At 45.9% G+C, this 72,089-nt stretch overlaps 1 long non-coding RNA gene across 1 annotated transcript; it reads left to right on the top strand.

Annotated features, from left to right (window-relative positions):
- Nucleotides 1-24,881: 24,881 nt before the first annotated feature.
- On the top strand, nt 24,882-65,025 carry LOC129386526 (uncharacterized). Its single transcript, XR_008613886.2, has 3 exons — nt 24,882-24,961; nt 40,733-40,834; nt 64,771-65,025. It is a non-coding gene; the product is annotated as an uncharacterized lncRNA (long non-coding RNA).
- Nucleotides 65,026-72,089: the final 7,064 nt, after the last annotated feature.

The following is a 72,089-nucleotide window of genomic DNA, read 5'->3' as shown; positions in this document are numbered from 1 at the left end:
CTCAGGGAACATGCGCAACAAGTAAACAAAAATGTAGATAGAGGAGCGCACCTTGGTGCGCATATAAACTCTTGCAACAATTGTGAGGCACAACTTGATGGGACGTCGATTCTTGGCAAAAGCAAGAATGAGCATGTGCGGCTTGCCTTAGAGGCCTACCACAAAAAAGGCAGGGCGATAATTGCATTAGTAAGATATATTTGTCCCTGCATCCATCTGAATTTGACTTCCTACGTTTGCATATGTGATAATTTGGCAGAACTCTGTAATGTAATCTGAGTGCCTGTGCGGTAGAGTGGCCTAGGGTTTATATTGCATCGACGACGAAGAAATAAAGAAGTTGTTAGCACCAGTGTGTGTCGTATCTTCCTTTTGTGGTTCATCTTAGGTGTTTGTGCTGCAAGTTTAAGTTGCTTGACTAAGCCATTCCTAATTAACAGTGGCTTGTGTAATGAGGCCGATCAGCGGTATTTTGCATGGACTAGCACACAAATATGATAAATGTCAAAGTACTAAATTAAGAAATTGGGACTCATCACACAAACAAGCTACATAATTTAGTGCTGTATTTCTGAGCAAGCTATTAAAAATTATCGTATTTTACGAACCAGAACCCACCTTCTGATTATGACACATTATTTGAATTAATTTGGACAACCTGGGGTTCTTTAACATGCACCTGTCTAAGTACACGGATGCTTTTGCATTTCGCTCCCACTGAAATGCGGTTTTGTTTAAGACTACATTTACGAAAGTTCCAAACACGATCCCCCCTACATTTTTGCAGTGGGTGCTCTTTAAATGGAGCCTCAAGGTGCCAGGGAAATTGGCTCCATTTACCAGGCGTTATATTTACTGAGAGACATTGCAGAGAGCCAACCAATTATCAGGACGGTGTCCTACTTAAGCGGCAGTTTCGAAGCGATTTTCGTTTATCGAGATTCCACTGTAGTCCATAATAGTGGATGAGTTGTGTTCTGCATGGACACTTTAGCATGGATACCATGTTTAGTTGAATATTGTGCAAGCAGCAACATTTCACTGTACCCAGTGCAATATATAAAGCCAGCAATGAAACATGTTGCAAATGCAGCCACGAACAAGTACCTTCCCTGATCATATCCAATAGCAGCATCATTAGACGAAATTAGTCATGCTTTCTCACGTTTAAGTGTCTTGTTTTCAGAAATCAAATCCTCTTTATCACATTGACCTCCAATTGTGTCATTCCCCGAGCTGAGGTCATTTGAGATTGCATTTAATTGCCCTTCAAATAGCATATTGGTCTTATTTAAAAAGCACATGGCATCACAGTGACCTCCTAGATATAAAATTCGGGCTGCAACGCAGTAGCAGACATTCTGAGGTAGAAGCCTAACTATTCTTTTGAATTTGGATGCATGCTCAAAACACTGCTATGCAATTGCAGACAGGGCTGATAGTGTAGCAACCAGGACAGATTTAACGGACATAAAGGAGCAAAATTGTGTGAGCTTCGAATTATTATTCTCTCTGAGGAACCATGCTGTCCAATTATAAAATGGGGATCAAAATAAAGTAATTGGATAGCAAATCTGCATTTCATTAAGTAAATAAAATACTGTTCATGCTACCTTCCAGGGTGCACACTACATTCCCTTTCTTTGAATGTGAATTTGCTACCTTTCCATGGGTTGCCAAATGTATAGGTGTATTGTTGGTCAAGGGTGGTGGAATGGATATAGGTCTCAGGCTAGAGGAAATATTTCGAGGAGACGTGCCAGGTTGAACAATGAATGTCTCAGGCTGGAGCCATTTGGTTCTCTTGCAAAGATGTTGCCTGCAGCTTGAGACTTCCTTTGTTGGACAACTGTTGATAACTAATTTCGCCATCTTTTCATTTACCCTCGTCTTATTCAACCTATTGCTCCACGCAGGAGCTGCACTTTCCTTAAAAAATAAAGATATTAATGAGCTCAAAAGCTTCGTGCATGGCTGCACCCCCAAGTGCAAAAATTTGTTTTCAATGAATGACAGAGTTGGTACCTTTCTTGAGAATTCAATAGGAAGAACCAAAAATTAAGCTAACAGACTGGCTATGATGACAAGTAAACATGAATTGATGTGGAGTGCCATTTCTTCATTTTGCACCAGGCTTGGGGCCAGCCAGACTTCTTCCTAAAATTGAGAAAATTTTTCTAATGAAATACATATTAAGAGTATTCTCTTCATAATCTGAAAATTTAAGAACATGGTTATTTGGTTATTCATATTTAGTTGCGAACAGTGCGAAGGACACTGACGAAGTAAGGACTTATACAGTAATGCCACATAGTGCTGGCTGAGAACAGATTCAATTTTAGAACAGACAAACAGTTAAGTACTTTGGAATGCTTCCTAAAAGCCATAAAAAACCAAAGCAGGAAGCAGTTGTACAAAATAATGTATGTGCATGAAAAATGCATCTGATCATCGGTTCGCAGACATGTATGCCATTCGCTTGTCAGTTAACAAAACATGTGTTACACTGAAACATTTCTCCTACAATTTGGCAATTCTGTGGGCTTTGATTATTGCTCGGGTCAGTTGGTTGCTGTTGTTACTGCTACTAGTGTACGGTGAAGTGTAATGTAGATGGGCAAGTGCTACTGACAACTATGAACATTGGCAAATTTGCTGCGCCAGGATAACGCATGCATTGTCCCGCTGCAGCGAAACTTTCCAGTAAACATTCACAGTTGTCTATAGCACTTTCCCATCGGTCTCGCCTCGCACTGTCCCATCTATAGCACTTCACCATACTGTAATATGCACCACCGACACAAAATTCTACCCTTCTGAAGTTCTTACTGCTACTTCGCACTCGTCACATTCAGGCCGCCAGGCGTACTGAGCCCAATGTAGTATAACTGCGTAGACTGGCAGCTCCTGTCATGGACTTATTCTGGTGTAATGGCACCACAGAAGCAAACGAAGACAAAGACATGCAGGACACAAGTGCCTAACCTCAACTCTCGCTTTAATAAGAGAACAGACATCATATACAACACATAGTGACAGGAAGTGATGTCATTAATTCAAAAACAAATTCTTTGTGCAATGTAACTGAGAATGACTGATGCATTTGTCCTTTTCGTGCTAATCTGCCAAAGCTTAATTATCTTATGTACATCTGCTCATAATTTCTGGCTACGAGTTTTGAAGAACACAGGAACGAACCAATCTATTTTGCAGTGCATCACTATGTGTGAATGAGAGTTATTCCACACAAACTTCATTAGCCACAATCTCAAATTACTACAATATGTGTATGCAATGCAAGCATGACTGGATGGGAATGGCTGACTGTACATAACCTCCGTTGCACAGTGCACCACCTGCAAATTGTGCTGCACGCAACAAATTAATTTGTTTTCCTGGCTTGTGTTTTTTTCTCATCAGAGCAAATCTCTCATCACACGTTTCATACAGATAAAAAATTTTCGCCCGTAGAGACCAGCTACACAATTACCCATGAAAATTACAAATACATACGAAACAACTGCAACCACTTTTTTACTTCATCTCATTCATTATATTACATATTCATGCCTAATTTAGTTGCGCAAATCATTGTTTTCTCAGGCCCTTGTTAGGAGAGTTTTGTGCTGTAATAAAAGGCAGAAGCCAAAAAAAAGGAAAAAGTTGGTTGTGGTTGAAGCACAATATGCATCTAGTGAGCTGGGCCGCAAGCGTTGTGTAGTCTGCTGCCATCATAAGGCCATGCCTACATTGGACAATGGGATGCTCTATTAATGCAAAATCAGGGAAATTGAGGGAGTATGAGTCATCCGTGTGAAACAATCCTCCCTCGAACAATGTTAAATACTGCAAAGAATGTGACTGCGGTCCTGTGTTCCACAAAACTTGCGTTGTAGCCAGGTATTACGACCTGACAACATGCAAGGTAATTGTGGCTTGCAACATTTAAAAAGAATGACGAATGTATCAGTGATCCATTAGTTGCACTGCATAAAGAATTTCTTTTAACAGATATTATCACATCATGTCTCCACCTGTTATTAAATATTGCCTGTTTCCTTATTTTAAAGCTTCAAGTGAGATCCGGTGCTTGTGTCATGTGCGTACATATCTTTGTTTACTTTTTGTGGTGTCATTACACCAGAATTTATATAACCGAATGGCCACACACTGCTTTTGTCACGTTATAGTGGTGCTTGCAAAGCCTCCCAAACAGCAGCCTATTTGGTCAAAACATGCTTTTGTACATATGCTCTTCCAAAATGAAAAGCTGCCAAGAAGGTAACAAGAATCAAGAGCATTAAGGTAAATTCACTGCAATGCTTTACTTTTTTGCCTTTATTCCTTACACCTAAGTGGATAAGCCAGAGTGTGAATGTTACAGAAATGCACCAAATAAGTTGTTGAAATTATGCAAGAATGTTAACGCAACTAAGCATAGATTTATGTGCAATAATAGACACCAGTCTCAGTTTCTTTCCTTCTGACACAAACATAGTATATCTTATTCCTTTGGCATGAAGAAAAGCATATGTAGACCAGACAAGCTTATATTTGAATGAGAGCCTTCACGATTAAGCACCACTATAATGTGACCATAAGAGTACATACACATTAAACAGGGCAGATGACAGCCCAAATTTCATAAGTGCAACATGTTAGTGAAAGCAGAAACCATTAACCCAGAAACTAATCAAATCCCACAAAATAACAAGAAAAAATAAGATTCATGTGTCAGCCCAGCACCTGTTCTCTGAAGTTACAGAAAAGTGGTATGCTTGTTAACAAACCTGAAACCACGCCACATTTGTATGTGACCACCCCCTGCCTCTTTATGTGCTTTCGTGCCTTTGACAAGGCATTACTGGATATTTATTTGCTTGTCTTGCAAAAACACATCAATTATTAGTCAGTGCACAGTGCACCATGCGATTTATCTATGTGGAATCACTTTGTGTCCTTAGCACTGCTCTCACCTATTCAGAACTAAGGATTGCAAAAAGACTTGTTCTACTTAAATCTACATGCCTTAATATGTGGGTTCTGCAGTTGAAATAGGGTAATTATAAATAAAATGCATGACATGTTCTGATGAACTTTGTTTTCATAATCTAATTGTTTATTTGGGCACATAACCAGTCAGATCATTTGTACTAAAACAAGAAAACAAATTCAACACACTAGTTTATACTGGTTGGTGCTCCATTGACTTTAGTACACACATTGAACAAACGACAGGCAGTGAGAAATACCAACAACCACTAACTTCCACACGGCATTATTGGTCACATGTGCACGATATAGCTACAAAAATCCAAAGGAAAGTAGACAAAGAAAAAAGTACATTTTAACAGAAAAAGAACAAGACACAAAAACTTCTTTTGCTAGCTAAGTCACAATCAAGGTGTAAATGACAGCTATAGTTTGGCAAGCACACATGTAGTTACTTTGCTCAGTCCCTCAATATCACAATTTCTTGTTTGACAGCAACACCAACGGGACATCTACGCATATCTATTGCACATGCCATTTTTGCTCGCTCCAAAATCCTTTCGTGGTTATTCCTTTAGTTCCTGCTTCGCCTGTACTGGCATTGCAGGGGGGGTATACATTCTGTGTAATGTAACTTACATTCAAATCAAGCACACAAAGCACGGAGGGAATTATCTTTGAAAACTATGCAAACAATTGCAGGCTGAAAAACCTTGCAGTCCCTTTGGTCCAAGGAAAAAACAATGAGGCATCACCTATAAGTAAAAGGAAATTAATAAATCTATTTAGTGTAATCTCTTTCTTGTGAGGTATGATGATAGCCTGATATGAATTTCTCTATCTCTACATGTTTGGAACAGTATATGCTTGAAATAATTTTAACTGAAGAGATTTCCCAGTCTTTTAAATCCTGCCATTGCAGCTTACCCTTACTCTCAGTAATACAAAGCCTTTTAGTATGACTTCCTATTACAAATCTAACTGCCATATGTTGAACATTTTTAAGCAGACCAGCTGACTCAATATTATGGGGATTCTAGCAAACATGTACTTATTTGATTAGTGAATGCACATAAGCAAAATACAGCTGTTCTTTGAGGTTTTCGGGAAGCCAACAAAATGTGTATGGGTGGACGCACGACAGCTACTACACCGATAAGCATCGTGGCCAACCGAAATTAAGTTTATTCCTACATGGGCGGGCGCGGCGGAGTGTGAGCAGACAATGGTCGGCTTTTTCTGGAGTCATATACAAAGGAACCCTAACATAACGAATGCACTAAAATCAGCAATTTGGTGTGTTGTACTCAGATTCGACCGTTTCGTCAAATAAGTACATTTGCAAATGGATTGTTTTCCCACGGAAAGGGCCGCAGTCAGAAAACACAAATCTGAATGAGAAAAAAATTTTGAATTTGAGAGTCAGCGACCAAAGATACGGTTTCACGGTGTGTTAACGATACCTTCACATAGGTAGCATGAAGCAAACCCAGCCTTGCTTTCGCATCCACCCTGTCCTCTTTGATACTGCCACATGCAGTGGAACGACACTATCATGAAAAGTGCTGGCAGTGGAGGCGAATGCTTTGTCTGTCTCAAACTTCAATGCATCTCTGAAACTACAGATTATGCAACCCCGTGTACTAAACACGTGGGAAGATTGTGCACATAATACCACGCCATATCAGCACGTCTAGTCTTTCCACACGCAGCAGATCACCTCTAGAACAGGGTGCGCAGGCTGCAGATGTGCTCAGTTGTGCTCACAGCCATGGCACTAGAAAAGAAGACGCACGGACTGGGCCCTTCTGAGGGCCCCCTTAAAAGCTCAGTTTGTCATTTTTTGTTTCTGTAATAGGCTAGTGATAAAAGTGAATTTGCTTCATGCCTATTAAGAAACGTTGTACACATGGTAGAAAAATTATGAAAGTAGAACATTTTATTACTTTTCACCCCTCTCAGTTGGAATATCGTACAAATGCATAAGCAGCCATTTTTGCCTTGTTTCATCCAAGATGTTTTTTTCATGCTGAAAAAAAGGCATGTGTTTAAAAATAAGCTTGGTTGCAACATGTGAAGGAATTGTGTAATGTCACAAGGGTTCCTGAAATCAAAATATATTTGTGATTTCCTTGCGACTGGAACACTCAAAAGGAAAACGACCTTTTAAACAGACTAAAACAAAGCCACAGCACATGCACCGATACTAAGCCAGGGACTGTATCAAGCTGATATGAGAAGACTTTCAAGAAAGATTCTTTCCCGGTTTGGTAAAATTTTTTAAAAAATGGTTAATACCTGGCCCCACGCCTTAAATCTAGAAGGAATAAAGTTCTTAAGCTACTCTGTGTTCTTTCTTGAACCCAGCATTACTGCCATTACTCCATTAATGCCATTAATGCCATTACTCCGCACATATAATATTTTGTCCGTAGTGGATTTAAATAAATGTTGTCTTAGTGTCCTGACGTATAAATTTTGTCGAGGAGAATTACCAATTTCGTTCATATCAAAAGACCAAACCCCCTATTTCACTGGCACTCGATTTTCACACCATAATAACTACCTCCTCCCGAAACCAAGGACTAACTACGGCAAACTTACTGCGAACTTTTTGGCAACATCAATATGGAATTCACTACCACACTTCATTAAATCATCTCCTTCCATTCATTTATTTAAGAGGAAAATTCGTCACCACTTCTTGGGAAAGTGATTGTGTTGTATATTTTTTTACGCTTCTGTATGTTGAATAATACTCCTTGGATCTGCTTTTCTTGTTTATACTTTATTGTTAATACTATCACTCGACTTTGTTTGTTAATACTTTCTGTTCCTAGGATTGCTACTGCTGTTGTTAACCGCATTAAGTATGCTTTTTTTATGTATTTATTGTTGGAGGTCCCTCCCCAGTCTTTGACTATGGGACCTCCTAGAGTTACTTTTTCTGTAAACATTTCAAACGCATCAATAAACTGAAACTGAACTGAAACTGAACAAATGTGCCTTGAAAAATGGGTCAATTCTACATCTTGCCGCATCTGTGGCAAGGTGTGAACAAAAAACTCGCTTTAGCTGGCTGCAGTGCTCCCTGCGATGAATATTCAGGCAGAAAATTGTTACCCCAGTGTGACTGTGCACCCAAGAAAACAAAATGTGGTAGACTACATCAATGCAAACGGAAAAATCTTTAGTCCATGCTTGCTGGCACCCTGTGTCTGTATTGGCCTCTAGGAGAATTGTGGCCCCCACGTGCTGGAATATTTCCGTGGCATAGAAAACATTGTGGGATACCAGCTATCAAGTGTTAATCAGTTTAATCAGCAGTTCAATCATGACAGCAGCTTAATCACAGTTACTTCCAAGTGTTTACATGTTTTAAGCATTGTTTGTGGGCATCTTGGCTACAAAACAACCTAGACCTTACATCCCAGTCTGGTGTGTAGCGTAACAAGGCTTTTATTGGAGCAACTTGATGCTTTTGCATTTGTTATTCAGTTGGCATGGTCTTTCACAAAAGAGCTATAGGCAATTTTGCTGCAATAACAGTACTGTTTTTATAGCATTCGTTGTGGGGAGTGTGGCTTGCCCCTTTTGCCGGAGTTCTTGCTGAACGACGATTTATTATCAGTTTGTTATATCTGGAACTTGAACAGTTTATATTTTTGTCTCCTCAATCCACACTTCTGCTGCACTTTTGCCAGCATCTCTACACAGGGTGTTTTGATTGAGGTCATACCAAGTAAGCACGCTACAAGCCTTGTGTGCATCGTTTTCATGACTCTTTCGATGACCAAATTTCATGTTCAGTGACTTTATCAACTAAGTATCTAGCGGCAGCTTGAACATGGGTACTCATGAGAACTCGCACCAGGCTTGGTCAAATACGTCCAGCACTGCAGCACCGAGTAGTGAACCATGCTGTAAGAGTTGGCAACTAAATTGCCACCTTGTGATTGAAACTTTTCATCCTTACAATCAAGGCTTCAATTGCCCAGCCAGCGAGCTGCAGCAAAGGTGTGAACTATAGTCATCTGATGCCACATTCTATGTCATAGCGATAGCAGGTGATCCCTCCAGTGGTGGCCTTCAAGGCCAACAGGCATCCCTTTCTATGCACGTGCTTGTGCAGGACTGGGGAGATGGTGCCAGTTTGTTCTTCAGCATTAACACTGTTCACGCTGTATCAGGAACACATTTTGTTACTCAGTGCAATAGCCCTTGAACCTACATAATTGCCAATGAGAGTCCTTTGTCGACCAACCTTTCCTTTGCCATGTCATTTGCTTCTGCCTTGATGTCACAGCAACTTCAGCTATATGAAGCAATGATGGTGTTTGAGTACCCACACAGCCTTGCAGCTTTCCAACCTGAACATTGCTTCATTAAAAGCTGACATGATTTGGTCTCAGCAGCCAGATCAGAGTTAAAAAGAAGCCTCAAACTTCTTTCAAAGTCATTCTAACCTTGTCAATAATCCCGTGCCTTTTGATGTGTTATTCAGGATTGTCCAAAGCAAGTTGGCTCTTAAAAATCAAAATAACAACTTTGTGAGGCCACCTACTAGGCTACCACTGTCTCTTCAGCCAGCCTGAAGTGTATTCCAGCCATCAAAGCTGGAGTGCAAAAAAAACGGCAAAGAAAAGTGTGGCAGACAAAATGCTCATGGAAATCCATATGTTTATGGACTGTTACACTGACTGAAAAAGATGGTGGCTTCCCAATACAGTCTTGATGTACGTAGCTTTTTCAGTCACGAATAAACAGCCAGTTGCGCAGTCCTGCACAAGCACAGTGTACAGATGCCCATGGATTAAAATTTGTTGTGTGTGCATGTGGTACAGTGTACCACATTTCGTGTTCCTGAGGCTGCAGTACACTGGGAAGACTGGTTGCAACTTCAATAGTAGGCCCTTAGAGTATTGAAGCCCTTTGGTCATATTTTGCTGCAGATTGTATAAAATGCGAATGCAAACTGTTTTGCAGGACACGTCAGTTCAGTTCAAGCAATTAGACAGAGTAACCCAAGAAATAGTTTAAGCCTCGAAAAGGTCTTAATACAGTCCCTAGTTTAGTACAGGTTTTCGTCTGATGTTTTGGCTTCTTTTACGGTATAATGCTGTTGCTTGCTAGGTACTGGTGGTGTGATGTGCACTCTCTCTTGTGTTGCTATAACGACAACTTGTAAAAAAGATTTTCCTTCCTAACAAACATTTGGATACAGTGCTTGTGAGCTCATCTTTTAACCTGCTTTTCATTTGATCTGTGCATTTACATCGAACGTAAACTAGAAAATATCAGTACTGAGAATCACAAAAGAACACACCTGTGTAACGATTCTGCCGAGATCGTTGGAGTGGTCCAGCCACAGGATGCAACGCAGGTAGAAAGGCCTCTTGAGTTAAAGCAAAATAACAATCGTTGTAGGATGCGAATAAAAAATTTTATTCTGTGAGGCTTTCGGCATGTATACTAATTACTACATTTGTATGTAAAATAATTTTGCATAATAGCTGAGCAAGGTTAACGTCCCGCCCTGTGACTGTCAGCCAGTGCTACTCATGGCAATGGTGGCAAATATGGCACATCCTTTCAAATGGAAATTTTGTGGGTTACATGAATTTAAAAGAACTTAGGTTTACATAATACAAAACACCTGTGGTTAGAAGGATGTCTTGCATGCAGCACAAATTCCACAAGTGGCACTGCCTAACACTTCCAGAGCCAGACTTAGTACATAAACAATACAAGTGTGCAACAAAGTGAACAGGTGGATAGCTGCTGCTATAACTCAAAGATTGCATGCATCATGTAGATGTGAATGCAGCTCCCATAAGGAGCGAGTTGCCCTTTAGTGCACTTCACTTCTCTTCCTCTTTTGTCTTCATTGCATGTTGGTGCCATATGGTAATAATGAACAAAAATTAAGCACTTCAGTTACCATTCTTGTTTTACTACATGCTGTAAAGTCATCTAAGTGCGCTTAATACTCTTAAGGATGTACTTTAGCCATTTTGTCTTAACAATATTTTTCGCTTGGCTTCACTACACCTTAATGTAGTGCAAATTCTAGACAATGCTTGCAAAAAAACCTACTCCACACAATAACACCTCCAATTAAGAGTACACAGTCTATGGCTTCGAGATATGTACATACATACTTTATACATGGTTACAATGAAAATATAAGTGGCTGTTCTAATACGCACACTTAGCATACTGCATAACAGTCACCTGGTTCCAAAATGGCTTTTTGTTATCACACATAGGACGGCCACAACTATAAATTTACTTCTGGCAGTAACTTAAGCCACGGCCAAAACCTTCATAGTGCAATCAATGAAAATTTTCGAATTTAGAGCAGTTAGACATAAACAGGGCAAGTAGTTTTAAAGTGTTAAATAATGAACCGTTATGGAATATGGCGGTAGAAGGCCATGCGCCTGAAACATAGGTACTGTTTATCATATAAGCACATTCTTATATTTTTGCTTACTTTCCTAGGGATTGCATCAAACAGTTTGCTTGTGTAAATTTTGCTACATGGCTGTATCGTATTAGCCCTTATCTTTTCACATTTGGCTTACTGCAGCTTTATGCACATGCATAAAGCTACTACTGCTACCACTTTCTACACTACTACCTACACTACTACCATCAGCTGAAGGCCAAGCACTATGCTGTCCAACATACATGCATTTAACAACACCGAACAGTAGACAGAGAATGAGCAACTCTTTTAAAAAGTGCAGTTCTTTGGAGACACATTGATATATATCTGGAAAACCGAGATTTTTGCTAAAATTATAACTTAATATAATTGGTACTAAGCATAATGCACCATGCAATAAACTTGCATTTACCGGACACCACTATACACACTGCGACCTCTGCAGCTTCTCCACAATCTGGCACAATGTGCTCAAGCTGCCTCTAAACCCTGGAAAGGGTCTAAGATAGCTTAAGAAGCTCAGCAAACATGAGAAGGACCTAAAATGAAGGTCAGAGAAGCAAAGCAAATTTTTAACCATTCCTCTCTATGTTGCTATGAATGTCAAGGTTCCAGCAAATGATGTATTTGAACTGTGTTTTTAATCGTGCAATACTAGAGAGCACATTCTTGCAATAATAATGTGACAGAGAAGAATGACAGGAACTAACTTAATGAATATTTTTCTAAACTTGCATGAGGTTCTCGTCATTATGCTGATGCACACACCTGCATACCTCTACTGTGAAGTCTTGTTTCAGTTTATTTTATTGTCACATAGTAATTTACACCATACACTTGTCCTGAAATACATCACGTTGGGCTCCTTCAGTATTTTTTTCTTACTGGAAACACACATGCCTATACAGGGAAAGCACTCAAATACATGCAAGACTGCCACGGGAATGGCCACTCGAGGTCGACTGTTAGTACAGCGCAAAAGACGAGGACTGAAGGAAGAACACAACGCAGGCGCTGTCACACACAAACATACTCAAGGCACTTTGCGACATTCTCAGGCTTATTTCATGCTCTAAAGACACATTATGTAGCACATATTGAGCCACAGATAGCTGTATTGGGAAATTTTCACGTTGCTCTACAATTTCATAATTGAGACTTTTTATATAATTACATTTGAGAAGTTGATTAATTGATTAAGACTAATTAGGTAATTAGGCAAAATGCAGCAAATCCAAGTATTTCCAAGAGACAGGAAACATTACCTAGGTTCTGTGCAGCTAGGTGGCATATTCATATTTTTTTAAAGTTTGCTAAGGATACGTGGGATAACCTGCATACCTCCTATGGAACAGGTGTCACACCAATCACTCTAAGTAATGCCGCTAAACTAGACATTGCACTCAAAACATACAGGGTAAAAAAGCAAGCTCTAGGTAAGAGCATACCAAGGCCTCTATTGTTGAAAAGGGAAACTGACGGGAGGCGCCCGATCTCCGGCCATGAAGCTGCTTCATCCTCACAGTTGGCAATGAAACGACCGCAGCCGCAGTCCTGAAATAAAAATGAAAAATTTGACACTACAATGATCACACAGAACACAAAAAAGCTGGTCACAAGCTTATCTTGGAGAACATCTGCTGCTACATTAGGTTTTGTATATTGATCAGCTTATTGTTAAACTAAGCTTGCCAATATTTTATATCTTAATGGCTTAATAATCCTACTGAAATTGTCGCTGCGGCTGACTGCCTTGTTGGTCATGGCTGAGTTTTTCTTTTCTCTGTTTGGCTCGTCTCAGATATGGGTGTATTTCAACACTCCCAATTTCCCCTACGCCACCGTTATTCCTTGAAAACCCCCATTTTACAACCGCAATGCCCCTTCAAATGGAGTCGGGGGTGCAATAATGGTTCTAGCTTATTTTACTTCTTCTCGTGGGAGTACTCATTTTAAGCTAGGAGGGGAAAATGGCATATCAACTGTTAAAACGCCCATATGGGCTCATTTGTGTTTACAGTGTACCTGTCCTAAGTATCATCATCATCATCATCATCTTCATCAGCCTGGTTACGCCCACTGCAGGGCAAAGGCCTCTCCCATACTTCTCCAACTGCCCCGGTCATGTGCTAATTGTGGCCATGTTGACCCTCCAAACTTCCTAATCTCATCTGCCCACCTAACTTTCTGTCGCCCCCGCTACGCTTCCCTTCCCTCGGAATCCAGTCCGTAACCCTCAATGACCATCGGTTATCTTCCCTCCTCATTATATGTCCTGCCCATGCCCATTTCTTTTTCTTGATTTCAACTAAGATGTCATTAACGCGCGTTTGTTCCCTCACCCAATCTGCTCTTTTCTTATCCCTTAATGTTACACCTATCATTCTTCTTTCCATAGCCCGTTGCGTCGTCCTCAATTTAAGTAGAACCCTTTTCGTAAGCCTCCAGGTTTCTGCTTCGTACGTGAGTACTGGTAAGACACAGCTGTTATAAACTTTTCTCTTGAGGGATAATGGCAACCTGCTGTTCATGTTCTCAGAATGCCTGCCAAACGCACCCCAGCCCATTCTTATTCTTCTGATTATTTCACTCTCATGATCCGGATCAGCAGTCACTACCTGTCCTAAGTAGATGTATTCCCTTACCACTTCCAGTAGCTCGCTACCTATCGTAAACTGCTGTTCCCTTCCGAGACTGTTAAACATTACTTTAGTTTTCTGCAGATTAATTTTTAATCCCACCCTTCTGCTCTGCCTCTCCAGGTCAGTGAGCATGCATTGCAGTTGGTCCCCTGAGTTACTAAGCAAGGCAATATCATCAGCGAAGCGCAAGTTACTAAGGTATTCTCCATTTACTCTTATCCCCAATTCTTCCCAATCCAGGTCTCTGAATACCTCCTGTAGACATGCTGTGAATAGCATTGGAGAGATCGTATCTCCCTGCCTGACGCCTTTCTTTATAGGGATTTTGTTGCTTTCTTTATGGAGGACTACAGTGGCTGTGGAGCCGCTATAGATATCTTTCAGTATTTTTACGTACGGCTCGTCTACACCCTGATTCCGCAATGCCTCCATGACTACTGAGGTTTCGACTGAATCAAACGCTTTCTCGTAATCAATGAAAGCTACATATAATGGTTGGTTATATTCCGCACATTTCTCTATCACCTGATTGATAGTGTGAATATGATCTATTGTTGAGTAGCCTTTACGGAATCCTGCCTGGTCCTTTGGTTGACGGAAGTCTAAGGTGTTCCTGATTCTATTTGCAACTACCTTAGTAAATACTTTGTAGGTAACGGACAGTGAGCTGATCGGTCTATAATTTTTCAAGTCTTTGGCGTCCCCTTTCTTATGGATTAGAATTATGTTAGCGTTCTTCCAAGATTCCGGTACGCTCGAGGTCATGAGGCATTGCGTATACAGGGTGGCCAGTTTTTCTGGAACAATCTGCCCACCGTCCTTCAACAAATCTGCTGTTACCTGATCCTCCCCAGCTGCCTTCCCCCTTTGCATAGCTCCCAAGGCTTTCCTTACTTCTTCCGGCGTTACTTGTGGGATTTCGAATTCCTCTAGACTATTCTCTCTTCCATTATCATCGTGGGTTCCACTCGTACTGTATAAATCTCTATAGAACTCCTCAGCCACCTGAACTATCTCAACCATATTAGTAATGATATTGCCGGCTTTGTCTCTTAACGCATACATCTGATTCTTGCCAATTCCTAGTTTCTTCTTCTCTGCTTTTAGGCTTCCTCCGTTCCTGAGAGCTTGTTCAATTCTACCCATATTATGATTCCTTATGTCAGCTGTCTTACGCTTGTTGATTAACTTCGAAAGTTCTGCCAGTTCTATTCTGCCTGTAGGGTTAGAGGCTTTCATACATTGGCGTTTCTTGATCAGATCTTTCGTCTCCTGCGACAGCTTACTGGTATCCTGTCTAACAGAGTTACCGCCGACTTCTATTGCACACTCCTTAATGATGCCCACAAGATTGTCGTTCATTGCTTCAACACTAAGGTCCTCTTGCTGAGTTAAAGCCGAATACCTGTTCTGTAGCTTGATCTGGAATTCCTCTATTTTCCCTCTTACCACTAACTCATTGATCGGCTTCTTATGTACCAGTTTCTTCCGTTCCCTCCTCAAGTATAGGCTAATTCAAGTTCTTACTATCCTATGGTTACTGCAGCGCACCTTGCCGAGCACGTCCACATCTGTTATGATGCCAGGGTTAGCGCAGAGCATAAGGTCTATTTCATTTCTAGTCTCGTCATTCGGGCTCCTCCACTTCCACTTTTGTATATCCCGCTTGCGGAAGAAGGTATTCATTATCCGCATCTTATTCTGTTCTGCAAAGTCTGCTAACAACTCTCCCCTGCTATTCCTAGTGCCTATGCCATATTCCCCCACTGCCTTGTCTCCAGCCTGCTTCTTGCCTACTTTGGCATTGAAATCGCCCATCAGTATAGTGTATTTTGTTTTCACTCTACCCATCGCCGATTCCACGTCTTCATAGAAGCTTTCGACTTCCTGGTCATCATGACTGGATGTAGGAGCGTAGACCTGTACAACCTTGATTTTGTACCTCTTATTAAGTTTCACAACAAGACATGCCACCCTCTCGTTAATGCTATAGAAATCCTGTACGTTACAAGCTATATTCTTATTAATCAGGAATCCGACTCCTAGTTCTCGTCTCTCCGCTAAGCCCCGGTAGCACAAGATGTGCCCGCTTTTTAGCACTGTATAAGCTTCATTTGTCCTCCTAACTTCACTGAGTCCTATTATATCCCATTTACTGCCCTCTAATTCCTCCAATCGCACTGCTAGACTCGCCTCACTAGGCAACGTTCTAGCGTTAAACGTTGCCAGGTTCAGATTCCAATGGCGACCTGTCCGGATCCAGGGATTCATAGCACCCTCTGCTGCGTCGCAGGTCTGACCACCGCCGCGGTCAGTTGCTTCGCAGCTGCTGGGGACTGAGGGAGCTGGGGTTTGATTGTTGTGTTCATATGGGAGGTTGTGGCCAAGTACTGCACCAGGGTGGCCAATCCTGCTCTGGTGAGGGAGTGCGTTACCTGTCCTGGTCACCGGGATCAGGCCGCACTCCAGGCCTTCTTGTGCAATTTTATCAACACGCGGATTTATTTTTTGTTTTCTCCTTTTTTTTTAATCAGGTGGAAAATTGCGCGGCACCGGGATTCGAACCACGCTGCTCTTGCACGCGAGGCGGATGCTCTACCTCTACGCCACCGCTGCACTCTGAATGGCGATGAGCTAATACATCTGTCAGACGGCACGTGTAATGTCATTCACAGTAAATAACATTGATACCGAATGTCGTTGCGGTGCTGCGTTCCCCGCCTACACGGGGCATACTATATGACATTCGCAATTGATGGCGATGTTTATCGGCACCTTGTGCACGAAAGCACTAGGAAATCGACATGTATACTTTCAGGTTGCGCTTCGCCCTGCGCAAATCGGTGAGTTGGTCTCCCCACACTTTCAGCAGCGCGTGCGTCTCATCGTCGCTCCAGTGCTTATTTCGCTTCCCATTCCCCGCTGACTAAGCTGCAGAGTTGGCTTCCGTGGTTGGTGGATAGGTTTTAGCGCGGCGCCACTTTGAAACCAATATGAAGAAATGAAAAAATAAAACCACAGATGAACACAAAAGAACAGACGAACATGAGGCGCTAGCGCCCAGTCAGAGACGGGGAACAAGGATATAGCCGCACAAACTACTTCGTGCTGTACGTGATAAAATTATTAAAAAGTGCATGCCAGCCATCATGACAACCTCTGCTCTCGTTAAATTTCGTTTTTAGTTACCGATCTTGTAATTTTTGCCAACTTCCTGTCGTCGAGATTACACAAGTTCCGTAAACTCATTCGATGGGCCAATGCCATTATCTGTGAATGACTATGACCGCGTAGAAGCAACACAAACGGCATTAAGGCGTAATCTCATTTGCTGCGAATGACATTATACGTGTCGTGTGAAAAGGGTATAACTCGGGAGATTCTTGAGGCATTTGACATAAGTCAAACCGGAGTGCCATGTGTAAGCACGGTGTCAGTGGTCTTGACATGAAAAGCCACCTTTTTGAGAGAAGCCTGAGGTAGATAAAAGAGACGTGTTGTGGCGGCGAAAAAAAAAATGAGCGAGAATTTCAATAAAAGTCAGCTAACAGAGCAGCTGCATCCACGTCTATTCGTTCCCTTTGTGTTTGTATTTTACTAGTTCTGCTTCTACAATCCTCGAAGAATGAAACAACTAGCTCAGTTAAACACCATTTTGTCTGATATAGTCTAGTAAAAACTCGGGGACCTGTCCAAGTGTGTGTAAGCATTGTGCTACTTGATCATCTCTACGCAGCCCGGTGTCATAATGAATGCTATGGAACTTGATCCGACCAGAATCAACGACAGCGCTGGGCGGCGACGCTAACTGCTGCGGACGGCCGCGCGAGTGGCACCAATGACCCTAGCAATCTACTCCAGTGGTGGTGCCAGGTGTGCTGATTACGCTTGGATCATTATAAGCTGGTATGGCTCTTTAGCGCCTTGTCTATCGCATCAAACCATTACGAACTGGCATCAACCGCACTTTGGTGACTTCTGCGTAAGACGCGGGCCCTCTCTTGAAAACGATCCGCAATGGAGACAGTCTGCGGCGATTGCTGATAGTTTCGTGAGCGTTGCGTTCTCGTCGCTTAGTTCGCGTTGAAGCTATAAGCAGCACAAGGGGTCATTCGCTTCATGCTGCAGGTCCTATCGTGAGACCGATCGTCGTACGTGACAGACATACGAACGGGCGGATGGACGGACAAGCTGTTCTGCTCGTTATTAGGTTACCTATGCCGTGCATTATCCAACTCTCCAAAATATACTAAGCTACTATTATATAAATCGCTAGTCTGTCCTGTTGCTGACTACGCATCTGTTACCCGCCGTGGTTGCTCAGTGGATATGGTGTTAGGCTGCTGAGCACGAGGTCGCGGGATCGAATCCCGGCCACTGCGGCCGCATTTCGATGGGGGCGAAATGCGAAAACACCCGTGAACTTAGGTTTAGGTGCATGTTAAAGAACCCCAGGTGGTCGAAATTTCCGGAGTCCTCCACTACGGCGTGCCTCATAATCAGAAAGTGGTTTTGGCACGTAAAACCCCATAATCTCTACGCATCTGCCGTTTGGAACCCTTATGAGCAGTGTGAGATTAACAGGCTAGAAGCAAGTCAGGAAATACCTGCAAGATTTATACGTCACCGTTATGGTGGTAAGTATTCTACCTCTTCTACACTTCGATTTTTGAATTTATCGAATTATGGGGTTTAACCCTAGGCTGCACAACCACACAGATTACGTTACAGAGAAGTACTAAATTATCACGTACACAAACGTCGGAATTCGAATTCAGATTGGTGCAGCGACAAAGATGTGTCACTGATGCAATTATCACCTTGTATTTTTATGTGGTAGGCCTTTATTTTATGTATTTATGTGTATTTTATGTGGTGTTGCAAGCCGCGCATGCTCATTCTTGCTTTTGCCAAGAATCTACATCTCATCAAGTCGCGCCTCATCATCATCTCATCAAGCATGCGCGGTTTGCCTTAGAGGCCTACCACATAATAAGACGAGGCAATAGTTGCATCAGTGACACATCTTTGCCCGTGCAACCCATCTGAATTTGACTTCCTACGTTTGAATGCGTGATAATTTAGGAGTTCTCTGTAATGTAATCTGTGCGCCTGCGCGGTTGTGTGGCCGAGGATTTATATATGCATCGACGGCGAAGAAATAACGATGTTGTTACTCAGCGCCAGTGTGTGTCATATCTTCCTTTTATGGTTGGTCTTAGGTGTTTCCGCCGTAAGCTTAAGTTCAATATTATGTGCCAACTAGGCCTAAATGAAGTGTTACTGAAACTACTTTCCAATGCACTGGGTCCCTCTTTTTTTGTGTGTCGTCATGTTCTTCAACTTCGATTGTCGTCAATGCATTGCTCAGCTACATCATAATTGCGACTTGCCGAGCAAGACTTTACGGATTCTCCCTGCGTGAAGGACTTTAGCAGACAGATGAGAGTGCTTTGTTCAGTCCTGTGTCCGCTTAGTGGGGCCATGTCAAGACACTGTGTAAATATTTACGCTCGAAACTGTGGCGGTAAGGTGGACTTTTCAAAGATTGGCGTTGGTCTGTTTTCCATGCTGCTGACTCTGAGTGGATAGCACTTAAGAAATATTGTTCTTATATTCGCCTTGCGACTCAGCCCACGGAAGCAAGCTGGAATTGCATGTTAAAGATATCGTGTAGATCTGGTAAAAAAATTACCCTAGATGAAACAAAAAGTGTTAAGGTACTTGATAACGTTGCTAGGCCTGATGATGTTAACCATTTCCTAGTCAAAGGCCCAAAGTTCTGTGTTCCTTCTAGCGTCCCTGCTCATGAACTCATAGCTATTAATAGTAATAGAAATGTTGCTTCCAAGGCGAATCAAGAAGGCCGTAATCACTGCCTTCTTGAAGGTGGCGAACGTTTGGATAAGGTGGTGCCTAAAGGACCTTCACGTTGTTCTGATGTCAGTGTTCGACGAACGGTGTCTTTCCTAAAAGATAACGACCTCTGCTTTATGAAAGAAGATAAGCAAGGAGGGTTTGTTGTCCTCGAGAAGGGCATCTTTAACGAGAAATTGTTGCAGGCTGTGCTAAAAAACTTTGTTCCTATTAAGAAAAGTGGCGTTAGGGTAAAAACAAAGTTTATAGGATTTTCTAAAAAACTGGAACTGATGTCGGTTGTAAAAAGCATAGAGAACCGTAGAGCCAGGTGTCTATCGGTATTTTAAAGGCTAAGACCCACAAGCCAGATACTCTATGACGCTTTTGACTGCCGTGGCTGAAGCCCTGATTCAGAGAAGAAAATTCACAAGAAGGCCGGCCGCTGAACGTGAAACGCGAAGGCCTGTGGTGGTCCCTTATAGACATAAGGTACCCCATCAACCCAAGAAAGTTGCTTGCAGGCATGGTGTTCCTTTGGCGTTTTCTGCGCCGAACAAGCTTTCAAAACTATGCTCCAGCACCTGCGGAGAGAGCAGAGGAGGTTGCCAAATTCGGCATGGTACTTACGTGTCGTGCACTCTCGACGTAGTTTATGCCATTCCACGGTCATGTGGTAAGACGTACGTTGGCCAGACAGGGCATTGCGTCAATGGGCGACTCGGAGAACATGCGCAAAAAGTAAACAAAAATGTAAATAGAGGAGTGCACCTTGCTGCGCATATAAACTCTTGCAACAATTGTGAGGCGCGACTTGATGGGACATTCTTAGCAAAAGCAAGAATGAGCATGCGCATCTGGCCTTAGAGGCCTACCACACAAAGAAAGCAAGGCGATAATTGCATCAGTGACACATCTTTGTGCTTGCACCCATCTTAATCTGACTTCCTACGTTTGCGTATGTGATAATTTGGCAGTTCTCTTTAATGTAATCTGTGCGCCTGCGCGATTGTGTGGCCTAGGGTTTATATATGCATCGACGACAAAGAAATAAAGATGTTAGTTAGCGCCAGTGTGTGTTGTATCTTCCTTTTGTGTTCCGTCTTATTTGTTTGTGCTGTAAGTTTAAGTTCAGAATCACTTTAGCGTACGTTAAGATGAAGGCGAAAGCCTGCGCGATCACGAGACATTCATTATATTGACGTTTTAATTCGAATGCGTAACTTCCCATCACTTGTTTTTCTCATCAAAGGTCGTCGGCTCCAGTTTAATAATGACCTCGACCTCAACTGTGCCTTAATTAACTTCGCCTCAATTAAACATAAGAGATAGTGGGCTCGACTCTCGACCTTCATGATGCAAATTGGAATCGAACTTCGAGTTATGGCCGTCTCGCCCATATCTCCATGTTCGGTCGTGGGTTTGAGTGTTTTATTGAACTTCACCGTAACACCAACGGTCTTGGGTTCGACTCTAGATCTTCAATACGTCATGTGACATCCAATTTGGAAATATGGCGCGTTCTACCATACCTATAATTGTGTTTGGCTCCCACCAGAAGTAGTGGGTTCCAGTGCCTTAATTCACATTATCCTAATTAACTGGACCTTAATTCACCTCGCCTTTATTAACACCACTCTACTGGACCTTCGCGATGTCAATTGAAATCTAACTTGGAGAGGTCGGTTCGCTCATATCTGCATGTTGTGTGGTGCATTCGACTGCCTTAATTAAGTTTGCCTTAACACTAAAGTCGGAGGTCCGACTCTCGACCTTCACAATCTCAAGTGGAATCCAATTTAGATATGGCTGGTTCACCCATATCTCCAAGTGTGTTCGACTCTCACTAAAAGTAGTGGGTTCGACTCCCTATGAATTTTGGCGCCGTAAAGCTGGACATCGGAATATTTGACCCTTGAGCCATCTTTGTCCGCGAGCGCTATGTTTGCACAGCGTGTACACTTACGGTCGTGAATACAATCTCTCTTGTTGAGCGTGTGAGTAACGCAACGCATCTCCTCACATAACCAGTTCACTGTAGCCATAGCCATGCCCTAAACGCCTTCTCGCCTAGTGAAATTAAAGAAAGGTTGGCCTTTAACCTTGCTCATTTCTGCAGCAAAATGATTTTCGCGTGTTACCGTAGAAGAAGCATGAGACATTTTCGAACTATTTAGTTATTGACATGAAACCTAAGACGTACACTATGACATCTTCTCTGTCCTGCGGAGGAAGCAACCGCTAGCCTAATACAGTGGGAGTTGCGACGGTAAACGACAGCTTACTAACTAATTTACCAAACATCGTTTCACGTGCGGAAAGGCAACCATGAACATGCCTCACTCGATGACTGCAGACACTCATCGTTTGAACGCTGTCGTCATGAAGAGCGGCAGCAGAGGCGAGCAAATTGCCGTTTTTGCTGCCTCTCGCTTCAGCGCAAGCAAGCCATGGGAGAACAAAAAGTACATGAAGCCATTAGCGATCTCGCGTTGGCCTAACCTTTGCGCACACCGCAGATCACATCTGAGCTAGGGCGCTAGCGGGCGAGCTCAGCTTATCCCCCCCCCCAAGTACAGCTGCGGCTGGATTAGAAGAGAAGACTCGCGCGTAACCACACTCGCTCTTCCCTTCTCCTGCGTGTGGTGCGGGTTTTTTTCTTTAATTGTTGCAGATGTTTCCCTGACGCGAAGCCTCCGAGAACTCAATTGAGGACAAAGCCTTTCTTGTTGGGCTAGTTGGTAGCTGTTCATTATAAAATATGAAGACGCCAAATAAACAGACACACACAAGAGAAGAGAACGGGACAGGGCACTATAATGAACAGCTACCAACTAGCCCAACAAGAAGTGCTTTTAAGATATATTTCTAGTACAGTGGGCCCTTCTCTGTGTGTCTTCTCCGTCCTTTATTGTCGTTGTAAGGCACCCTGTCCTGTTCTCTTCTCTTGTGTGTGTCTGTTTATTTGGCGTCTTCATATTTTATGAGGACAAAGCCGTTTGTTGCAAAATGCACACAGCTTTTAATATAACTAAAGAAAATAAGAGCACAAAATAAACACACCATGAAAAATTCACAACAGGAAACAAAATACAGTAGGAGTTAGTACTGACATTACTCAATTTAGCGGCAGATGCAGACGGAGACGAGGCATCTAAGGAAGTAATATTGGCCTTGCCAAAAAGGTCGATGTGGTTGACCGATGAGCAAGCGACCAGAGTGTGGCAGCTCCGGCTAGGAGATAGGAGCCAGGAGCCTTGCTGGCACGGCCGATGGAAGCAGCGTTCAGGCCAGGCAGCTGGGCGCAAAGTCGTGCCCCTAGCCCAAAAAGTCTCCCTCTACCTGCGAGCGCAGAAGTTCGCCGGCCTCGGGTAGCAGCCCCTGCTCGCGTAGAGTAATGACGCCTTGGAGCGCATTGGCAGGAGGCCCTGGTCGAGTAAAGCTCTGGAGGCTCGGGTCCGGAAGCCGACAGCCTGTCCAACTCCCGGTCCGGTGAGCACTCTTAAGCCTTACGTCGCTTCCTGGACCGCTCCTCCTCTTCTGCCAGCGCGCCTTGCTTTTCTGCCCCTTTGGTTCATTCGTATCTTCCGGATTCGTTATCCTCCAGACTCGGTGTTCATCAGCGATTGGCCCCTCGAAGCTCCTTGAACGTTCCCGACTGGATCACTTTCCTTTTGTTTTTTATACTTGCGGCACGTGTTCTCATGCCTGACGTGCTTCGGTGTTGTTGTCTTTCACTTAGCACGGCATTCACTTCGCGCGTGCAATCTTTATTGTCCTCATCTCTCTTCTTCCACCACGGCTCCGTAGCGTGCACTTCGCACATTAAACTGCATGAGACGAGTAAAAATTCAAAGTGGGCTTTTTACTCCGGTAGGTATCCATATGTTACGAATCAGCCTTTCTCGGTAATATTAAATTACATAAGGTGCGGGAACATATGAGATATGATTAGGAAAAATTGAGCAGTTTTGTTCGGATCAAGAGTCTCACTACCCGTGTCATGTGCACTGGACCGGTACATACAGCCATATTCCCATGCCTACAAGATAAATGTGCATTGATCAGCTTGCCATATTTGCTCCCAAATTGCATTTCAAAGGTCGTGTTAATGACTGAGTCATCAGTTACAGGCTTTCTCAAATAAAATCTTAGATAACCAACGCAGTTAAACTAGAAAAATGTGCTACGCATGTTCTTTTCTGAAGACTCTCAAACCGAGCATGCAAGAGAACACAGAGTTCTATTGCCTCTTAGCTGTACGGCGCTGCGCTAGTCGTTGAGTCGATATGAGTTCCAGACCTTCCACATAGTTAAAATGTACAAAAAGCATATGCCTCCATTCAAGCAGATGCCTCATACCAATGAACCCTTAGCGGGACTATCTCGACAGTACATGTTCTTGTTTGTAAGTCTAGGGTTAGATTGTTCCTAACTACTACATCTCATGTGTGCATAACTCCAGCCGACAATTTTCGACAAAATTTCCTATTTCCCATTGCAGAAAAGAAAAACAGCTACAGGGATCCTACAGGAATAAGCTGCTATTGTGGCATCAACACATAATTTCCTTTCGCAAGATTAAGCACAATAGCTGAAAAAGTAAGTCTTCATCGTTGCTTATGCATGCGTTCTTTCGGTCATAAACCAGGGTTAGCTAATAATTTTTGGTGGCGAACGCTGTTTGCTGTCCGTGTAATTTCTCAAAATTAAAGTGCGTCCTTAGTTTCAAGCGGGAATTTCAGCCGTGCTGACAGTTATTCGTAAGCTATGAGGAGCAATAAATAAATATGAACGGAAACAAGGAAGTATTCAGTGCCGCTTCTAAAGGTCAAGATGGTACGTTATATCTCACACCTGACGTCTTAACTAAGTTGAAAACAAATGCCAGATTTTCTGCTGCTATAAAACCTATAAAGCGCTCTGACAGGCATTTCACAACGAAGCCGGAGATCTAGCAGGGTTGTCAACATGAAATGCTACGTTTTAATAGGCCTTGTCTGCTTTCTTCTTGTAATTGGTAAGCACTATTTTCTTATGTTATATCATGAACGCGGTGGTAATACTGAATAAAGTGGCTGTAATGAAACACTCCAGCAATGACCAGAAAAAAGGAAGCGTATAATGAATTCTCAGTGCACACGTTGCCGCAGAACTTAGCAAATCAATCTGCTCGGTGCTTTCTCGTATTACGTTGTATAACTCTGTGGCAGTTACACCATACGGCTACTGACGCATCTTTAATAACCAAGCACTGTTTGTCAGCATATCTGTTAGTCATAGGGTATTCTTTAAACAATATTGTTTGGCTTGCTGTCTCAACTGATGGCCTCGTCTCATAGAGTGCCCATATTTTTTTGAAGAAGAAGAGGGATCCACTAAAGATGTGCACTGTCTAATATACCAGTGTCCTCGAAGCAAAAGCGCAATGCGTAATTGAGAACTGATTTTATATCTTGTTAGGTGAAGGACCATTCGCTCTGAAAAAAAAAATAATTGGCCTGACAGCTTCAATGTTTTTTTATTGGAGAAGATGCCACTGTCTTGGGTATAGAATAAATCTTAGTGTCATCTGAAAGACATATGTGTCATGCGAGTGCAAGCTTCTTGTGTTGCCAAGTAGTTATGTAGTATTTTAATTGGCCTCGAGCTCCACCACTGGAAAAGCTGGCGCCACCGTCGGCGTGACGTGCGATGAGGGATCACGTGGACATAGCGACCGCGTCGGCTGCTTCGGGAGCGCCGAAGCGAGCTGGAAATGAGAGTTTAAGTTCCCTCGTACGCTGCGGTTCTCATTTAGGGGCGAGATTTTCCCGCTTCGAGTGTCTCCTTTACAACGATTGAAAGCACTAAAATAGGTAGTGGCTGCCTGTGAAGGTGCGTAACATGGTAGGCTACTGCTCGGTGCCGCAGTGCCGGACGTACGCAACGGAGCCCGGTGTCAGCCTTATTCATGCGTAGCCGCAGCACAAGAAGCTGCGTAAGCTTGGCTCGCGAAACATAAAACCGGCAAACAGTCATCGGCTACAACTCGGGTATGCAGCAAGCACAGACGCGAGGAAGATTTCTGCTACGGCGCCGGGTCCGCGATGTTCGAAAAACGGGCACTGAGACGCTCGCCCGAGTCCGCTGCCCGACTAATGTCATGACGGTTTGGTCTATGAACTTGTCGATGCTATAGATACTGGCAAGTTCACTGGAGTGGAAAGGGAGCGGTAAGAAGCTCATTAAAAAAAGCATGGCATATGGTCATGTTTGTGTTATGAAATAACGCACTGGATTACAAGAAAAGAAGCAGCGGGAAATTGCACGCTGAGAACACCGATAAACATATAATGCGACGCAACTCGAGAAATAATATTGAAACGTCCAAGAATTCACAAAAAAAAACATTGAATCGTCGCGGCGGCACATCACAGTCCCCGTAGGCGTCGAAGTCTCTACAATGAAATTATTTTTGAACAGCTCTGATAGCACCCACGCAACAATGGTTGCTTGTATACTGTCAGATGCTCATATTCTGCGGCCTAAAGCTCATGGCACGGTGAGAAAACGCGCACGCGGCGAAAGCGAAACAGTGCGCGGACATGCATGCAGACGCGCAGTCGGTCGCTGCGAATCTGTGCGATCGCTGCATTGACGCTTCATTCTATTACGCTCCATTTAGTTATACAAACACTATAAGAACATAATTCACATAGTTTGCTCTCAACGTTTACCTACCTTTCACGCAAGAAGCCGGTTCGGGAGACTCCAACGCGGCGACCGCGCACAGTGGCGTTAATTCACTGTACGTATTCGGTAAAGAGATAGCGTCTGTAAACGATTCTGTGCTTTCAGTTTGCCCAAGATTATTATTTAGACAGTAAAAACATTCTCTCGTTTCGAAAGTACTTACAAAAATGTCCGGGAGAGCTCCCGCATGGTGTTTTCAATGAGCGCTGAAAGCAAAACCTATGAGGAGCGCGCCACGTGATTCCTCATACTACGCCAGCGAGGCGCTTCCAATAGATGGCGACTCCGTAACTCCTCGCCGCCAATATGTGCACATATGTGTTGTCTATAAGTCTGCAGAAACCTGAACCTCTTGAAGTGTTTTCGGGCAATTCAAAGAACCCGTTTTTAATGTACTGCTGCGTACATGCTCAACTTCTGTAGATTTTTAGGCTTATGTACAAAAGCATGTGCTCATGCTGCTTGACTATATTTAGTAATGTATCTGTGACACATCCCGTGAAAATTTTGCGATAACATTCTTAGCGAAGCGATAAAGAGTCGCTACTGCCACACTGAGGCATCAACCTCTCCTGTTACATCATGTCAATTGGAAAAGATTGAATAAAGCAGCTTCAAGGCATAAAATCTACCCATCACTACTAAATTGTGCTGGCACAAACTCAAAGTACCACTTGACTGCTCTAGGTCAATAATGCACATGCCATGATGTGTATGTATGGTAATTAAACAAAGGCACATGCACGTACGAGAAAACACAGGTGGCTCTTCATTCCTGCCGTGTCGTCTCACACCGTGTGTGCACCGAGCCACTCCGGGTAAAACTCCTGCGGCACTACATGCTTAGCCAGTAACTGCACCAATTTTCTCATTCACTGCAGCAGTACTTCTAAAGCACGAAAGTGAGCTTAGTCCGTTCGTCTGTTGTTTTCAATAATGCACATCTTAACTTCCCCACAGCGAAGCAGTTGTTCTCAGCTTTCTTCTCGCAAAGGCGGCTCTTCACTGTAATGAACTTCCAGTGATAAAGTGTCATCCTCATGCGACCATCGCCATGGTTGTCATTTTTTGCTGTCTTTAGGCCCCTTTTGTTGTTGCTGTCGTCGTGTTGTCGTCACCGTTGCTGCAGACAGGACGATTTCACAAGGCGTAGGCTTGCATGACGTTCACATTGTCAGCTTCGACGAATAGCTGAGTTTAGGAGCACCTATTTCGCATACGACACGCGTTTTTAGGAGAAAAAAACGAATCTGGGGGTTGTAAAACAATGCAGTGTGTGTTATAAGCTTCCGTAAAAAGTTGGACAGCGTGTGAGCATTTTGTCAGGGCAGTTCAGATTTCATGCGCTAATCTCGGCGATGGGAACCATGGCAAAGCTTTCTTTTTCAAAGCTTTGAGAATGAGCACAGGAACCGGTAGGCCCGGCTTCCTTGATGGCTAGGGACTCAATAAAGCTACCGCGACAATGATGGCTGGACGAAAAGGTGACTGTTGCACTTAAGAGTTCATAATCAGCCCACAGCAATGCCCGTGAAGCTGCACAACACAAAGGCGAATGGCAATTTGGTGGGATATTTTTTCTAGTAGCCAGCTTCCTAGTGCCTATATGCTATCTGTCTGCGCTACGTCAATTACGGATTGCATTTGTGGACGCTTCAAGTTCTCGCAAATTCACGCTTTCTCCTTTGATGTATTGGTACCTCGTCGCCTTATGGTTATTCTCCTGGTTTGACGCAGTTCAAGTTTACTTTTACAGCTGGCTCCACGATCTTTTCTCAAACATGACCACGTATACTTTTTTTGACGATAGCAATTTCGATTCCCTGACCGCAAATTTTATGCCCAGTGGATCTGTTACAATTATAGTAAAGGCTTACATCTCAAAGTTACGAAATAGTTAACAGCGTATTAGCAGAAAGAACAGCTGGTACCTTGATGATTGCTACAAGGCAGCTGTAAACATCTTCAAAACATTTAACTAAATTTGTACTCAACGCACAATAAAGCGGCCACAGATGCACTCTGCAGTATTGCTTTAACTCGCACTTCTAGCCCGCTGTGCTGTAACAAATCTACTGCTCCAAGATGATAAATTATTCCAAGTAGCTGTCTTCCATACAAATATCAAAATAACTCTGAATTTGTGTGTCTAAATTGCTAAGCGCCTCCTTTTGTCACTGTAAGGCTAAACAAAGAAGGCTAAGTACGTATGAAATTCGACACCATGCTGAAAACTAATCGGTCTTTTAAAGGAACATTTGGGTCTCCCCATGTGAAGTTTTTCGGAACTCCGTACTTCAAGCTTTTACACCATGAGACAAAAACTATGTTCAACGCGGCTCCTGTGAGGCGTCAAGGGCGCGGGTGCCGTGATCGGAGTGGGTTGGCAATACGAAGACGACGACGTGGCTCTCTGATCTTTAGAAGAATATCTTATATAGAGAAACGCCATCGCACTCCATACATGGTGTTTGGCATCTTTAATTATCTGGGAACGCATTGGCAGGAGGCCCTGGTCGAGTAAAGCTCTGGAGGCTCGGCTACGAAACCCGACAGCCTGTGCAACTCCTGGTCCGGTGACTGCACTTAAGCCTTGCGTCGCTTCCTGGACCTCTCCCCCTTTTCTGCCAGCGCGCCTTGCTTTTCTGCCCCTTTGGTTTTTTCGTCTCTTCCGAATTCGTGATCCTCCAGACTCGCTGTTCATCGCCGATTGGCCCCTCGAAGCCCCCTGAACGTTCTCGACTGGATCACTTTCCTTTTGCTTTTATGCTTGCGTCGCGTGTTCTCGTGCCTGACGTGCTTCGATGTTGTTGTCTTTCGCTTAGCACGGCATTCACTTCCGCGCGTGCTATCTTTATTGTCCTCCTTTCCCTTCTTTCACCACGGCTCCTTACCCTGCACTTCACACATCACACAGCATGAGACGAGCAAAAATTCAATGTGGGCTTTTTACTCCGGTAGGTATCCATATACAACGAATTAGCCTTTCTCGGTAATACCAAATTACCTAAGGTGCGGGAATATACAAGATACGATTAGAAAAAATTATTATTTTTGTTCGGATCAAGAGTGTCACTACCCGTAATATGTGCACTACCGGTACTTCCAGCCACATTCCAATGCCTACAAAATAAATGCACATTGATCAGCTTGCCATATTTGCTTCCAAATAAATAAAGAAACATTTGGGTCTCCCCATGTGAAGTTTTTCGGAACTCGGTGCTTCAAGCTTAAATACCTTGAGACAAAAAATATGTTCAACGCGGCTCCTGTGATGCGTCAAGTACGCGAGTGCCGTGATCGGAGTGGCTCGGCAATGCGAAGATGACGACGTGGCTCTCTGATTTTTAGAAGAATATCTTATATAGAGAAATACCGTTGGACTGCATACATGGTGCTTGCCATCTTTAATTATCTTCCAAGTACGGAGAGAGTCGATCCTAAACCGTCTGCTCGAAAAGCTTTACAGCGCACGACGTCAGCGCTATGGCTGCAATATCTTCTATTGTGACGATTTTGTTTGGTTCTGGAGTCATGGTAATCTCAACAGAGAGAGAGAGAGAGAGTGAACTTTATTGAGTATCAGCAGTTTAGGCGGCTTGGCCTAGGCCTCCCACGATGGCACGTCGAGGTCTTGCCTCTTGGCCGCTTCGTAGGCCTTCTGGGTAGACCAGAGTTAGTCGTCGAGATAGAAGCTGCGCAGGGTGGCGTGCCAGCTTGGCGCGAGGCTCAACGGGATAAAGGTCTTGGTATTGATGTTGGCACTCCCATAGCATGCGGGGAAGTGTTGCTGATTGAGCTTCATAGGTCTTGCACGTGTGGCTTGGGTAGATGTCGGGGTAAATGATGTGATAGATTGTGAGGAAAAGGTATGTATTGGTCAGTAACAGGCGAAGGGTGCTTGCCTGTGCTCTGTTTAACTTGCGGTGAGGGGTGGGAAAGGTTCTTCTTTCGAGCTAAAATTACTTCACAAGGTCGTTGTATTTTGTAACGCGGTCGCGTCCTGCGGGTGCATCTACACCATCTCCGGTACGGTTGACTAGTCCTCGTGCTACGGAGTGTGTAACATACTGAAAAGATTTTGCGCCAAAAAACAACACACGCAAGAAAGACGACGACACCACGGGTCTCAACTTCACCAACCTCAACGAGTGTGTAACCTCTTTGAGATTGGGGAGGTGCGGGTGTACATCGCCGGCGTGTGCTGGGATACAGACGAGGCTGATTTGATTTTCATACTAATGCGGGGCTTGTAAGATACGGAGGGATTGTTGGGAAATACCAGCCTTGATGTAGTTGTTGATGTCTGTGCGAGAATCGCCCAGTATGGTGTGACAGGCTTGGCCAAGAGTGACCTGGGCGATGGCCACTGCCTCGGCCGTCTCGGCATTTTGGGTAAAGGTGCTGGCAGCATGTTGGAGCAAGAGGCCTGCTATGGTAACCGCCGCGAAGCGACGTCCATCTTGTTATTCGGCTGCGTTGACGAAGGTGACGCCCTCGCTGTTGGCCTAAGCTTTGATGAGGGAGGTAGCCCGTGCCTTCCTGCATTCCTTGTTGTGGTCTGGGTGCATGTTTTTCCGAATGGGGTCGGCGTGTATCCGTTGCTGAATGTCGCGTAGGATTGTTTGTTTGTCTGTGTTGGCGGTGGTAGGTGACATAAAGCTTCGTTAGACTGCTGCGGCCCGTTTCCGTGAGGGTCAGCCACTCCAATTGGGATCGGTGTTGCGCTTCGATTGTCTCGTCTACGGTTTTGTGGATACCTAATTATAGTAGAAGTTCTTTGCTAGTTTGGTTGGGTAGTCCTAAGGCCTGCTTATAGGCTCCTCTGATGACGTTGTCGAGTTTAGTCTTTTCAGCTTTATACCAGTTGAGAAAGGGCGCAACGTAAGCAATGTGACAGATGATAAAAGATTGGAGAAGGCGGATGAGGCTTTCTTCCTTCATACCCCCTCATCGGTTGATCAATCGTTTCCGCAGTCTCGATGTATTAGCGGTCTGTTGAAGGATCTTGGAGATTGCCGTAGAGTTGGCTTCGTTGGCTTCTATGATCATACCAAGAACGTGGATGCTAGTGACCACTGGTAACGGTCTGCCATCCCTCATGTGCAGTTCGATCTCCTCGCATTGGCGTTTATTCGTGGAGCCTCGTTGGGGGCTTCCACAGAGTGTGGCGCACTACAGGAGAAGCTCCGACTTTTCAGGGGAGCAGTGGAGTCTCGTAGCTTGAAGATAATTTTGTAGGACGTCAATGGCGTCTTGTAGGGCAGTTTTGATTTGGCCGTCACTGCCCTTTGCAGCCCAGATACTAATGTCGTCGGTGTATATTGTGTGTCCAATACCATCATGTTTTTGTACTTCTTGTGCTAATCCGAACAAAACCTGATTAAACAGTATTGGGGAAATGACAGAGCCTTGCGATGTGCCCGCGCTGCCGAGGGAGAGTTCCTCCCATCGGATGTTTCCGACCGAGAGGAAGGCCTTCCGATTGGATAAAAAGTATCTTACGTAGTTGTAAGTGCGTTCTCCAAGGTTGAGCAAGGAGATCCGTTCGAGGATGGTGGAGTGCCTGGTGTTATCGTAGGCGCGCTCGAGGTCGAGTTCCAAGATCGCCTTTGTGTGAGGGGATTTTCGATCCAGCATTTCATGCTGAAGTTGGAGCATAGCGTCTTGTGTAGAAAGATGCTCTCTAAAGCAAATAATCGAAAGGGGGTAAACACAGGCGTCTCCAAGGTGAGTGTTTACATGGGTTAGGAGTGACCTCGCCTAGGCATGAAGTTAGCGAGGTGGGCTGGAGATTGGCGAGGCTAGATGGCTTACCAGGTTTGGGATTAAGAATTACTTTGGCTATTTTACATATCGGAGGATTGGATCTTTGCCGCCAGCAGTTGTTGATATATTCGGTGAGTTGTTTCATGGAGGGGCCATCTACATTTCTTAGTGTTTTATTCCTAACACCATCTGGGTCTGAGGCCAAACGGCTGTTCAGCTTGTTTAGGGCTGCATGGATATCTGCCACCCTGAAATCCTAATCATGGGCAGGGTTGGAGGTCCCCGTGTATGGTCCGTGAGGTTGAGCGGGCCCAGATGGGACATACTTTTCACATAAGGTATTAACATGGACGTGGCCATGCGTGTTGCTTTCTGTTCTGGGTGGTGGGTTTATCAAGCAAATGTTTGAGGATCTTCCACGAGCGGGGATGGTGGAGTTGCCCGTCTAGAGAGTTACAGCGATATGACCATTGCTGTTGACTGAAAAGGCGTCAGTGTGCTTCAATTTCTTTGTTGAGAAGTGCATATTTGCGTCTGAGTCTTCTTTTGAGCCGTTGTCCCTTCCATCTAGAGAGGATGGATGTTTCAGCCCCGATAAAGTGGGCGAGTCTACTGTCTATGCGCTCAGTCGGGGCATCTGTTGCATCAGCGCGGGTGGCCGATTTAGTATCAGACTGTAGATCGCATGACCATGATTCTAAGTCGGCAATGGGAGTTCCGTTGTCGCTGTTACACGGCCTTTACGAAAGGCATCCCAGTCCATCCAAGTAAGGTCCTTTGTTCGTATCCTAACGGCTGTTAGGTGTGGGAGAGTAATTTCGATGACAGAGTGATCACTCCCGAGCTCGCGTTGGGTGTTGCGCCCTTAGGCGTTGTCTGCGTTTTTGGTTAAAGTGAGGTTTGGTGTCGTGCCTCGTTCAGTGTAAGTGCCGAGGCGAGTGGGAAAAGCTGGGTCAGTAACGAGGGTAAGCCCGAGACAATGATAGTCTTGCCATAAGTTAAGACCTTCAGCTGAGCTGTGTCTGTAACCCCGTCCTGCGTGCGAAAGATTGAAGTCGCCTCCGATGATCAGTAGGCTGCTGCCTGCTATGTTCAGGGCTTTCTGGAAGATGGTTCGAAATTGGCTATCGCGTTGAGATGGAGTATTGTAGATATTGAGGATAAAGATTCCTTCCTTTCGTTTTCTGTGCGAGATGAGTTCAATAAGTAGGTGTTCGATGCGCCAATCACGGAGATTGTGCTCGATTGCGGTAATTATTTTTCGAACGAGTCTGGAAACTCGCTGTGGGGACTCATTGGAGTGTCGTGCGTCTCCTGCAGTAAGATTAGATCGGGTTGATGTGATGTAGTACGGAGTTGTTGACGGAGAACGGGTTGTTTGTGAAGGTAGCATCGGCAGTTCTACTGCCAAAACATTGTGTCAGTTTTTGCGTGGGCTATGATGAAGGATAGGTGATGCCAAAGGTGGCAGGGTGGCGGAGATGGTTCCTGTTGTGTCCATTGCTGCGGCTTGTGCGGTGGAAGCGGTTTTTGTGAAAATGGTTTGACTATTAGCTTGAATATTTGACCACACAACGTGCACTTGGAGGCACAATGATATTCTTGATGAACCGCAGCCCGACTAGATCTTGTTATTAGGGAACGGGCAAACGTTCGCGTGGTGCCCTAGACGGTCGCAGTGGTAAAACATAGCTATCTGCGTGTGGCACTGGGAGCATGGGATTAGTGTTGCGCCATGCCGAACCATGTCTGGTACATCATGTCCATTGAAGGCAATGACGATGGTAGTTGTGGAACCGATTCGGTTGGCGGCCAGGGCTAGAGGATTACGATCCGTTGTGATGTTAGCGTCGAATTGGGTTATCGGCGAGAGGGATGCCTCTGATGACTCCTTTGGTTGTATTATCTGGGGCGGTTTGGTACGCACTGACCTTATGGGTTACTCCACTGACTTGGATGGACTTGATTCTTACGTACCGGTCCGCATTTTTCACGCTGAGTGTGCTGATCGCTATGATGTTTTGCTGGTTGTTCGAGCATATTGTGTCGTTTTGCTGTCTTCTGAGCTCAGTTGCGTTGCTATAAAAATAGCTGCAGTCACTGTAGGGCTGCCGACCTTGGAAATATTGAGTGCTCCTGTGGGTCTGACGATGATCTTGATCTCAGTTGCTGGTAGTGGGAGCATGCGCCCGCCATTGAGAACTTGAGTCTTCACTTGCTGCCTGGGCCTACAGCGAGGGTGGGAGTCTTGCGTTTAGCTAGTTCTTAGGATAATGTTCGGCCCGGTTTCTGAGCGGGGCGATGGAAACGGGCGGCACACCAGTCCACCTCGGCGGTTAACTCTTCTGGGGAACTATGGTTGCCACATACTTGGGCTTCCATGCTTCGCTCATGTGGCGAGAGGCTTGTGCGTCGTAGCAGGGCTCGCGCGGGCACACGCACGAACGCGCCACGTCGCCTAGTATGCCGAGCACCTTGCAGCCGGATCACCTGGAGTGCGCTGTTAGTCTTCGGTTGGCGACCGCGTGGCCGTAACACAAAAGTGGTCGCAGTCCCGGAAAAATAAATGTTCCATCTGATAAGTTGGTATCCACAGAAGCCTGCTAGTCTCACGGTTCGAATAGCACCAAATCCTGGCTCGCATTCCCGAAAATCACGGTGAAAACATATCAAGAAGACAGAGTCGATGTGAGCACGTCCGCGCACAACGGCGATGGCAGCGCCTCTCTCACCAGAGAAAAAAAATAACTAATACACGTGTAAATGCCCTGCTCACACAAATTATCCTCGTGATGCTGAAAATTAAACGCAAAATCCAAAAACTATATCACCCGTGCAAAGATAACAAACCGCGAAGCACCAAAGAAACAAGGTACCAAAGTAGAAAGACTTAAGACGCACCACGTGGGCGATTTCAAGGCATGCGCCGGGCCGCTGTGATTGCGACATGCCATGTGGAACGACCTCAGAGTCCAGTCAATCAATGGGTCGGATAATATCGTAGGTTCCGAAATAGCACCGCAAAGTTTCTCACTAAATCCTTGTCGGCGTATCCTGGTCCACACAAGAACATAGTCACTGGGCTGTTATTCCACGTAGCTTCGCTGAAAGTTGTAGTGTAGACTGTCAGTCATTTCTGCTTCTTGATACGCAGGCGCCCAAGTTATCGTGCTTCTTCGACGCCGAAGAAAGGTGGCGACGTCGAGATTATCTTCGTCGGTGACGTGCGGCAGCATGGCGTCGAGAGTTGTCGTTGGGCTGTCCGTAAACCAACATGAACAGTGTGGTCGGCGTTGTTTTTTGCAGACCCGTCTTGTAAGCGAAGGTTCCGTACAGAAGGACGGCATCCCACGCCTTGTGTTGGACGTAAACGTACAGTAGTACACCGCCAACAATTCGGCAATCATTTTTTAAACATGTTTCGTTAGACCATTCGCCTGGGAGGTAGACAGTTGTCCTTCTCTGAGTTGTATGGCTATATTGCGGGATGGCTTCAGTAAGTTCAGCTGTAAAAAGCCGTTAATCTGTTGGTAATGAGCATTTCTGGGGCACCATGTCGCAGCAGGAAGTTCTTGACGAAAAATTTCTCTACTTCCGCCGCGCTAACTTTGCGCCTTGTTTTCGTTTCAGCGTAGCAGGTGAGGTAGTCGGTGGCTCTGATGATACAAATCCTTTCGGAAGGGGCCCCAGCAAGTTTGTCGCGATCTGCTGAAGCAGTCGGGAAGGAGGCTCGACCGGCTGTAGCTAACCTGCTGGCCTTGTCGGTGGCGCCTGTCGTCACTGGCAGTCTCGGCATGTCTCGACCTAATAGGCGACGTCGGCGTTCTGGTGTGGCCATAATACATCCCCTGAACCATCGCGAATATAAATGAAAAACCAATGTGGCCTGCCATTGGTTTATCATGAAGTTCAGTTCGTGTAGAACATTTGACCGCAATGCTGATGGCACAACTACCAGGTATTTGCAGCGGGATGGTCAGAATTTTTTCGTTTTTCTATGAAAACGAAATGAATCTGAATTTTAATACCCATGGAAGAAATTCGGTCTTACTTAGCTCCGGCTTGGCTTCTTAGCTCCGGGTCTGCCGACTGCTGTTCGGTGAAATTGTCGGCACTTACTCTCTCTAGGAAAGAGTCGTCTCCTTGGTCATATTGTGGCATCGGAGTGTTTTCGCCCCTTGACTTGCATATCACGGTGATCACAACTTCCTTTAGTCGGAGGCTTTTCCACACTGGGTGTCTTGAAGGGTACTTTAAGTTGGCCAGCCAACAAAGCGTGGCATGGTCGCTTACGACTTTGAACGGCCTGACATATAGGAAAGGCTGAACCTTTATGGCAATCCAAATTATGGCAAGGCGTTCCTTTTCTGTCATGGAATAACTGGATTAGCGCTTTCGACAGCTACCGGCTAGTTCAAGATATGACTCTTTGATGTCCTTGCTTCCTCTGAACTAGGACACCGCCGAGGCCTAGGCTGCTTCCATCAGTGTGGGTTTTGGTATCTGCCTCTACGTCTAAGTGAGCAAGTACTGCAGGGCACTGCAGGCGTCGTTTTAATTCCTGGAATGTCCTGACTTGCGGCATTTGTGCTGTTTCACACTTGCATTCGACGTCAGATGACAAAAGTCACAGGCGAGGCGATGCGTGAAAAGTTCCTGATAAAGTGCCTATAGCAGGAACACTGACCAAGTAACCTGAACGCTGCCTTCTTGTCAACCGGCTTTGAAACGTTTTCAATGACAACTTGGGGAGGATTCCTGAGTTTTCTGAACTTCGGGAAGGACTGCTCAGTTGCCGATGACGTGCGCGAGGAACAGAAATTCTTCATAAGCGAAGCGGCACTTTCCTGGCTTCAGGCGCAGCCCAGATGACTTGACCTCTAGTACTGTTGCAATGCGCTTCACGTGATCGGTGGCTTTTGAGAAAAAGACGACGTCTTGAAGGTAAAATAAACAGGCCTATCATCTCAATCCAGACATTACTGTGTTCATTACACGCTGACAAGCTGCAATCGCCGAGCAAAAACTACATGGCATCACCTTGGATTCATAGAGGCCATCTGGCGTGATAAACGCAGTCTTCTCGCTATTCCTCTCGTCGTCTTCGATTTGCCAGGTCCGTCTTGAGGTCAATCGACAAAAATTACTTTGCATTGCGTAGCTGTTTGAACGCGTCGTCTATACGTGGGAGGGGATATACGTCCTTCATGATTTTGTTCAGATGATGGCAATCGACGCATAAACACAAAGCTCCCTCTTTTTTCTCCACCGAGATTAGAGGAGGCGCTCATGGGCTTTTCGACGGCTCCATGATGTCACCGCGCAGCATTTCGTCGACTTTTTGCATGATAGCTTCAGGTTCTCGTGTAGAAACTGGTTGTGGGCTCTGGTGATGTGGCCGGACGTAATTTTTGGTTATATTGCAATGTTTAACAATTGGTGTTTGTCGAGTGCTTCATCAGGAAGAGAAACAGTCCTTGTATTGCGTGAGGGCACCTTTCAGTTCTCCTTGCATAGGCATGGGAACACTCGGAATAATATCGAATGCTGGTTGGGCAACACGGACCGTCGTTTTAGGTTCCACTGAATCCGAGATAACCAAAGTATTGCTGACTGCTATAACTTCTTCCATGCCTGCAATCTTCGTGGTGTTTAAATTTGTAGCTGAAGTTTGTCACCATTACCTTCCCTTTTTCTCCTTGCAATTGGACGATTTGCTTTGCGACGCCCATTTTAAGGTCGAACAGCTCTTCTTGCTCACTCTAAACGATGCTTTAAATATCTCATTTGTCTTCGGTTCCGACGGAAATCATCATACTAGCGCGGCGTCATATAGTCATTTGATTTTCAACCACGTTAAGGGAACGGCGACTCAGACTCCAATTAGGTGGAATCGCTTGGACCGTGGACAGCGCTATGTTATTGAAATCTTAAGTCGGTCACTCCGCCATAATGACGACACCATGAAGTCGATGTCTACGCCAAGATGTTGATCACAACAGGAGGGGGCAGAGAGTCTGACCTCCTGCAGAGCAGACACCCCCCCCCCCCCTTGTCCAGGCCCCTTCCACGAAAAGAGGAGCCTACAGGGACACATGGCGCAACCTCACATTCCTTCCACTGACGTTCAGTAGCACATCATCTATCTTTTCAATTCTACGCCCACGGTGCTAACACACCCTCGGTCGTTACCTTGCGCACCTCCCTTACCCTCTTTCCCCTTTTGAAGAAATTTGCATTCATGTATCGTGCCGAGGAGAACATATGTCGTCTAGAAAAATACAAGTTTATTTGCACAAACATTGGATCCTGCATTCATCTTGTTCACGTTTTCCTCATCGTCTTAAATTTCCACCTCCCGTATTAGCCGTGTTTTCTCTAGAGCAGCGTGCTGAGAATTCCTGTATTACGAAAGTGTAAATCTAACTGTGTGTATACCATTTTAAGCTTTATTGCGCCGAAATTCTTGAATACCTTATTCTATGGTAAACCAAATACTATTTTTGTCTGCCATTCGGAAGAGCTTTAGTCAGCAATATGTGCTACCGTCATGTCAAGTGTTTGTATGTTACTTCAATGGGCCACTCTGTTATAACCTTCCAATTACTTCCATTACTCACAGTTACCGAATACGAGACATGCGTCTTTTCTGTCAATTTTGTTCTTTATGAATGCACACAGACTTGTGCTCGTCTTTTTTCTAGTGGTTTTTGTTTTGCCTTGTGCCTGCTGCTGACAGGTAGGAGTGGTGAGCCCCGCCAAGTGGGGTATACGCTCTTTTTTCTCACCATCCCCAGATTGTTTGCTTGTACAAACTGAAATAAATGACTTCACTCTAACGTCGCCGCCAGATGGCTGCGACGTGACGTGTGCAATGGCGCACACATTAGGCACACCTTAGTCAGCCAGAACAGTGAATCCTCTATGGCGTGGGAGAAGCATCCTCGTCTCGCCGCCTGGAGGCTCGGGTACGGTTCCACCCAGATCACCCGAACCCAATGTACCGAATTTTCTTTTCAACGCTATAATTTACGTTGTGTACAGGAATCTCCCTGAAAAATTTGGCATCAATCCGAGAATTTGTTTCCTTGTTTGTACTCTTTGCGTCGTTGGCCATGTTTCCAAGCATCGCTTGATCACGCCGGTCTTTCTGACTCATGAGACATATAATGCGTTCGCATTAAAACTGTTAATCAGGAAACAAACTTCTCATTGGACGAATCTGTGCCCACAACAGCAAGTGACAGACAACGCCCAACGACAGCGCCGAGCGCAGTCGGCCGTCGTCGACATCTGATCTACGGGTCAAGCACGTCGGCTTTTATGCATGACGAGGAACGTTCTAGCTTAATTTCGGCTCTCCGTGTGCCTTTCAGAAAGCACTGCACAATTCATGTCACGCATGCAATCTGATTACACAAGGTTCGGTGACAACAGTCAATGATGAGCACCATCGACAACATTCGAGAAACTTCCGACATATGCAGGCACGTCCAGCGCCGAGCGATAACGCTTGACATTTGTTAGCCACTAAAAAAGTGGTCAACGAAGAAAGATAAACAAGAGTATGTGTCAATGTCACAAAAGTGATCTCAGACTTGATTTACAGGGCGCTACACTAAAAATGCAAAGAGTGACTGGTGCATGTTTTACTTTTCTTTGATATGCTCTGCCATCTATCCCGAGTACACTCTTCTAGAGAGCCCACTTATTCGTACGCATTCGCTTATAGTGAATATTTCTCCTATAAGCTATTCAGAGCACACCACTAGATGCTTTTAATGCTTGTAGAAATTGTTTAAGTCGTGTTGCAATGAGAAATCGAAGGAATGGGATGCAGTAGACATTTTTCTTTACATTAGGAATATATCACGTGGCGGGAAGCTACAGCTTCCCGCCACGTTAGCCAAACAGTCTTTGTTGTATCAAGAAAACGTGTCCACGCTTCTTCACAAGAAGAAAGACAGGCGATAATTTAAATGTTTTTCACACGAAGGTTGCTCTATGAGGTATATTAGAAAATTCCTCCTTGTGTATGTGGTGTGCTATGCTAGATTCGGGTTCTCTAGACTTCTTTACGTAGGCTCGACAGGATACTGTTTAGGCACCAAGCTACAGGCTTACAGTAAAAACTGAATGCGGATTATGTTTCTAAACTTGTGGCTGCTGCAAGTGTTGCAACTCAAACCTTTACAAGTGTCACTACACGTATCTTGTAGACCTTTTAAGCATCTCACACTGACGCAAAAGTATATTGAGAGGGAAAAATGTAATTTTTACTTTTCAGAGAAACGAGTAGGACAAGCCAATAAACTGATGCAAGAACATCAGCTACAATCTGAATACAATGCACAACCCCATGTACTTGTCGAAGAAAGAAGCACGCACAGTGAGGCTTTAAAAATTACTATGCATGCATTCTTATCGTTTATTATCTTGTGTCCACAACAGTAGCGCTATTTACAGTGTCGATGTCTATTTTTGTTATTGTTATTATTATTATTATTATTAGTAGTAGTAATAACATTATAATTACGTTTATTATGCCTACCATCCCGCTATGGTAACGATTTGGCGTCCACTAGGTGTCCTAGCTTTCAGACCTGTCAACTTTTCAGATTCAGCGATTAGTCGATGTTTTTGTGGCGCAGAATTCGCTTTCACTGAATAATGGTTAATCAGAAAGCATGCAATAAATCACAAGAAATATTTTTGTCTCAACAACATTGGCAGTACGCCGCTTTTCAGGGAGAAGGGGGGAGGGGCTGTCTCTGGCTTGTTAGCGGTTCTGGTTCTTAGTGTCTTACTGTTAGCTTAAAAAAAAAGCTTCTGGGGTTTTACGTGCCAAACCCATGATCTGATTATGAGGCGCGCCGTAGTGTGGGACTCCGGAATAATTTGGGCCACCTGGGGCTCTTCAATCTGACCTAAATCGGAGTACACGGATGTTTTCGCATTTCTTGCCAATCGAAATGCGGCCGCCATGGCCAGGATTCAATCCCACGACCCAACGCCATAGCCACTAATCCAACGTGCCATAGGTCGCAGTCATGCAGGCATGATCATTTCCTCTTGTATATAGCTCGGCTAGGCCCAGCGAAAATGTCAATTTTAATGTTACCTGATTTCACGACCACTGTGGTCTGCGACGCGCCAGCCGTGGCCGGCCGAGATGGTCGTGCTAACTCTCAGATAATGTGGAGAGGTTACCGCCATTTCAGCAGTTCATATACCTCCACGCTTTCGGTCGTCTAATATCTTCCCAGAGCGATAAAAGACCAGCCCGCTGAGCTGCTCTTTTTCTGCCGCAAAAATAAGAGAGAAAAAATTCACGGATGATTACGATACTCCCTAATGCGAAATTGAGCGCAGCTCTATACGTGTTTTCATTTGGCGTGTCAATATGTGCTATTATGATTATATAGGTACACGGTTTATATGAGAAAGGTAACGCTTTGAGTAGCGTAGCTGGCATGGACAATCTGTCTCGTGCGGCACATTGGAAACGGATTGAAGTCTGGCGCGACTGCCAGGCTAATCAGCAGATCGTGAGAGGCAGCGCATAGGTGATGCTTGGGCGCGAGTCACAGCAGCCGCCCCAGAGAGACCTCTGCTCATGCAGCGCTTTGTTTCTATAAAGACGACGCACGGTACTTTGGTACCACATCGCAGTCATCGTCACCGCCCAGCCTGTTTCGCGCGGCATTACGCCTTTCTTCTTATGCTTTCCTTCCACTAATGACGAGAGCGACCTTCCGTGGCGGGAAAATCGTGCCACCAGTGTCAGCGGCGACAACACCGAAGGGAGTGGTGTCACGTCGAGCCTTACTCGCAGCCGCTCGCCATCACCCCTTGAACTAGTGATTCCCGTCACCCACGCTAGTACTGCGGACGGACCTCAGCAGCTTACGCCGCAGACGAGCGTAGCACTCCCCACCTCACGCCACCCAGGGCGCCCACGAAAGCGCATATGAGATTGTCCCCGCGGATGCAGATGCCGTCACTGCCGGCAACACAGCGCATGCACAGACCGCCTCCCCTCCGCTCCTCCTACGCTTTCCACCTCATGCTTTCGCTGTAGCCTCATCTTTCACTTTCATTCTTGAGCTTTCGTCACTCTCGCCTTCACAATCGCTATCTTTGCATTTGCCGCCGCGAGAGCAAAAAGAGCGATCGTGGGGCCAAGATGTCACATTTTCTATTCCCTGCTGAGCTCCATGTTGGCTCTTTCATCCTTCGCTCTACTCGTGCGCTCGCTTGCGCCGCCGCCGCCGAGGTACGCCGAAGCCGACGCTCAACACACGAAATGGCGAGTTAGAGCTGCTCTCTATAAAAGCGATAAATGTTGGAATCTGGGCAAGTGCATACGCTATGGATACGTGCACAATGCTAAAGGCTAAGAACGCCCGCGTCACTCGGTGGGCCAGTCTATTATCACTCCGTGTAAAAATCAGACAGCGAAAACCGCACGGACGTACGCATTGCTGGAATGGCGAAAACGTGCCCATTGTTTTCTCGAGATATTCACAAGTTTGCGCCTTCACCATAACCGGGAGAGTGGTGCAGCCACGGTTCAGCGTTGGAGCTCATAATAAGCGTGAGATTCCTGAAAACATTATTACGCTGATTAAGAAAATACTGATTCCGAAATATATCTGAAAGAAATGCGGATAATAGGTCGCTTCGTGGTAATGTACAGCAGGTGTATTCTGCTTCACCAACACGCAGCTAAGTGTAACTATCTTTGTAATAAAAAAGCAGCACTCTGATACATTTGCTCCAGAAGGCAAAGACAGTGCGCGCATACACGTATCAACCGTGGGGGGGGGGGGGGGGGAGGGGGGGCACTGCCACATAGCGCTGCAGTCTCATGTGTTATCACTATCAAAAATCCAATCAGACCTCTGACAAATATAATTGTCGAATTTCATTGTGCAATCACAATTTATCGTAGACCTATCGAGTTATCGTTCCTGAGAAAGACCTTGATTGAACCTGGAGAGCCATTTCAACACCAATATAACGATGATCTGAATTTGTTTGAAGGCATGTGTCCCTTCTGTCTTTGTCAACTGCATTTTCGGGCGGTTTCTAAATAAGAACTGCACTGTTACTTGCTTCCCGGCAGGAGTAAAAACAGCAGGTATAGTTTGAAGACACGAGGGCCACTTCTTGCTGACGTGCATAGAGAATTTGAATTGTGTAGGTTGCTCATGAGCCCTGAAAACAATTACAGAATACTTTCTTTCTGCCAATTTTTATGCGCTATACACGGCATTTTGTTGATTTCTCAGGATATCTCCGGTACACTACGCGGGGCATGGCGTTTATACTTATCCGAAGTACGAAGCAATGTTCTGAGTGACGAGCCACAAATGTTTATTCTGTGCAGGTTCATTACTGCCTTTGTAGAAAGTTACTCCTTGCAGTGTTCCAGAGTGTCATACTGCCCCTAATCGAAATGTTTCCCAGACTCCTCAAACAGCACGAGATATAGACTTCAAATTCTATGAAAATAGCGAGAATCTTAAGCGCAATATAATGCGAAACTTTCCATTTTCTGCTTTAAATGCCAGTGTTGCAGATGATTACTCGACCCTCGTGTTTCCATATCTTTTCGTGCATCATACGAGAGTCGTAGTTCCTTTTTTGACGCCCTTGGTGAGCTGAACAAGCCATCTTGTTTATAACTCGAGCAATTAAGGGCATGGTATGGGTAATATGTAGGCAATATGTTCCAAAGGGGTCAGTTAAATGTGCCTTTTCCAGTAAAATACGTTTGCAAGTGATCCATAACATTATTACACTGTTTCAAAAGTGGTGTAAAACTTAGACGGTTGCGTTGGCAGAATTACAACTGGGACGGATGTCAAATTTTGCGAACATGGAAGGAACAATACGCCAAACTTATGCGCGATGGTACATGCATGTTGATAAAAAAGTGTAAGCAATTATTCGGACGCATTACGCTTCTGTAATTAACTGGGTTTCCCAATGTCCGAGGAAAATTCTGCGTTTCCGATATCTTATACTTGGAAGCAATAGGCAGTATACTAAATGGAATGTATCGCGTAGGTAAATATAAAAATAACTGACAGGCGAATTTCCAGGCTCTTAGACTTACTTTCATAGTAATTCGTATTATATATATATATATATATATATTGTGTGTGTGTGAACGACAAGAAAGGGGGTTTAACCGAGGGCCTAAAATTTCCAGGGTTCGTTAAAGTACTAACAGATACGAATTTCTGGCCTGCCGTAATCGAGAGCAGATGTAAGCATGAATTAGCAGCCGACAAAGGAGATTAAATTAGCACAGCAAGCTGGGCGAGTTGCTGACTGAACGTATTTCTAGGGGTAGGATAAAGAAATCTATGGATGTTATCTTTATCCAAGATATCTCTGCATGAAAAAGAAACGCAGTTTTTGAATGGCGAGATAGGCTGACACCTTCTCACCACTTCTGCACGTCACTCCACATGATCACATTCTCTGTATGTTTAATCACTTGTTTCAAAAAATAAACCAGTTTTTCATCTGCGCTCGTATCGTATACTTCTTTTTTCCTTCATTCGGGTTGGGCTTCCCACCCATACGAAATGGAGATTGGTTTGAGATGATACTAGCTACAATTTTAAAATGGTGTAGTACATGTTCGCAATGGCACACTCCACCGCACCACTCCATTCTGGGCACCGGTTCATATGGACGCTGCCCATCTTGAAGATAAATACTGGACGAAAGTCGCACGACGGGCAGCGAAAGACGCTAGGGAGAGAGAGCCCGCGACCCAGCCAGTAGAAGAATGAATGGAGCCTTTGGTTTTACGTGCAAAAACCACGATTTCATGTTGAGACACGCCGTAGTGGGGTTTCCGCATTAAATGGGACCAGTAGGGGCTATATCACGACCGCCAACGCACGGGACGCGGGCGGTCTTGCATGTCGCCTTCATCGATATGCAGCAGGCGCGGACGGGATTTGATTCCGCGGCATCGTGTTTATCAGCGCAGTACCATATCCGCTTAAAGTACTGTGGTGGGTACAAGCTCCTGAAGGTGGTGCCACGCGGCGTGGCACCATCTCATCGAGATGACGCAAAATTTGCGCTGCGGAACCCGCGGGCCCCTTGCGCTCATCGCCAAAAGATGACAGCTAAGTTTATAGTGCTCTGAATCTTCCTTTCGAACGTCGCTATTAGAAATCACAAATGAAACTTCAGCCTATTACAAGCTACAGCTTGAGTGATATCGTGAATAAACATGATGAAGGACTCGTAAGCAATATTTTTTGTCATTTAACATTCGCACTGGCAGTGGTAGCTTGTGTAATGTGCTCCTGTACAAAAATTCGGGGCACAGGGGCCGCATTATTTTCATGTTTTGACTGATTGCCCAGATAATCTCGTTTTGTTTTCGGAAACTTGCCCCGATGTTCTCGTTTGAGTTCCCGGATAACGGCTCTGGCTTTTGACTCAGGGTGACTGGAACGTCGGTGACAACGGCAACTAACAGCGTTCATGCTCAATACCCCGGAAAATAGATGTTAAAACGGAGCCGCGGAAGCTCAATTGGTAGGGCATAGTACGCCTAATGCGAACACGCGGGATCGTTCCTTTCCCGCGGCAAGTTGTTTTTTCATCCACTTTCCTTACCATTATTTATAACTTTTTTCATTCAACTAGTAAGTACAAGTAATTTCCCCTGTGTTGATCTTGATGCCTTTGTTGGCTTCTTCTCATATGATTTTTAAAAATCAGGCCCTTCGGTTAACCCCTTTCTTCTCGTGCATTACATAACGAGGGTCTGGAATCTGGCAGAGCTCATGCTGTCAGCTAGCATATGTATGTTTATTGACCACTTATTTTCACCCAATAATATCACGTACTCATGACGTCTGCGGCAGATGGGATGTTGCACATCTGCCACCAAGGCTTGTGAGTGGTGGCGCTGGCTAACACTCCAAGGGTTAGTTCTAGTTGCAACATATAAATGCCTCAGAAACTGCATGGAAAAACGGCCCCGTGGTAGCTCAATTGGTAGAGCATCGCACGTATGATGCGAAGACATGGGATTTTTCCCTACATGGAGCAAGTAGTTTTTGCATCCACTTTCAATTCCTATAATTTATACTTTCTTAATTAAAATCAAATTACAGGGTTTTACGTGGCAAAACCGCTTTCTGATTATTAGGTATGCCGTAGTGGAGGACTTCAAAGATTTTGACCACCTGGGGTTCTTTAACGGGCACCTAAATCTAAGTACACGGGTATTTTCGCATTTCGTCCCCATCGAAATGCGGCAGCCGTGGGCGGGATTCGATCCCGCGACTTCGTGTCCAGCAGCCCAACACCATAGCCACTGAGCAAGAACGGTGGGTGATTTATAATTTTTTTAATTCAGTTAGTGAATATACGAGTAACTTCTCCCGTGTTGTTCTTGTTGGCTTCTTTTGATACACACACACACACACACACGAACGAAACAAAAGAAAACTGAGAGGCTCTATTTTTATTAGTCATTTGTAGGTGTTTTATTTATGATACAAGTATATATGTATATATGTATGTACACACACATACAAACATTATATATATATAAGCTGGAGAGAGACCGGTAGCGAGAGGACGAAGAAACCGGACAGCACACTCCACCACTTGTGAGACAAGGTTTAGGCAGCCAGTCTCTGCTTTTTTGCTCTCGAGTGAGAGCCCCACCACCAGGCGCCAAAACGGTGGTGATGAGTATGTACAGGTGAGAATCTGAAGCGCATGAATAATGCTCACTATATATATATATATATATATATATGTATATATGTAGTGAGCATTATTCATGCGCTTCAGAGTTTGACAGAGTTGATTCATGGCAGAGTTTGACCGTATACGCCACCTGCTCAAGGGTATTGGGACTGTGGCCTTCAACACTCTTGTAGTGCTAAACCCCACTACCGTCGCAGACATCATCAGTACGTGTCAGCGTCTCGATGAGCTTCAGATGCTCCGCTTACACCTTGACACATCTCATTTCAAGGCGTCCAATGACAGCGAGCTACGTGCCTTGATCCGCTCCATCGTCCGTGAGGAACTGCACGCCCACGCTTCGTCAGCCCCTCCTGAGGTTCATATGACACCTCCCGGTGGCGGCCTACGCCATATCGTGAGAGAAGAGATAGCTGCCTTGACCTGCTTGCAAGTCCCGAGCCCGCACCCTATCCCTACGCCAACTTACGCTCAGGTGGCCTCTATAGTGCCACCCTCCCAGCAGCCACCACAACAGGCACCTGCACCGCACATCTCCCTTAATCCTATCACTGCAAGACCACCACCTACTCCGTCTTACAACGCATGGAGCCCACCTCGACCGGTTTGCTACTATTGTGGCATCCGTGGCCACATTTCAAGGTTTTGCCGACGCCGTCAGCAAGATGAAAGGCGTGGATATGACGGGTTTGAAAGGGATGAGGTTTCTGGCACTGTACCACAACGTTGGCGTTCTTACTACGATTATTATCAACGACGTTCCCCATCTCCACAGGACTTCAACGCTGCCTGTTCATTGCGTTTCCCGCGTCGTCGCTCTCCCTCACCGATGCGGCGCTCCTCTTCCCCTCTTCGACCGGCTAGTTCATCATCCGATCACCGCCCAGAAAGCTAAATGGTGCAGCTTCAGGAAGGGAAGCTGCATCTTTTGGACATCGTGAAACTCCTCCGGAGCGCCCACCAAATGTACTTATTGTGTGTGTTGAAGGTGTCCGAACCGAAGCCTTGGTTGACACAGGCGCATCACTTTCCGTTATAAGTACAGACTTGTGTTCTCGATTGCGAAAAGTGGAAAAACCGTATAATGGCCCTCCCCTTCGTAGTGCTAATGCAGTTCTTGTTCAGCCCTCCGGAGTTTGCACTGCGCGTGTTTTCATTGATGGCATTCTTCACCACATTCGGTTTGTCATGCTGTCTTCGTGTACCTACGCGATGATTTTGGGATGGGACTTCTTGTCTTCCGCTTCAGCTTTCATCTCTTGCCGTCAGCGAACTATTCATATGACGGACACTGAAGGCTCATCCACTCTCGATGCTCACAGCCTACGTTTCGTCACGCCTACCGACTGTTTCATTCCCGCGGGCAATGAGCATATTCACCCTGACTTCCGACACTATTCCTAATGGTGATGTGTTCCTTGCACCGAGAGGTCGCTGTATTCCTGGTGGGCTTAGCCTTACTGCTACCCTGGCACTTGTTTGAGGACAGTAGAGCGTTCGTCGCTGTTCATAACCCTACTTCTTTGCCAGGTGTGCTCTCCCAGGGCACTACTGTGATTTGTCTTACTGACACCGAACCTCTTTCGCTGGTACCGCTTCACACCGAATCACCCCCTTTGTCTACCACAGCTTATGATCATACTGCTGACGCTGCTTTAACGGCCGCGATAAATCCAGATCTGACTGCTGCGCAGAAAGAAGACATTTTGGCACTCCTGCCCAAATATAGTGCCTTATTTAACGTTCACTCCAAGCTTCTGGGGCATAGTTCCGTCGCAGTACATCGCATCGAAACCGAAAGCGGTTCGATTGTACACCGCCGCCCGTATCGCGTGTCTTCAGTAGAACGGAAAATCATTGCGGATAACGTTTATGACATGCTCAAGAGGAATATAATTCGGCCATCGTCCAGTTCATGGTCGTCTCCTGTTGTGTTTGTTCGCAAGAGAGAGGGCTCTGTACGATTTTGCGTTGATTATAGAGCCCTTAATAAGATCACGCGCAAGGACGTATATCCGATGACAAGAATCGACGATGCCATTGACTCCGTCCAGGGTACAGAATATTTCTCTAGTCTACATCTTCGATCCGGGTGCTGGCAAATCCCCATGCATGAAGCGGACAAGGACAAGACAGGGTTTGCAACACCAGACGGACTTTACGAGTTCAACGACATGCCCTTCGGTTTATGTCATGCTCCTGCAACATTTGAACGCATGATCGACACAGTCTTACGCGGCCTTAAGTGGAAGACCTGTCTGTGCTATTTAGATGACATCGTTATTTTTTCTACAACTTTTCGTCAGAACCTTGACCGTTTCGACGTAGTTTTCACATGCATTTCCAACGCTGGACTCCAACTCAACACAAAGAAATGCCATTTTGCAAGAAAGGACATCAAAGTGTTGGGCCACCTTATCACCAAAAGTGGCGTTCGACCAGACCCCGACAACGTTGCTGCCGTGTTTTGCTTCCCTCGCCCTGAAAATGAAAAAAAAAACAATTAAAAAGTTTCTTGGGCCTGGCATTTTAATTCCGCCGCTTCATCAATCATTTTGCTGCCATGGCGTCGCCGCTGCACAAGTTGCTCACGTCGGGCACTGCTTTCCCTTGGACAGACGGCTGCGAACTCTCTTTGCAAGCCCTCAAGCAAGCATTAACCACCAACCCTGTCCTCTTCCACTTCGATGAGAACGCACCAACTTGTTTGCACACCGACGTTAGTGCCCATGGGATCGGTGCTGTCCTTTTAATGCGTGATGCCACCACACGAGAGAGAGTTGTTGCCTATGCCAGCCGCGCATTAACGGCTGCCGAAAATAACCACTCGATCACAGAGCAGGGATGTATCACAGTAGTTTGGGTGATACAAAACTTTCTAACATATCTTTATGGACGCCACTTCACGGTCATAACAGACCACCATGCCTTATGCTGGTTGTCGTCAATCAAAAATTTGTCTGGACGCCTTGGTCGCTGGGTGGTCCGCTGACAAAAGTACGATCAAGATCAAGATGCCGACGCTCTCTCTCGCTGCCCCCTGCCACTATTACCTTCGAGCACATCTCTCCATTGCTCGCCAGTTGATGATGAGACAAAGTCTCCACTCTCGGTATTACCTCTCGCGGTTACTGGCACGTTATCTTCCAATCGCGTCACTCAGCTCGCCTCGTGTCAACGTTCTGATCCCTACTGCAACAGCATTATCCAACGCCTGTGCGGAACTACTTCTGCACCAAATGCGAGATTACGTCGACATCGACTATTTAAGGTCGACGACGATGTGCTGCACCGCTACACTTACAACTCCGATGGACACCGCTGGGTACCTGTTCTTCCACGTGCGCTGCGTACAAATCCTTGAAGGCTTTCCCGACGACCCATCTGCTGGCCATTTGGGTTTGCACAAGACATACTACCGCGTTAGGAGCCGTTCCTTTTGGCCAGGCATGTCTACCTTCGTGGCCAAGTACGTCGCTTCTTGCGTCCAGTGTCAACAGAGGAAACGACCGACTTCGCCTCCTGCCGGGCTTTTACAACCCATACCATGTCCCGAGACACCCTTTGACATCGTTGGGGTAGACCTAGTCGGCCCTCTGCCCATAACGCCGGCAGGTCATCGATGGATCATGACAGCTGTTGACCAGCTCACTCGTTACGCAGAGACCGCTCCTCTACGCTCTAGTTCAGCCTCAGACATTGCTACCTTCTTTCTGGATGCCATTGTGCTGCGTCATGGTGCACCTCGTGTACTGTTAAGTGACCGCGGCAACACTTTCCTGTCAACAATGATCAAAGAAGTACTCGGAGCTTGCGGCACAGTTCACAAGACGACATCTGCATATCACCCTCAAACAAATGGCTTAACAGAGCGATTTCATCGCACTCTAACAGATATGATATCAATGTATATCGGGCCAAACCACGACAACTGGGACAAACTTTTACCTTTTGTGACGTTTGCTCACAATACCGCTATCCAACGAACTACGGGGTACTCACCTTTCTACATAGTTTACGGCCGCTTACTGACATTCACCATCGACGCCGCTTTCTTCAATGCGCCCACTAACACCTCGGCCAGTATTCCCGAACAGTTCGTCCCGAGACTTGAGGAATGCCGTCAACGTGCTCCCTTCAACACAGAAGTTAGTCAGCTAGATCGCAAGCAAAGTTACGACAGCTCTCGTCGCGACGTCTCCTTTCGTCCTGGAGAGGAAGTGCTACTTTGGACGCCCATTCGGAGACCCTGCTTGTGTGAGAAGTTCTATTCCCGCTTCCTTGCACCCTACATTATTGAGGAACAAACATCCCGCATGAACTATCGCGTTACTCCCATAGACGTTTCTTCGGACCATCGTTATCGTGGTTCGGAGATCGTTCACGTTTCACGTCTCAAACGATTTGTTCGGCGCCACCCTCCTGGCTAAGTCGCGGCCGGGCTGGCCGCTTTCGCGCGCGGGGCAAGTAGTATGAGAATTATTAATACGCTTCATATTCATATTCGCTTCAATATATATATATATATATATATATATATATATATATATATTGAAATATAGTTGGCACACCTACTGGTTGCACTTAAATTATTCAGTAATAACCAGGGGCATCAACCGTAAAGTTCACTTTGTCGCAATTTTTAGGAGCAGAAGTGATGACACAGTGCCGGTTCAGTTATGCAAATGCCGCTACAGATGGGTGAGAGATCTGTCCATCCTTAATAACATGACTGTATCCTTTATGTTTCCTGTATGTTTCATGGAGATCGCAAGAATAAACGACCTTTGTTTCCTACACGTTGAAATTAGTCCACTGCTTTCATGTTCGTTTCAAGTGTCCATCGTTAATGCATTCCATCTGCTACCGTACTTTATGTATCCTAGATGTTGAAGCTTGACCACTGCTTTTATGTTTCCCTCATGTGTCCCACTTTCACGAATCCCTACGTGGCTCTATTGATAAAATTCTGCACCTTGTATTTTATGTAGACATCCAGAAATCATCACTTCCCTTTATCAATCTGATATTTATGCATATTGGGCGAGTTTTTTAGCTTTGCGATGGGGTTTTATTACAAGGCTACAGTTTCCTACATGATCAAGCATACTGATTAGAACTCTGATAGCGCACAAATATTCTTTAAAATTTTTCTAGAATGACTAACTAAACAGCCTTTCACAGAATATTTTATTATTCTACAACACTTGCACTACCACTCCTTCCTTCCTCAGTGCATTGTTGCTGTTGTCCTAGATATACTTTTCTGCAAACTATAAAGCGCACTGTTTGGATGAAAAGATGACCGGATGCATATGTGCTTGCACTCTTTAAAGTTGTGACTATACTTGGCAAATGTTTCTCTCAAACTACAAGTAGCGTATTGGAATATCTGCATGCCACTTATATATGCCGTGTCTACTCAAAGCAGACCTATGAAATATGATGTTTGCACTAGCGCTCAACGGTCCCTTGAAAAACAAAAGCCACCTTTCTTACTTATAAAATAAATTTTAATAAAGGCAAGATCAGTTAGGCCTGCATGTACACAGCTAAGGAACGTTCGGCACTAAAACATTGTTCATAAACAAAATACCTTTTGAACACATGCAGACAGTACACATGCATACACGGCTGCTATCTGCCAGTTCAGTCAGGTATGGAGGCGATCAAAAATTATTAAACATTATTGCAGCAGTTGCTTTAGGAGCAGGCAACTGACCAATAAACCTTCGTGTGCTATCTAATGACATCAGGGCTACCAAAGCTCAGGCACTCGCTATGCCATGAGTAAGAGCTTATCAGTATATACCTTGAAAGCTTGGTTATATCACAGGTCTCCCATCGAAACACATCGCTGTCATTGCCATATGGTGCTTTGGTTTGAAGTTAGTCGCCTGCCCATTCTGATGCCAAATTGAAATACGGTATATCATCCTCTAATTTTTTCACCTTTCTTCCAAGTTCTTGTACTTTTTCCATAGATATTATTGTCAGTGGCAGGCCGTAGTTGTGTATACTACTGAACCTTTAGCACAACATTTTACTGTCTTCAGCATGCCGCAAAAGTTGGCTGGCAAACATGCTGTGGAGTTACAACAACAAGCTGAACAATATCAAGGTTGCTTCACAAACCCGAAAATGTGTTGTCCGCTTGTCGGGGTATTTCGGCTTTATCAAGTTTTCACGCACTATAAAAATACCACGTGAACACATTATGCTTTCCGTACACAAAAATGGCGGGCAAACTGGTGTTTAATCTAAGACAAACCGTTTTGTACTTTATCATGTGCGTGTCGTGGAGCAAAGTGAGGGAGACCATCTACGTTTGTAATAAGGAATCACTGTCTGTAAATGCTCGGGCCTTTATTAGTTTTCAGTTGCATGGATGCAACCGCAAGCTGCTAATAGATTCAGCAGCGGCGTGTACCAGGCGGTCGTGACGTTGGCACATAAGGCAAGCAAGCTTAGCATGCAGCGAATACTTTGCAAACTTCCACGGCCAGCACTCTGCATACTCTAGCGTCTGCATTGCAAGCGCAGGCATTAGAAGTTATATATCATTGTTTCTACGTCAATCTAGTGACGCCACAGCAGTGCATGCAGTAGATGTCACCACACCATACCATAATTTGCGCGGTCTCTCTAGTGCATTCCGTAGCACAAGGCCACAACCTGTAGCATGCCTCGCAATATTATTGTGTAGATGTTGTGTTTCAAACAAGTACAACGGCATAATTTCTTAGCACAGTGTATTGCTTCGTATCCGCAAAAATCCGGCAAAAACTGAACGAATGAGACCGCAAACCCAGTAACAAACCGTGTCAAAAATGTTGGCGAAATGAACTTTTTTAAGTTTGCGACAGGAAGCGTAATTATTTGTATATCGGCTACAAAATTAAGCAAGCATTCTTCACTTGGTCGCCTACAACAAGAGAAAAATATGAAATGCCTACACCTGTCGCAACAACCATGCAAACATGAGGCAGCAGCAGCAGAGCCGGGGTGCTTTAATTCAGCCTTCTCAATAGGCTGTTGCTTAAGGCATGTGCTACTTTCCATACAAGTCGAGCATGGCTTTTCTGAGTAAGAAAAAGTTTGGATTTTAGCCATCTGAAATTACGTATTGATGGACCACTGCACTCGTACAATTGTAGTCTAGCTTTGGGGAAATGTACTACAGAAAAGAAAATATTGAAAAGGAAGCCAAACAAGGGATCTCATTGTAAAATTTAGAACATGCCTTGAGCTCTCATTGAATGTCTGGCCCACCACAGACGAAACCAGGGCCGGTGGAAACGGAAATTGCCGTCACAGGTACAATATCCATCAAAAGAATTAACCACTGTGTCCATACCTTCAGCTGAGTCTAGGACATGAAATTGTTGGCTTTGAAGCCGCCACCATTACAGCAACAATTATGAATGCATTGGAATGCATTGGAAGCGCACCAGTAAGACCTACTGGTGCGCTTGCTTTCCAAACCAGAAGTGTGTCACCACAGGATTTCTTATTTAAGAGCGAGATGTTTCTGCACACAATGCAGTTGAAAAAGCTAGGGCACGAAAAACCGACATTTTTTATGAATAGATATTGAGATATAGCACACTGTGGTGCAACATTTGCGTTGCAAATGTTGCGTTGCAACATTTGCGTTGCAAATTGCCTAAACAATGTCTTCATCTGGTAGAAACCCTTTTTGTACGACCGTGTAGAGTGCATTATTCCCATTACAACACCTAAATTCACTGAGAGTGCAGCAAATAATTACATCATATCAAAAAGCGACCGTTTAAAAATTTGAACCAAGTACAGCGTGGCTCGAGCTTCAAACAAGCCTCCTTGTAACTTAGAAAGCTGAGGTGGTAAGCGTGTGCTCCCACAAACTACTGATTCTACTACAGTTCTAGGCAGTAGTGAGCGGTAGGCAGTAGGGAACAGTAGGCGGCAGTGAAACTGAGCCACGATCGTCTGCTCCCCTCGCACGCCTTCACTTTCACATGCTGCATAAGGCGCGCAGAAACGGTGTTATCGCCCTTTGACTTAAAACTGCAAATCATGACAACGGCGACGGCACAGACACGCAAGGAGTGGCTCTTTAATTGCTACGATAATAATGATTCCTTCATTAGTGCATACAGATGTTCTGCCCGCACCTAATGAAACAACGTTTTCAGCACCGGGGCTCGCGTTTACAGGAAGCTGGCTATCTAACCCGCGTATAGGTGTCAGTAGCAGAAAAAACAGCTCCAGAAAATACGTTCAAAAACGGACCAATCTCCAACCCAAACTCTGCAATTCAAGATAAGAAAGAAGATCATCTCAGTCTCCCATATTCATGAAATATCATACATTAAGAAACTAATACTTCATAATAACATAAATGTTATATGTTAAGTGCCCACAAGCTAGGAAGCCTTTGTAATAAGACACATCTGGCAAGAACAGTAAAAACAGAGTAAATAAACAAAGCATACGGATAAGTTCGTAGATTGCAGTTGATTTGTAACTTTCGGCATTCGCTTGTGCGGAAAATACGGCATTAGCCGCATAGCTAAGGTAATAACGAGTGGTTAAGAAAACATAACCCCAAGGTGGTTTCCACCCGATTGATTCCCTGCACTTGATTCTCAGATCGGTCGTTGCTGCGGAATATTTTATAATAGTGTTGTTCTTTAAAGATGTAATGACAAGGTTACCCACCTAATTGTCAAGACTCATCATATCGATGCACTTCTTGAATTATGCCTATGCAAGTCATCGATAGCGTTGTGGCCTAAAGATCCAGATTTCCTGCTAAATTGGTGTTACAGTGTAACGGAGCAATGGCCATTAGTAAAGAAGCTTTCAGCTTCGAATTGTTCTTTTTTTTCTGCTTTTGGTAAAACTAATGGCTTCGACGCGATCTGGGGTCATGTAACGTAAAACTATTTCATTGTGATTTTAACCCAATCTACTGACGTCGAACTTGCGCTACCACCGACGCAAACATCGGGTAGTTGCTTCAAGGCGGTCATGCTTGTTTGCTTTGAAAGGAAATCGCGCTGCACACCTCCGCAGGTTCTTTTTTATTTTATTTTTTTATTTATAAACTGGCAAGAGACGATGAGCGCGCAGAAGCGCGGAAGGTTTCAGTGGGTCTGAGCAAGGGAAGTGAAAGTAGATAATCTAAAGAGGAAGCAGATGCCGGTGCCTGCAATCGGTCCACTTATCCTTACTTAGCTTGCTGTGCCTCATCGAAAAATGTCGCAGATTGCAACAGAACGTTAAATATGCCGCTAATACGGATCCGCAGCGAATAGTTAGCTGATCGATGACCTGTGCGTGCCGCATGGTCTGGGTAACGTTATACTGCCACAGAAAATGTTTTATTAGACGTTGGGAAATTCATTCTGCACAGTAACTCCCAGTAGCCAGTACCAAAGCGATTAGCAGGCAGGCATATTTTACTGTTTTCCGATCGAGGCATTCTTTGGCTATTCAGAAAAAGTTTGTTTTCTTAGCCACCTAGCCAACGTAATAACCAGTGGTTCAGAAAACAGAACAACAAGGTGGAGTACAAGTCATTTTGACGGGGGTTGTCTTCGAGACTTTGTGACATCGCGTGACAACCAGGCGAAGTGAGCATGTACCTTTTAACCGGTGAGAACACCCGTCTGTTTATCGCCATCATGAACCGCAGCGAGGGAAGCACGTCGCTGGCGTCAATACCACAGCCAACGCCTTCGTCACTGCCCTGTCGCCTTTTAAGCGGCAACACACCCTGCTCGATGGTATGCTCGTTTGAGAGCGCTGCAAGCACGGCGCGCAAGCGGGTATGTCAGGTGATATTTTTTGTATTTCGCGGGCATCCGCAGTAAGCTGAAAAACACTAACACTTAATACATAGAAAGTTAGAAATGGCCTAATCGGACGTTTTACAAAGTGCTCTAGAACTTTCTAGTTGGAATTTTTCGCCTAACTTTGTTCCTTCCGAATGGCTAATTTTCTTGACTAATTAACTACTTAGGAAAAATACAAGAATAGCGTGACACATATAAGAGTGAGCAACATGCATTTGGTCGCATCGTCTTATGGTGCATCGGCATATTTTAAACTCTGAGTAAAGTTAGCTGAAACACGTGTATATATACGTCTATGGTTCAAGTAACGTGAAACAACACCCTGTATATATGCAATGGTGAAAGGTGATCAGTAAAGCAACATATATATGCAAAAAACGCACACATACGTATGTTCGTGTGTTTTCACATATACTTCGAAACTCAATATTGCTCGTGACTCACTGTTATTCAACAATAAGTTAGCAACATTTAGCAAACGACTTTATTGTTGGAAACTACTCAACAATGGTTCAATACTCAATACTATTCAACAATATGTCAAGAGAATTTAGTCAACGACTTTATTGTTGAAAACTACTCAACATTGGCTCAATAATACTCAATACTATTCAACAATATATCAACAGAATTTAGTCAACGACTTTATTGTTGGAAACTACTCAACAATGGCTCAATAATACTCAACACTATTCAACAATATATTAACAAAAGTTAGTCAACGACTTTTTTGTTGTGAACTGCCCAACAACTTTACTGTTGAATTATTGCTCTGTGGTTTCAATACTTGTTGAGGTATTGTTAAAAGGCTATTGAGTCAACAATTCGTCAACAATATGCCAACAACATTTCAACAGTCATTTTCATAAGGCATGCACAGCCCGAAAATTTTTTGACTAACAGTGAAGGGCTAATTGCGAAAAAGGTGTATAATTGGGAATGATAACTATGCTTTTGTTAGGCCTGGTTATGTATTATCAGCTTGTACACGTCATATTGGATGGCGAACTTTGTAGGTTTTCTTGTTGCCGCTTGACAGACAGTGCGGGTGGCCCGATAGACTTTTGTGCGATCGTGGAGGGCTTGTGGCAGAAATGGAAAAGAAAGAAATTGATAATGTTTTACGTTATAGCGCCTTCGTATCGCCGGTCATATGAACTATACAGCGGGGTTTGGTATACAAAATAAATAATTTTGTCGCCAGCAATGTTGCGTGCGCGACCTGTCTATGTGGCTTCTCGCATCCTTGTGTTTCCTTTGCGTTACAACTCTCTTCTCCCGGTATAAATACTCGCATATGTATATGTATATTAGCTGTGCCGAACTCATTGCCGTAAATAAATGCTTTTACCAATGCAAACCAATAAGCAAAAGTAACTCATGCTGACGTAAAAAGCCAACGTAGGTAACCTGTGCAGTGAATCAAGCAGTGAATTTGATCGCAATCAGTAAAGCAAAGCTGAAGGCATGTAAGATAGGAAGCTGAAATGCTGAAATGGTCGGTAAGGGTGTTCGATCGGTTGTAGTGATCCTGCTGGCCTTGTCGGTGGTGTCTTGCGTCGCTGACAGTCTCGGCATGTCTTTGACGTAACGAGCTACGTCAGCGGTCAGACGCGGTGAGTAATACCTTTCCTGTATCCTCGACAATGTCCGGGAGAATCCGAGGTGCCCGGTTGGATCGTCATGTAGGGCGTGGAGTACTTCTGGACGCAGCGCTGACAGAACAACAAGAAGGTAGCTGGCGCGGACTGGCGACAAGTTCTTCACGAGCAGGTTGTTTTGTAGCGTGAACGAAGACAATCCGCGCTTAAATGCCCTAGGGACAGCGTCGGTGTTCCCCTCCAAATACTCTACTAGGCCTTTTAGCTCCGGGTCTGCTCCTTGCTGTTTAGTGAAGTCTTCCGCGCCTATTATTCCGAGGAAGCCGTCGTCGTCCTCGTCATCCTGCGGCAGGAGATCGATGGGGGCGTGTGATAGGCAGTCGTCGTGAGACTGTTTTCGTCCGGCCTTGCAGATTAGCGTGACGTCATATTCTTGCAGTCTGAGGCTCCACCACGCCAGCCGTCCTGAAGGGTGCTTTAAGTAAGTTGGCCAACACAACGCGTGATGGTCGCTGACGACTTTCAATGTCCTGCCATATAGGTAAGGGCGGAATTTAGCTGTAGCCCAAATGATGGCGAGGCATTCCTTTTCAGTCGTAGAATAGTTGCTTTCCGCTTTTGACAGCGACCGGCTAGCATACGATATCACCCTTTCGAGTCCTTCTTTCCTCTGGACTAGGACGGCACCGAGGCCTAGGCTACTGGCGTCAGTGTAGATTTCGGTATCGGCGTCCTCGTCGAAGTGTGCAAGTACCGGCGGCGACTGCATGCGTCGTTTGAGTTCTTGAAATGCCTTGGTCTGCGGCGTTTCCCACTTGAACGCGACATCACATTTGGTTAGATGTGTTAGCGGCTCCGCGATGCGTGAAAAGTCCTTGACAAAGTGCCTATAGCAGGCGCACATGCCAAGGAATGTACGCACTGCCTTCTTGTCAGTGGGCTGCGATGGCTGCTGTCATCTGCGGGTCGGGGCGTACTCCAGATTTGCTGATGACGTGGCCTAGAAACAGAAGGTAATCATAAGCGAAGCGGCACTTTTCCGGCTACAGAGTGAGCCCTAATGACTTGATGGCCTCTAATACTGTCGCAAGCCGCCTAAGGTGTTCGTCGAACTTTCCGGCGAAGACAACGACGTCATCCAAGTAAACAAGACACGTCTGCCACTTCAATCCTGCTAACACCGTGTCCATGCCGCACTGATACGTTGCAGGCGCTGAGCATAGTCCAAATGGCATGACCTTGAACTCGTAGAGGCCGTCTGGCGTAATGAAGGCCGTCTTTTCGCGATCTCTTTCGTCGACTTCTATTTGCCAGTAGCCAGACGTAAGGTCCATCGGCGAGAAGTATTTAGCGTTGCAGAGCCGATCCAATGCGTCGTTTATCCGTGGAAGGGGGTGCACGTCCTTCTTCGTGATCTTGTTCAGTCGATGCTCACCGACGCAGAAACGTAGGGTTCAGTCTTTTTCTTCACCAGGACTACAGGAGAGGCCCACGGACTTTTTGACGGCTGGATGATGTCGTCGCGCAGCATTTCGTCGACTTGTGCTATACGTTCGCGTTCTCGCGTCGAAACTCGGTAAGGGCGCTGGCGGAGTGGTCGAGCGCGCTCTTCGGTTATTGTGCGATGCCTTGCAACTGGTGTTTGTCGAATCCTCGATGACGTCGAAAAGCAGTCTTTGTATCCTCGGAGAAGACTTCTGAGCTGTCGCTGCTTACTAATGGTGAGACCTGGATTTACGTCGAAGTCTGGTTCGGGAACTATGGTCGTCGGGTAGATGTGGCAAAATCCGAGAGTACAGACGCATTGCGGCTTTGCAGAAGTTCCTCGATGTACGCGATCGTCGTGCCCTTGTTGATGTGTTTGAACTCTTGGCTGAAGTTTGTCAGCAACACTTTCGTTTTTCCTCCGTGCAGTCTAGCGATCCCTCCTGCGACGCAAATTTCACGGTCTAGCAGTTGGAGTTGGTCACCCTCGTTGACGCCTTCTACGTCGGCAGGTGTTTTGGTGCCGACGGAAATGATAATGCTGGAGCGGGGCGGGATGCTGACTTTACTTTCGAGCACGATCAAGGCATGGTGGCTACGAGAGCTCTCCGGCGGCATCGCTTGATCTTCCGGCAGCGTTATCGATTTCGACTTCAGGTCGATGACTGCACCGTATTGGTTTAGGAAGTCCATGCCGAGAATGACGCCGCGTGAACATTGTTGGAGGATAAGGAAGGTGGCAGGGTAAGTCCAGTCATGAACGGTAATTCTTGCCGTGCAGGTTCCAGTCGGCGTGATGAGGTGTCCTCCAGCGGTCCGAATTGGGGGGCCTTGCCATGGAGTCTTAACTTTCCTCAACTTCGCGGCGATGGGTCCACTCATTACGGAGTAATCGGCCGCTGTGTCCACTAAGGTGGTAACTGCGTGGCGTCGAAAAGCACGTCGAGGTCAGAGGTTCTTTGTCTTGTGTTACAGTTAGGTCTTGGCGTCGGATCATGGCTGCGTCGCGTTGACCTGTGGTTGGTATGTAGCATCATTACGTCGTCTTTCGCCGGCGTAGTCTTGGATTCTTGACGTCGTCGGGGCGGCGGCATGTCGTTATTATGTCGTCGAGATAGTCTTTTCGTCGTCTTCGTCGGCGGCGGAGGATCTTCGTCAGTTGGACGAGCAGCAACCGCACCTTTATTGGTTGCTGCTTTCTTATTTTTCCGGATATGGGCTCGCAGAGCGGCCCCGGGCTCGGCCGGTGTATGATCAGCGCTGCGGCGACAGGTGGCGGCCTGGTGACGGCGAACGGGACGGTCGTCGAGGGCTCCACTGAGTGGCGGCGAGGTAGTCGGCGATATCGCGAGGTCGTTCGCCAATCTGTGGTCGCGGCGCGTTAACGGCGAACCCTCGGAGTCCCATCTCCCGGTATGGGCATCGGTGGTAGATGTGCCCGGCTTCTCCGCAGTGATAGCAAAGCGGACGGTGGTCGGTGGCGCGCCAAACGTCAGTCTTCCTGGGAGTGCCTCGTTGGGTGATGTGTTGGTGTGCTGGCGGCGGGGGTGGTGGTGGACGACGGAACTGTGTCGTCACTGGGCCCTGCCGTGGGCGCGGAGGGGGAACGTGACGGTGGGCTACAGCGGCGTATGTCATCGCTTGCGGCTGAGGCTGTGGCGATTCAGGGGATACTCGGAGTTGTTGTTGGAGCTCCTCACGTACGATGTCGGCAATCGAAGCCACTTGAGGCTGTGATGACAGGAACAGATTCTGTAGTTCCTCCCGCACAACCGCTCGGATAGCCTCGCGCAGGTCGTCGGTGGCCAGTGACTGAACTCCGGCGTAGCTTGTCGAGTTCGTGCGGTGGTTGATTTGCCGGTTCCGCATTTCGAGTGTCTTCTCGATGCTAGTGCCCTTGCGAAGAAACTCGTCGACAGTCTTCGGTGGGCTTCGTACCATTTCGGCGAAAATTTCCCCCTTTACACCACGCATCAGTAGGCGGACTTTCTTCTCCTCGGACGTTTCCGGGTCGGCGTGGCGTAATAGGCGGCCCATCTCTTCTGTAAAGATCGCGGTTGTCTCATTAGGCAGCTGCACACGGGTTTCTAGTAGTGCATGGGCTCGTTCTCTGCGTACGACGCTTGTGAATGACTGCAGGAAGTTGCTTCGGAACAGGTCCCCTGTCGTTAAGGCGGCGCTTCTCGGTTCTCGAACCATGTTCTGGCGGCGTCTTCCAATGCGAAAAAGACATGACGAAGTTTGTCGTCGCTGTTTCAGCTGTTAAAAGCAGCGACCCTCTCGTATGCCCCAAGCCAGGTTTCCGGGTCCTCGAATGTTGAACCGCGGAACGTCGGAGGCTCCCTGGGCTGCTGCAGCACAATGGAGGACGCTGGGTCTGCCATTGAGCTTGACTGGGTGACGACCTGCCTGGTCGTCTCAGGCAAAAGTCCGTGCTCTGTGGGCAGTCCTTGCAGCCTGCGGCTACCTCGCTGGTTCTTGGCGACGTTAGTGTTGTCTTTCGCGTGCGGGCTTGGGTCAAGGCTTTGTTGTGGCCTGTGGTACACGAACGCAAAGCACGTGGTGGTGATGTTGAAGAACCCAGTAGCAATACTGTGAAAGACAAAACTAACCTTTATTGGGCGAACCTGTGCCCACGAAAACAGGCTACACTTATAGCGCAACGATAGCGGCGAATATAGTCGGCGATCATCGAAACTGTGATCAGCGCGTCAAGCGCGTCAGCTTTTATACATCAGTCGTCGAATGTTCCCGAGTAATCTCTGGGACCCGCGTGCCTTCCACAAAGTTCTACATTATACGCGTCGCGCACACATGCAATCAGATTAGACAACGTTCGGTCACAGACAGCAGATGGGATCATTGATAACATTTCAGAAACTTCCGATACATGCAGGTGCATCCTGCGCTGCGCGATAACCTTTGTTAGGTGTTGAAACGCGGTCGCCTGATAAAGATAGGCAAGAACGCGTGTCGAAATAGTTCACATTCTTGGTGTGCGATAATACTACGACGAGCACAAATCAGAGACTTACATCTTGTTGCTTTAGACGTGCCGTATGACATGCAATAGAACAAGAAGAACTTTGATGTGGTAAAAGAAAAGGAAAACGCAACTAATATATTAAAGATGTATGCAGGCATTGTGTGCGCATTGGTATACAAGTAGATTGAAGAAATTTATTTGTTCGCGTGCGAACATGAGTACATCAGAGCGCGACTGAAAAAGAAAAGCAGGAAAGCTTTCGCGATTTCTAGCGAGAACGGGAATAACAATGGTTACTCACGAAATTTGGCGGTAAGTAGAAATGAAATTTTTGGTGTCGTCACTCCCCCTAAAACATGGCTTGCATGTAGACTTGCCAATCCGCTCGACCGAACGAGGGATCGCTGAGCTAAAGCGCTTCCTTTCGTGCGGCGTTCCGCTGGCGTCTCCGCTCGCCCGCTCGTACTGCTCACCCCTAAACACCCTCACTTATAAATCTCTACTATCTGGATTCATGGTGGCGGACCACCGGTTACGCTTCACCGCGAGCGTGGGACATTACCTTCGTGTCATCTACCGCATGGTGCTTGAGACCGGTTTCCTCCTTGCCATATGCCTAAGGCTAAATCGACACCGGCCCCCGCGTGTCGCAGTGGCCTGATTACTGTTCTGGTAGAAAATGATCGCGGGGATTACAGACACCAGGTAAAATTAGGTTCCCCATGTAAAAGCGCAGCTCGCAAGATCGTAAGCATATATATATATATATATATAAATATAATTTATTTATTAGGAGATAATTTTCAACTTTACCATTTTCATAAAATCCTCTGCTGCAGACAACATAATTAACGTCCTTGAGCTGCATTCTTCGCAGAGGCGAAAATTACTAGCACGAGAAATCGCCACACGTATGCAACTAATTAGCACCAACTCACCAATTCACTTTTTAATTATTTTACGGCACACTTCCGAATTTTATCTGGAGTGCTTATCAGACGTATTCATTTGAACTGAATTTCCAGAATGACACCAGTTCCTAAATATTATTTCGAAAAGTGTGGGACGAAATACATGGGTGTTGCAGTCACTTTTGTGCTTGCATGCATAAAACACCGTTTTGTTAAAAAAGTACGCGGAACAGCACTGCTCCTTTTACGGCAAGTTGTATGGGGCATCTCTTTAAACTGGCGCCATTCAGCAAAAGTCATTCATAGTGTATACGTCCTGCAAGGTGACCTGCTACAATTCGTAAATTCCCATTTATGCCGTAAATTATTTATTTCAAAGATAATTTGTGATTTTTTGTTAACTATTTGTGTATTTGCATGATTTATCGAGCATGTAATGTCTACATCAATGATCTAGCTGAAGGTCTGTTATTTCGTTATCTGCAGCACGCAATTTTTAAAGATTATGTAATGTTTAAATATGATCACCCTGTATATATCAACGTGGAGCCGCTAAGCTTCCCTACCTTTGCCGTTTAGTTTCTCCCACTTTTCCTTAAACGAGTGTACGCGATCATGTTCGTGAAATTTCACCGAACCTGCAAGAGAAACTCAAATATATATTGCCAAAAGGAATTGATGAGTGACTTTAAGTTATTTACCACGGTACTAACACATTTTATTTTCCTTATCGCCAGACAAGCAATACACGTGCATAAAAAATGGAGGACGCTGCAAGGAAAACCTAACATGCGGTTTAAGGAAACCTATGAACGGCACATGTGCTCCCAACAGAAGATGCTGCACTATATAGGAATGACTGACTCCGCGTAGCGACTTCCTACACTTCCTACCCACAGGATGCAGTGCACTATTTGGAGTTTATAAAATGCTTGTAAGTCCTGCGTCCCTATCATTATGCGATTTACTGAACGGACAAAATAAAGTTGGTAATCTACCATGAAACAGGTACCATATTTATTGGAAGAATTCCAGAGTGCTTGTAATATGTCACAAACTTAGGTAACCTTTCTGCAAAAGAATTGGTGGTGATTTAGAGGTAAACGCGATAGAAATGCATTAGCCTTGAGTCGAACCACTCTGAGGTCCCGCATGTACGATTAAAACACACTGCAAAGTGTTTTTCAGAACCCGATTCAACACACGGCTCACCTCTACGAGAGGCGAACTTCAAGTGGTGGTGGTTTAGTGGCACTAGATATATGTATGCTGTCACAGCTCTTTGCTACCTCTTTTACGTGACCTTGTGTTTCTCGAAGTCGTTCGTGCATAGTTTTTGAATTTCCGTTAACCTTTGGGCAACTAAAGTCATCATTTCATGCATAAATATTTTTAAGTTTTCCGCGATCATTGTCTGGATCTGCGCTGCCGTTTATCTAAGCGTTATTTGAAATTTGGGTTGTCGGAGACTGCGCGGAGACGGAGTTTATATCTGCCACCTCTTTCGTTTTGGCTATTTCTTCAGATTGACGCTACGTATTCAGGTATTCGTGGCGGAACAGCTTAAGGCAGTCTCGAAGGCTGTTCCCACCAAAAAGCGCGCAATTGCGATACGAGCGGGTTCAGCAAAAACTAAAATAAGCCACTGCGTAACAGAATCCAACGGCTCGGACACGGAAACGTCACGGGCTTAAAATAAGAGTGGGCAACATGGCTAATCACGCAAATAAATCACAATGAATACAAAATTCAGAACAATTAGAGATATGGCAATGAAACTGCCGCTCCTTCTCCAGGAAAGCGGCAGTGTTTCACCAGTTTACCAAAACTCCGGAATCGTTCCGGACGTGATATGTCCGCAGGAGGTCAGGGCCAAGCCGGCCAAACTGCAGGGATACTACACTTTGAGCGATCCTCAAAATTCGAAGGTCGCCATGCTGGTGAGCAAGTCGATAAACGCTCAATTATTAACACTTCCGCAAACTGAGGGAGAGACTAATTCCATAGTTATCAGTGTGATGCCAAAGAAACGAAGTAAGGCACACACAATAATCACAAATTTGTGCAGTCCTCCCAAAGCCAAAGGGGACGACCTACCCCACATTCTCTCAGCAACAAAAAAGTTAGCGGGCACCAGGGATAAGGCGGTGATAGTGGGTGTCTTTAATGCACCACACATACTATGGGGATACGCGAAAACGTCGCCCAAAGAGTTCTTACTCGAGCGCAACGCAACGGCCTTGGGCTTACGGGCAATCAATCAGATCGGCAAACCGACGCGCAAGGGTAACAGCGTCAGCAGAGACACGGCGCCCGACCGTGCCTTTACAATTAACATCAGAGACGCACAAGGTGTTTCCTTTGACGAAAACCTGGGAAGCGATCACGACATAATCCGAGTAGCGCTTCTCACGCCTAACATACGGAGAACAATAGGAATGACTAAATTAACTGACTGGGCCTCGTTATAGAGAACTCCAGAGAGCGCTGGAGGAGTCGGATACAGCCCCGACCAACATGCGAGGATGGACTGAATTCCTTCGACGAACACACGGGGACACCACTGAAGCCACTGAGCGTACAGCGGAGGTGCCGGTGATAGACTCTCACCTGGTCAGCCTATGGGAAGAGAGGCGGAAACTGGCGAAGAGGTGGAAAAGACAACGTCTAAACAAACACCTGAAACAACGCATCGCTCTCTTGGCAGAGCAAGCCCAAGGCCACGCCAACGAGCTCGCTAAAAACGGGTGGGCGACGTTCTGTGGCACCCTATCAGGAACTCTGGGAACGACCATTACGTGGCGAATACTACGAAGCATGTTAGTCCCGATGAGCACGCGTACTGAGAATAACAAGAAGTTCCAAATTATAGCAGACAACTTCGAGGGTACAGACCAAGATCTAGTCCAGGCTCTTCAGGAAAAGTACATAGGACCCTCACCTGCCACGGGATCGTCGTACGCGAGGAGACAATACGCGGGGGAGGCGAACCCTAAATTAGACGAAGAAATAACGTACGCGGAAGTGTATGAGGCGGCACAATCCGCCGTTAAAAACTCGGCACCGGGCCCAGACTCAATCACAAATGCAATGATTCGAAACATGGATTCGGTAGCCCTAGCTAAAATAACAAAGACTTTCAATAGCGAGTGCTGGGCCAAGGGAGACTTGCCCCAAGAGTGGAAATCTGCTAAAATAATCACGATTCCCAAACCAAAAAGGAATCCCTCGTTTGATACACTACGGCGGGTGTCGCTCACGTCCTGCCTGGGTAAGCTCTGTGAAAGGGTATCCATAACAGATTGTAGCGATACCTGGAAGTGCGGAGCTGGTTCCTGGACTCCGTGATAGGATTTTGCGCGGGTTTATCTTGCCAGGACGCATTCCTCCTACTTAGAGAAGAAATTCTAACTAATATACCGTACGGCGACGAGAGACTAGTCCTAGCACTAGACCTCAAAGGAGCCTTCGACAACGTCTCTCACGACGCAATATTGGAGGAACCCGAACTCGCGGGTTGTGGTGAGCGGACATACAATTACTTAAGAGCGTTTCTTTCCAACCGCGAGGCAAGCATCAGTATTGGCCAAATCACTTCGGATTTATTTAAAATGCCTGAGAAAGGAACACCTCAAGGAGCTATATTATCTCCTCTTCTCTTCAACATGGCAATGTGTCACCTCGCGCGCGATCTGGATCGGATACCCGACCTAGGTTACACGCTCTACGCGGACAACATCACGCTGTGGATGAGCAGAGGTTCCCTAGGGGAACCTCTGCTCAGTATTAGCGATGGAGAAATTTTCTACGTGGAGTGGCCTGAAGTGTGCACCCGAAAAATCTGAGGTCATCCGGATACACGCGAAAGGCTGCAAATCCAGAGGATCGATTAACATCGTGGTTGAGGGCCAATCAGTCCGAGAGGTACCCACGATGCGAGTCCTGGGTTTGTGGCTTCAGAGCGACGGGAGGGCACTACAGACACTCAAGACCCTCAAATCCACAGGCCACAACATAGCCCAAATGATACGTCGCGTGACGTATCGAAATGTGGGAATGCGAGGAGACGATACCCTAAGGCTCGTACAGGCCTTAGTGGTTAGTCGAATCACTTATGGCTTATCGTACCAAATGCTGAACAGGGAGTAGGAAAAACAGGCTAACACAATAATCCGAACCGCTTTCAAAGCTGCTCTGGGCCTGCCTAAGTGTACTTCAACGGAGCGCATGTTAGCTTTGGGAGTGCACAATACTTTCGACGAACTGAGGCAGGCCACCCTGATGCGACAGAGGGAGCGCCTCAGCTTCACAAAAACTGGTAGGGCAATATTGGCTAGACTCAATATCCCAGCATACCCCATTTATCTCACAGAGCAGGCCGTACCTCCCCCTCCTTCGATGAGATTCAAAATTACAGTAGCCCCAATTCCACAGAATATGCATCCCGAGTACAACAAAAAAAGACGCAAAGCACGCGCACAACACATTCAATCAGCGTACTCTAATAACCATAAGTACAACACGTACTACACGGACGCAGATGTGTATGCAGAAGCGACTGGACAGCGCTACCAAAGGAGGTATGCCCTGGCAGTCGTGCACGCGATCAGCCAACAGCAAATTACCACGTCGGCCAAGTCGGGATCCGCCACCTCGGCTGAAATACTAGCAGTAGCGATCGGACTCGCTCACGCGGAGCGTTCGCAAAGGGACTCGGTCGTGGTCACGGACTCCCAGGAAACATGTCGCATGTTTCTCAAGGGGCACGTGACTGCGGCTAGCCTCGCGATAATCCCCAAATCCTTCAACCACCATCATCGCCTACTCTGGTGCCCGGGCCACGCGGGGGTACAGGGGAACGAAAAGGCTAACGCGTTAGCTCTAGGGTTTACTAACCGAGCGACGGCGTCCTCTTCTAACCCCAACAGCCTGCACTATCCCTCACAAAATTACACAAATTTAAATGCCAAAGACATCCTTGCTCATCAGCGCGGAGTCCGCAGAAAATACCCGCCGCCTCACCCACAACTTAGCGGGGAAGAGGCCGCCGGTTGGCGTAAAATACAGACCGGGGTATTCCCCCATTTAAAATTGCTAAACGCCATGTATCCCACTCGTTATAGGGCCAACTGTCCTTGGTGCGGTGGCATACCTAGCCTAATACATATAACCTGGGAGTGTACTAACCACCCTCATAGGCGAAATACCAGCAATACTATGGAGCAGTGGGAGGCACAGCTCGCCCGCTCCGACCTGGCAGGACAAAAGTTCTTAATTAACCAGGTCAGGCCGGTGGAAGAGGCCAGTGGGGCAATGGACTGAGAGGCTCCGACCATCCCTCCTTCAAATATTGTCCATTGCAATAAAGTTTCTATTCTATTCCACGTGACCGGCTTCTCACAGCTCTCTCAAACACACACACACACACACACACACACACACACACACACACACACACACACACACACACACACACACACACACACACACACACACACACACGCACACGCACACGTACACGCACACGCACACGCACACACACACAAACAAACACACACACACACACGCGCGCGCGCGCGCACGCGCACACACTTTTTCCGCTTTTGACACTCCTAATGCGCACGCATTAAGGAAAAAATGACAGCATACTTCAGCAATACCTCCGGCTCTTTACCCTCTTACTGCTACACCATCTGATGATGACGATGGTGACTCGTTATTTATAGGCGCCAGCCCACTGGGGGGGATAGGCCACGAACGAGGTGGTAGAGAGAGAGAACTACACTTTTATTTTCCGAAACGGTAAACCGAGTCAGAATCCGGTTCACCCTAGGTGGGAGGATTCCTTATTCCAAAAACCCTCTGGCTTGGGCTGCCTCCTTGGCCAGGGCGACGAGACTGCGTTGGTCGTCCAGGTCATCGGAGGAAAGCTTGGCCTCCGACGTTTCAGTTGTATGGATCTGAGGTGAGTTGGGGCGCTCTTTTATTGCTTCTATGCGGCGGCTTTCTTTGGAGTCGTCTTGTGGAGCTTGTGAGGTGGGTCTGCGGTTTGTCACGCAGTGGGCAATCCTGGAGCATATGTTGCAGGGTGTCTATAACGTCGCAATGGGGGCATGTGTACGAGTGCTGCTTAGGATACAGTCTGTGCATGATTATTCCGTGCACGTAGGTGTTGGTCTGAAGGCGGCGCAGGATGACTTCTTCCTCTTTGCTCAGATTCTTGTGTGGTGAAGCGTACGTTCTTCTGCTGAGTCGCTGGTGTTGCAGAAGCTCCGAGTACTTTAGGGGGATATCATCAACGTTGGTCGCCGGCCTAGTGTGGGATGGCAGGAAAGCCCGGCTGGTATGCTCGTGGGCGGCGGCGAGTGCCGCCTCATTTCCTGTCATGCCGTGATGGCCTGGGACCCAGTTGATGTGGGTGTCGGGGAGTGGGGCGCGTGCGATGTTATTTCTTAGTATTTTGAGCGCGGTTTCTGATACGCGTCCTTTTTGATAGTTGCGCGATGCTGCTTGGGAGTCTGTTAGTATTACTGCTACTTCAGGACAAGTCATTGCCAGAGCGATTGCCGCTTCCTCTGCAGTCTCGGAGGCTCTTGCTCGGATGGTGACAGCTGCAAGTTCTTTGCCTTGTTGATCCGTGACGCTTAGGGCAAAGGCGTTTTGTTTAATATTCCGGGCAGCATCGGTGTACCTTGTATCAGGGTCTGTCCCGTATTTCTTGCTGAGTGCGCGGATTCTGCTTTGCCGACGCTCCTTATGATAAGTTGGATGCATATTGCGTGGCATACTTGCAACGCTGACACAGTCCCGGACTGCAGGTGGTATTCTTGCTTTCTGGTGTGTGTCTGCAATGAAGTTTTCACTGTAGTTGAGGTAGCGCAAAACTGCACGTCCGGTGGGTGTGAGCTTGAGCCGCTCTCGTTGGCTGATCTTATGAGCCTCGACAAGCTCTTCCCACGTATTCTGGACGCCGAGCTTGAGGAGTTTCTCCGTTGATGCCATGGGTGGGAGGGTCAAGGCTACTTTGATTGCCTTTCGAATGACAACATTGAGTTTCTTGATTTCTGCCGGCTTGAGCGTCAAGTAGGGAGTTCCGTAGGTGATACGTCTAGTTAGGAGAGCTTGAATAATACTTAGTGTGTCGTGCTCCTTAAGTCCGCTTCTTTGGTTTGTGATCCTCTTGACGAGGTGCGTAACTTGTGACAGTGTGCGTTGGAGACGCGGGAGAGTGGCCGCCCCTGATCCGTCCTTGTGGATGCGAAGTCCTCGTACGCGAATAGAGTCTACTGTAGGGATCTTGGTTCCGTTGAGCGAGACGCTAGGATCGGGTTCGATACAGTTAGGTGGTCTTCCTCGTGTCCGTGCTCTCAGGACGAGAAGCTCCGACTTTTCGGGTGCGCATTGGAGACCGCTGTGTCAGAGGTATCTTTCGATAGTATCGACGGCATCTTGTAGATTGCGTTCTTGTTGTCCAGTAGTAGGTGCTTTGGTCCAGAGCGTGACGTCGTCGGCGTAAAGGGCATGGCATAGGTTTTCGGTAGCTTGATCATTGCGCTACTGAAAAGGAGGGGTGAAATAACTGATCCTTGTGTGGTTTCTTTGTTGGGTAGCCGAAATTTATCGCTGCGGAGGTTGCAGACGCCTACTGTTGCTGTTCGGTGTGTCAAAAAGCTGCTGATGTAGTTATATATCCGGGCTCCGCCGCCTGTATCTTCGAGGTTGCGGAGAATGGCTTCGTGGCTCACGTTGTCGAATGCACCCTTTACGTCGATTGCCAGGATTGATGATCTGCGTCTGTGATCGAGGTAATCAAGCAAGTCTTCTTTGAGGAGCAGGAATACGTCCTGCGTGGACAGTTGCTGTCGGAATCCGCACATGGTGTGCGGCAAGTGTCCGTTGTCCTCGAGGTATGTTGTTAACCGCTCGTGCACCATGTGCTCGAGCAGTTTGCCCACGCAAGATGTGAGGGAAATGGGACGTAGGTTTTCGATGAGAAGGGGTTTGTTGGGTTTGGGGATCATGGTGACCTCCGAATGCTACCAGGCTGCTGGTAGGT

The sequence above is a fragment of the Dermacentor andersoni genome, chromosome 4 (assembly GCF_023375885.2).
Source record: "Dermacentor andersoni chromosome 4, qqDerAnde1_hic_scaffold, whole genome shotgun sequence".
Lineage (NCBI taxonomy): Eukaryota > Metazoa > Arthropoda > Arachnida > Ixodida > Ixodidae > Dermacentor > Dermacentor andersoni.
The sequence above is the reverse complement of the archived record's forward strand: the minus strand, read 5'-3'. Positions and strand labels throughout refer to the sequence as shown.